General features: G+C 42.5%; 1 protein-coding gene and 1 long non-coding RNA gene across 5 annotated transcripts; one reads left to right on the forward strand and one right to left on the reverse strand.

Moving 5' to 3' along the window:
* Positions 1-3582: 3582 nt before the first annotated feature.
* Positions 3583-24424, reverse strand: LOC121641855. The gene is made up of 3 exons (XR_006010805.1): positions 24414-24424; positions 22461-22470; positions 3583-3647 (listed from the first exon to the last, which is right to left on the reverse strand). It is a non-coding gene; the product is annotated as an uncharacterized LOC121641855 (long non-coding RNA).
* rwdd1 (RWD domain containing 1) lies at positions 14307-38456 on the forward strand. 4 transcript variants are annotated; one of them, XM_041988194.1, is made up of 7 exons: positions 14307-14489; positions 22850-22927; positions 23023-23153; positions 33092-33235; positions 33435-33567; positions 34954-35016; positions 38207-38456. In XM_041988194.1, the coding sequence occupies exons 1-7, from the start codon at positions 14417-14419 to the stop codon at positions 38317-38319; spliced, it is 735 nt and encodes a 244-aa protein (XP_041844128.1). In that variant the 5' UTR covers positions 14307-14416; the 3' UTR covers positions 38320-38456. The 4 variants fall into 4 exon arrangements, with proteins under 4 accessions (XP_041844128.1, XP_041844129.1, XP_041844130.1 ...); XM_041988195.1 differs by having other exon boundaries at positions 14308-14489; positions 22850-22915; XM_041988196.1 differs by lacking the exon at positions 14307-14489 and adding an exon at positions 14520-14566 and having other exon boundaries at positions 22850-22915.
* The last annotated feature ends 33633 nt before the right edge of the window (positions 38457-72089 follow it).

A 72089-nucleotide genomic window follows, 5' to 3' on the forward strand; every position in this document is an offset into this window, starting at 1 on the left:
TACAGGCTGTTGTAACAGTTGTAATTGTGGAATGGCCCTTTAAGACTTCTCTTGGTCGCCTTCTAATGATGACGTCATCAAGATACTTCGAGAAGACGGGAGATCGTCTTGCGAACGCTTGGACTGCAGACGGACATTTTAGGGAGCTCGGCTCTTTTCCTTTCTTTTTCCCATTTTTTGTGACGGACGTGTTGTGTGGCGCTGTTTTATTTATGTATGATGAGACAGTAGCCGTCCAACCGGGCTTTATATGGTTGACGAATGTCCTTTTATTAAAGAGCACGCACTGTGGAATCTTCAGTACCAGTGTCGCTGTGAGTTTGTCAACTTTGTGGCAGCTTTATCCGGCTAACTGAGCTAATTCCCCGTACCACAACACGCTCTTCCCGTTACAAATTGGCGCCCGAACATTATTTTTTCCTTGGACCTTCGGCTCGCCATTACAAATTGGCGCCCGAACATTATTTTTTCCTTGGACTTTCGGCTCGCCATTACAAATTGGCGCCCGAACATTATTTTTTCCTTGGACTTTCGGCTCGCCATTACAAATTGGCGCCCGAACATTATTTTTTCCTCAGACCCTCACTCGCCATTACAAATTGGCGTTGGAACGTTTTTTTGGACCTTCTCTTCCTCGTGTGGTGACGGCAAGTTTTCGGGAGAATATTCCAGCACAAACTAGTCGGGAGGACGAGAGCTTTTCACCCTGCACGTGGTGCTACATGCTAGCTGACTACAGGTCGGAGTCCTCTGATCACCGCTGGAACACACACAATCGGATCTGCCGACAGTAGGAAAAACACGGATTCCTGTTGGAGTTCTACACCACCAAACCATCTTCTTCGTCCATTTTACCGTCCACACGGCAGATATCTTCAGTTTAACCTGGGTTTCGAGCTTGCTGAGTGGCAGCTTGGATTCGGCCTCTCTTTCTCTCCTCTTCATCGCCACGCGGCTGCACTCGCATTCACCGGACCGCCATCTTCTCACGCCATTGTTTCTGGTATGGTCTCTTTCGCCAAGTAAGTGAGGATTTTTGAAAAAAAAAAAAAAAAAAAAAAGACACATCAGTGAAAGGACATAGAAAACGAACTGAGGTGAATAATAACTGTGACATATCTTGTTTACTTAATCTTTTGCATTTATTTCTATTGAAGTTGAACAATTTTGATTCAAATATGTGAGAAATGCCATTGTACTGGGTGGGCTAATTTCCTGCTGTTTTTGTTATTTACTACCACTGTGTAAAGTATGTGGCCCATGTTTTGAAACTTTCTCTCTCACTCCTGTGGGGAATTTGTGAGGTGAACCAATCATCTTTAAAAGTGGTTACACATTCCTGTGAGTTTACTCAACTTTTCCTACTTACTGATATTTTTGAGGATATTTCAGCTAAATAACTAGTCATTATGGCCACTCATCCTGACTTCGACGACACTTTTGATGATTTTGGTTTACATGGTTTAAATGTCCGAAGACAGACTCCTGCTAACCTGGAACATAAAGTGCAGAGCTTACAAGCAGAGGTTGAAATGCTTCAACAATGCCTCCACGACTCACTTGACCTTCAGAACGACATTTTGAAACGCTGGTCTAACCAGACTAATTCAGGTGACTCAGGCCCCCCCTGTCATTCTGCCCGCCTTTTCCCAGCAGCCTCTTCAATGCCCCATATGGCTGGTCCTTACATTGACAGGCCATATTACTTAGGGATTGGGACCCCTCATTCCACTCAGGCCCAGAAACCTGAGTCCCACCTCCAGTCTGATCCAGTTGATTTAATCACCATCACCCAGGGTTACGTCTGGTTGGTCGGTAAATAGGTGGACTATTCTTCATCGCACTAGATGACTTGACTTACAATGACGTTGAGTTGTTTGTCATTGTTTGCTTTTTGTTAAAATGTGCCAGTGGTTTAAATTTTCTGCACAGTTCATGTCATGTTGAAACATCTTTTTGTTGGTTTTGTTGTAAAGTTCTTTCAACTGTTATAAAAAGGAAAAACAAAAAAATTGAAAAAATTCTTTGGAAAAAGCAATTTACAGAAAATGGAGATTTCATGTCGAATGTGTGTATCTGTGAATTTTCATTTTTTGGCATTTTTTGTGCATTTTAGTTAGTCATTCCACTGTGTGGGACTCTCTCATGTATGCCAGATGTTTCAGTATTATGCTGTCATTCACCCTGTTTGGCTAAAAGGTCTTAAGATGTTTGTCCATGTATGGAAACACTTAGTGATTAGTCTGTTCCCTTGTTGTGTACGGCTGGGGACAGCCTTTTTTCACCAGGGGGGTAATGTAACAGTTGTAATTGTGGAATGGCCCTTTAAGACTTCTCTTGGTCGTCTTCTAATGATGACGTCATCAAGATACTTCGAGAAGACGGGAGATTGTCTTGCGAACGCTTGGACTGCAGACGGACATTTTAGGGAGCTCGGCTCTTTTCCTTTCTTTTTCCCATTTTTTGTGACGGACGTGTTGTGTGGCGCTGTTTTATTTATGTATGATGAGACAGTAGCCGTCCAACCGGGCTTTATATGGTTGACGAATGTCCTTTTATTAAAGAGCACGCACTGTGGAATCTTCAGTACCAGTGTCGCTGTGAGTTTGTCAACTTTGTGGCAGCTTTATCCGGCTAACTGAGCTAATTCCCCGTACCACAACACGCTCTTCCCGTTACACTGTGTGTGTGTGTCATGTATACAGGTTGTGTGTGTTTCATGTATACAGGTTGTGTGTGTGTCATGTATACAGGTTGTGTGTGGGGGGGTTTGGGGCTTAACCAATCAGAGTGAATGGGATAGTTTTTGGTCATTTATAAGTTAGAACTGTTCAAATTTGTTCAGCTAGCCAGCAGTCACCTTTCATACACACCAAAGAGCATATTCACTTGATCTTAATGTAATTCTTTATACATTTTGTTAGAGCATATGTTCGTTTACTCCTAAAACACACAGTGGGGTAGTCAAAACGATGGTTAATGAAGTAACTTACCGCAGGTTGGTGCGCCATAGCGATAGCTGCCAAGAGGTCCGACAAGAGAAACTCTGGAGACGTTGGTCTCACGACCGTTCACTCTGATTGGTTAAGCCCCGTACCCCACCCCCTCCTCTGCTCTCACATCTTCAGACACAAGTTAGTTTTGGCACAAATATCTCACAAGGAATGAGCCAAAAGTCAGGCCACAGTTTTATCACGCTGTGACTCGCGAGAGCACATTTGTGACTTGCAGCAGCAGATTCAGGAAGTTGTAATCGCTAAGTTGAGGTTATAAAGCAAAATGAACACTTGGAAAAAATTTAATTACAAGTAAACTATGGAAGATAATTTGTCAGATGGACTATTTTTTCTCTGTAACTTCAAATTCAGTTCACGTGTGTGTGAGTTTTCTTTACAGCAGAAATTTTTGACATACAAGTTCAGATTTTTGATGCACAACTTCTCACATTTTATTCTACAAGTTTTCACATCAAATCTACAAGTTTGTTTATTTTGGCACATTTTTACCTTCATATTATTAGCAGTCACATCCACATATACTGAAATGACTTTCTTTGGTATTGATCTATCATGGTGAATTGGTAATACGTGCTATTTTACTTTAAAGAATCAACACTGAAGGCCTGATCTATGTTTCAACCAAGCAAACTAAGGATCTGTAATCTGTCAGAAAGAAGAACAGGAAAAAAAAGAGGATGGATTAATAAACAGTTTGCTTAGAGGAAAATAAACCCCTGGCACTTAGAGGAAATGGTGATTAATAAATGGTAAAGCAAATTAAAGGAGCTCCTCTTTTAACTGTCAGCAAATAACCAGATGGAAATTAGATAAAGTAAAACAAAGGAAACTTGAAAAGCTAGTTCCACAAACCTACATTAATATAGATAAAACAGTTTTTTTTGGGTTGTTGTTGTTATTTGCAATAACACAGGAAAGTACACTGTAAGAATTAATACAGAGGTACCGGGAGAAAATACAAACTATTTCATAATAATCTGATATCCATGGATGTTTAAAACTGATTCTCTTGTAAAATAAAATAAAAAATTTGTAAAAGAACAAAAGAGAAAAAGCTGCTCGAGCAAAATTTGGTGATGATGGACACATAATTAACAGAAATTTAAATTGGCCTAATGTCCACATCATGTTGGAGTTTAAAGAATTGATGAAGAAAACTCCAGCAGACTTCATGTTTTTCCAAAACGAAGCCATAATGGCCTTCAAGGATCCTCCTACATGCAGGGAAAGTCTCCCGGTTCTGATTTGGCTTTTCTGCAGAACGAGTGACGTAACTGACAAAGTTCTGACTGACCTGAACGAACAGACTGACGGACTTTACTTGACCTTTTCCTTCCAGCAGGATTTTCTCCAGGAAGCTGCTCTGCTTCCACACAGGGATGGTTGCTGTGTTTCATAATGCTGCTACTCTGACACCATTAACCACAAACACCTTTATTTTCCTGATAAGCAGGACTGATGATGTGGATCTTCCTCCAGGAAAAGACGTCTACACTAAATCTCTTTTGAATGTGTGTATGTGCGTTTTGAAAATCAAACATGATGTTGATCCTTGTGACATTTTGGGATAAACTTTTACAGGTGGAGAAAATGATCACCGTGTCCACATGAATTCATCTTATCATGCTGCTGATGATGCTGCTTTCACAGGGGTGATACCGGAGCAGTGGCCTTCAGGATCCAGTCGTACAATCTGGTTATTTTATAATAATTTGTTTTTCTAGATTACAGGAACAAGAAGATTTTATAATAAATATCTGATATGATTATGCTGGTATGTGCATGTATCCTGTGGTTTGAGTGAACATTGACATTTTTTAGAATGTTTGTTTGTCCACATCTTTCTCTCAAGCTGGTTGCCGTGGCGACGCAGACACCGGTCTAAAAACCGGACGGTAAGCCGGTTTCGGACGTGTCTAAAAACCGGACGGTAAGCCGGTTTCGGACGCGTCTAAAAACCGGACGGTAAGCCGGTTTCGGACGCGTCTAAAAACCGGACGGTAAGCTGGTTTTGGACGTGTCTCGGGTTGCTGACCTTGGCAGGCACCGTTACTTCTGTCTGTCTCACTCCGCCGTCTCTCGCTCGACGTCTCCCTTCTTCTTCTCCTCGCTCCCTCTCTCCTCTGCCTCTCCCTTCACATTCTCTGCTTTGCATGCTGACGGCTCTCTACCTCCTCCTGACCTGCATGAGGATGTGTAACCGGACAAGGTTGAACCTCAGTCCATTTCAGGTTCTCTCTAGCAGGCCTCCTGGTCTTGGAATTGAGCCGGCTCTACCTGCAATCGTCATTGGTGAGGATTCAGTGTTGGTTTATTGCGAAACCTTTTCCTTGTGCTTTCTGAGGCTTTACAGGTGGTGACAGCAGCTCTCCCACAACCAGCTGAGGACGGTTTCACACACACTGATGCAGGGTGGCTGGACTGTAGGTGAGGACCCCAGAGGGAGCACTGAACGGCTCAGAGGTTCACGGGTCCTTACCAGGTGCCCCTGTGGGAGGTCTTCCTGGCCAGCCACTGCAACCGTGTCCCTGCACCAGCGGGAAATCTTCAATCTTCACCGCCCCCTCCATCTCCATCTCTGGGGTAGATCTCGACTCATCTGATCCACCAGGATGAAGCAACATGGGTTGTCCTGTCCCCTTAACCCTGAGTGGTGACTAGCAACAATCATGGCCTTCAGGTGACTACGGGAGCTTGAATGCAGATGTTGTGGAGCAATACTCATCTTCTTCAGGTGTTTTCTTGTTAACATGGAGGCTGACAGCCACAGGAGCAGGTGAAACGTCACCTGATTGATCATCATGATGAGCAAAACACATGTGCTGGCTGAGCAAATTAGCCTTCCTCATTCCTTATGCACGTGTGGCCTCTAATTTAACTATTGCTCTATTCCTGCAGGCGTCACTCTGGCCTCCATAAGAGGGAGAGGTCGGCTCCATGGTCTGAGTTTCTAGGTGGTATAATCCCTCTTATGGTTCTGGTCGTAATGCTTTTCAAATGGATCAGTTGGCTATAGAACTTGAGAATCTCTCTGTACCAGCTTCATGTGGATTTGAGTTCCTGACCCCTGAGCTTAAGGCTCTGTGTGTCGTCCCTGGAGAATGGGATGGCTCTGATTCCTCCTGGCTGACCTGGGCGGAGCCTGTCAGGTAACAGGTGCTGAGTGTTGTATTTGGATTCCTGATGCTTCTAACTACATTTCAGCTGTTTTACATTATTTACGGGACCTCATACAGGTGATGACTTGTACTTATGATGATATTGGTTTACTGGTTTTAACAGTGATGATGATGATTTCTGAACCTCAGTGTAATGTTATAGTGTGTTAGTGTGTGTTTTCTGAACTTTTGCTTTTACTACAACCTAGGGGTGTCTATGCTCATGTAGAATCAGCAGCTCTTTTCCTTCCTTCATTTCCCACTTGTGCTGATTATGAGTTTAGTTTTTTTTTAATTGGGTGCATTTTGACCCTTGATGTGATTATAATGGCATTCTGTTGTGTGAAGGTGTTTTGGTAAATTTCTTTGCGTTTTGTGTGATTAATAGTAAAACGAGGTTTTCCTTTAATCAAAAGAGGGGAATTGTGAAAGAAATTTAGCTGCATATGGTAATCATTCATATATACTCATATCATAATCACATGTATATTCAGTTTTCTTTATTAATTTAATATTGTTAATCCATTCACGTTTACATTTTCATATTGTGTGTTCTCATTCTACAGAATACTGAAGATACAGTTTTCATTGTCTGTGTGTGTGTATGTGTGTGTGTGTGTGTGTGTGTGTGTGTGTGTGTGTGAGGTCAGACTGACCACTTTCTTCCAGAGCTCTGATATGGCAGAGTTGAGGCTGGTTTTCCACCTGCTAGATAGCAATAGTTGTTTGGGATATCAGCTTGTTGTGGTATCTGGGCTTTGTCTGAAAACTGGAAGAAAGTGGCGCCACTAAGTCTTCTATTCCTCATTTATTATTTTGCTGTTTGACCTTCAGCTGGAGACCAGCTGAATCGAGTCAGGACGACAACTCTCTTTTTTGCAAGTAATTCTTTATTCAATACTTCTCTGTAAATAAACCTTATATACTTTTACTCATTCCAGACTCTTAGTAATTTTTTCTACAACACTGGTAGATTCCCTCCTAGGGGTCGTTTACATTCCTTGACCAGTCCTGAAAACCAAGCCATGAAGACCTACATAGACAACTCTCTTAAGGCCGGTATTATCCTGCCTTCCTCATCCCCTGCCGGTGCAGGCTTCTTTTTTGAGGAGAAAAAAGATGGGTCGCTTCGGCCTTGTATTGATTTCAGGGGACTTAATAACGTCACGGTCAACCTTTACCCTCTTCCCCTCATGAACACAGCTGTTGAACAGATCCAAGAAGCCACAGTTATAACCATACTGGACCTCTGTAATGCCTACCACCTCATTTGCACCAAGGAGGGCAATGAGTGGAAAACAGCATTTAATACCCCAACAGGACTTTATGAATATCGTGTGATGCCGTTTGGACTGTCCAGTGCACCAGCAGTGTTTCAAGCACTGGTGAACGACATACTCAGGGACATGGTTGGGCAGTTTGTCTTCATCTTCCTGGACGACATCCTAATTTTTTCTGAGGACGTCATCCCATACAGAACACGTTCATGCTGTGCTTCTTCGTCTCCTGCAAAATAAATTATATGTCAAGGCTGAAAAATGTGAGTTTCACAGGACAACAACTTCATTTCTTGGACATACCATCACCTCTGATGGACTCTCCATGGATCCTAACAAAGTCAAGGCAGATAAGGATTGGCCAGTGCCCCAGAACCGCAAACAACTTCAGCGGTTTTTGGGCTTTGCTACCTTCTACCGATGATTCATCCGAACTTACAGTTCCATCACATTACCCTTATACACCCTCACATCATCCAAGTGCAAGTTTGTCTGGTCGGACAAGGCAGACCGGGCGTTTATGCACTTAAAACTCCTGTTCACCTCTGCTCCTGTGCTTTTCTCCCCAGATCCATCACGGCAGTTTATTGTAGGAGTTGATGCCTCTAACTCTGGTGTAGGGGCAGTCTTGACTCAGAGGTATGCGGACAACAAGATTCACCCCTGCGTCTTTTTCTCCAAGGGCCTGTCTGTGGCAGAACGTAATTATGATGTGGGCAGCCATGAATTACTGGCCGTAAAATGGGCTCTCGAAGAGTGGAGACACTGGCTAGAGCCACCGAACCCTTCATTGTTTGTACAGACCACAAGAACCTGGAGTTCTTAAAGACTACACAAGGAGATTTAATCCCAGGCAAGCTTGGTGGGCTTTGTTTTTCGATCGATTTAACTTTTTTTTTCTTCTTCTACTCACTCTCCTCACCTGCTCCCAGCCCTACTGTCCAGTCTCTGCTTGCCTGCCAGATGGTCAGCAATACTCCTTGTTGATATCCAGCGGTTTTGTCTTGTCTCTAGATTACTGTTGTCGACCCAGCTATGTTTCTTGGATTTCTGGTGCCTGATTCCTGATCATCGATCTCTGCCTGGCCCTGTTAAGCATTCGCTTCTTGCGTAGTTGCTTTGACCTGTGCCTGCCTGACCTATACACCTTGTTGGATGGGATAACCTCACTATTAATTTCTGGAGCCTTTCTGGATTCTGTGTTCCACAGCATTTTCAGGTCCCCGCCACCACCTCTTCTATAGAGCTACTTCCAGACTGCTCCTGTTCTTCCCTGCCCAGCAGGCACAAGACGTCAATATGACATTAGGATGACGTTATACTCCAACGTTGGATGACCATTGTGATTTGGTTGAAAGTGAAAGTTTGACGTAATGACCTAATGTTATTTTGATGTCATAACCTAATGTTGGTTTGATGTCAATGTCTGATGTTATGTGGACGTTGATTATAGTTTTATTTTAGTTGAAAAAGTCATTCTGACTGACGTCATAAACAAACATTGGATTGACATCAACATCTGATGTTATCTAGAAGTTGATTTTTGGTTGGTCTCCAACGTTTGATACAAGTTATATTCCAGCTGAAAATTAAAAGTGGATTGACATCATAACCCATCGTCGGCTTGATGTTAATCTCAGATGTTATGTCAATGTCGATTAATGGTTTAACTCCAACGTTGGACACAAGTTATATTTTGGTTAAATGAAAATCAGTGATGTCATTACCCAACATTGGCAAGACTTCATTCTCCAATGTTGATTAGAAATTAAGTTGTGGTTTTAAGAACTGCATTGCTGTCAAAACCCAACATAGGTTAACAATGTCCAAAATGATCCCAAATGTTCCGTTGAAATCAATATCGTTGTTGGGCATGCAAAACATCAGATGACAGTCAAAGCCCAAAGCTAGCCTTACATTAACTGACAACATAAAACAGACATAATGAATAAAGTTAACACAATTCACAAAATAAGTCAAGACAGGGATTTATTAAACTTCTTAAAACCACTATTAGATACATAACATAAATTGGAAAGAAAGAAACGTAATTCTCAAAAATGGCATTTGCTTCACCAAAAATCTTTACACTATTAACAAAACTTAAATTAAATACACCGTCTCAGTTTTGAAATATTAATTTAAGTTAAAATTAACAGTCTTCTGAAAATAAATAAATATGATTTAAATCCACAGCCCTTCTGTGTCACTTCAGCGTTTAAACATCAGATATTAAACTTAAGCTGTTTCTTTGCTTTTGAGTTCCTTGACATGAACCACCTCAAAATAAAAAATAAAAAAATATATTAAAAAAATATAGCTACATAAGTTTTACAAAAAAACTTTTTGGATTTGTTTCTCAAAACTGGTATATGGACTTGCTATTGAACACAAAAACATCAATTAAACGCTATTAAAACACAGCCTCCTCTAAAACTTGAAAAAATAAAAATGATAACTTAATTTACAGCATCCTTTCTTATGCTAGCCCGTCTTTTTCCTGCCCCCTCCCCCCACCCTGTCTGGAGCATACTTTAAACAGTTTACAATCTGTTCTGAGATTTTAGCCTCCGTTTCTTTATTACTCCTCTGGACACTCTCTGTAACACAAATATGGGCTACAGTAAACATAAAAAACATTAAGCTGCAGACATTCTACAGGGCCAAACATTAATGGTTCATAATAACTGAAAGTAACAGGGATTTCAACTTTGGACGCTGGCTACAGTTTGGCATTACAAAATGAAAGACACAGTTATCAGTTTTAACGATGTCAAAGTACATAAGACAACCATCCAGCATGTTAAAACTTGAAAACATTGTAGGTAGTTCCCTTTACAAGTGGCAGGGAATCATGAGTGACAACAGGAGACAAAAAGCTGAAGACATTCCCTCTATCATGCCACCTTCAGGAAATGTGGGAATTGTCAGAATCTACTAAATATCACCAATATACTATTATGACATTATTGGCAGGGAATATGACATTTGCTACTAACTAATCTAGAGCTGTTTCAGTCAGCACTGTGGACAAGTTGGGGTGTTACAGTGGGGAGCAGTTTCCCCAACCACTGCAGAAAGAGTCATTTCCCACGCTCTCCAAGTACCCAGTGTTGCACTTCACAGAAAGATGGCTTCCTCTTCAGTTCACGCTGCAGGTAATTACTGTAGCTTCAACTCCTGCAACCCATCACGAGCTCCAGAAATTTCCTCTGAAATTCTAAAGCATAGAAACAAATGATCATCACAACTAGAAAGAGCACAACCTTGCCAATAGCAAAACTTAGGTGCATGTGTTAGGGTTGTCACGACACTAAAATTGCAAACTCGATACAGATACTAAAAATGGCGCTCGATAAAGCAGTAAAGCATGACTTTATATCATTCTACACCTAAAGCATGACTCATATTGGGCAGTTATTTCCTGGGGAAAAAACTAAGATTTTAGCTCACTGGGCAATGGCTAATAATCCCCACTAAATATCAACGTCCAATTCTACCAGCCAAGCATATTTTTCACTGTCAAAAAAATATAATAATAATGTTACATAAGCTTTGCACAATACACAGCAGAATATAGAGAAGAGCAGAGCAGAGAAGCTTGAAACAGACAGTGGAAAATTACTAGAGGGAAGCCTTAACATAGTAGCAGAAAACTACTAGAAAGGGTGAATGGAGAAACACCAGCTATGTACGTGACTGAGAGAGTGCAGGCAAAACAGGAGAGTTTTGCAGAGTTCACCTTGACCCAGCACGATGAGGGAGAAAGGAGGAATCCGAAGGAGGAACTGAGAAGAGGAGCAACACTCTGCAAAAATACACATTCACATGAACTGGCACAAAAATGCACACACATAGTCTCATGCATTGTAACAGTATAGAAGAGGAGGATTACTAAGATAGGTAGGTTTTCTTGCTGAACCTGAGGACTCTGCACTTCATGTACTAGAGCTCAGACAGCTAAGGCTAAGAACTGTCCTCCTCTTAAGAGATATGTAACTTTTATTCTTCTGGGAAACAAAGAATTGTCAATTCTACTCGAACTCTCTGGTGTTTGTGTCTCCCTATTTTAACTGGATTTTTGAACACAATATTCCTTCTGATTAATATTACAGGTTTTGGAAAATTTTAACTCCAACACAGTACTTCATTTAACAGGAAATTAGTCCCCCCCACCCCTCACCACCACCACCATGCAGGTACCTAATTTTATTTTACAAGCCAAAACCAAAATCTGCCCACAATTTTATGCAATGAAATATGAATTTCTAATACTTTTATAGTACTACTTAGAAACTGCACATTTTTGGCATGCAGAGCTAAGCATCCCTCCCTTACTCTCGCCATCACGCAACTAGCTAAAAATGTTGCTAGCAAGAGGAGGGAGGAGCTTCGTTTTTACAAGAAAAATTAGCTTCGGCAGAATAAAACTTTCAAGACAGCGTTGACTCTGCTCACCTGTCGCAGAAATGCCCCAGTTTCTTTGTCGGCAACAACCTCTCGTCGGTCCCTCTTCTCTCTTTTCCTTTGAATTCTGGGCGGCAGCTGCATAAAAATGGCGGAAAACCGTCGGGCACAAACGTAGCGGATGTAGCAGGTAGCATACCCACCCCTCCCCCACACTGGCTCAGTCACACGCTGGAGCACACTCCTCTTCCCTCTTTCTCTTCTCTTCTCTTTGACTTTAAGTCCATCCTGATGGGACATTACCTGCTACCACACGGCCGGCTTTAATAGATGAAAGTAAACAACCCGATCATTTAATCTTACCAAGTGAATTGTAAGGATGGTTATCAGTAATAAATATGGGGGCTAATGAGGACCATCATGTCTGATCTTTAATAAATGCTAGCTTGTTGGTTGAGATAAATATTTCCCTCCAAAAATGTATGAAATTATTGTGCTGGTTACACTTATTTAATCGAGTGTCAAACATGACTTGATCATCACTTATATTAACATTAAAATAATAATTCATTCACTGACAAACGTGTATGTGCAGCATTAATATGTTTATTTAGTTTTCACCAGGGGCATCGCCTGGCCTGGGCATTCCCGGCTCTAGCCCCGAACATTTCACATCAAGCTCCAAATGTTTTTTCATCCCAGAAGGAATAAGTTTACATTCTCTCAGCCGCCTTTTGACATTAAAGAAGATGGTAGTTTTGTAATTTCCTGGCTTATGTGAATGCAACACAGGTATAATATGACCAATCACGGAGGAATTTTATGGAAGCGGGAATCCTCCATGTTGGCTAACAGCCCAGCGTTTTATCCCTAATCTGAACTCTGGTGTTATTTCGAGCGGCCATTGTTAGCGGTCAAAAATAGACATCAGACAGTTTTTAATTAAAGATGAGAGAAACTCTTCAGTTGTGGTCGCTGCCAATGGGCAGCAAGACTCTGGCCAACACACGAAACAGGTAAACCACAAATAATTAAAACCCTGTATGTCTTAAAATGAAATGAACATTAGGCAGATCATTCGTGACAGTACTTGATACTTCGAAGGTTAAGCTAACTGTACTAAACCGTTAGCCCTGCCCTTTTCTGTTCTACACATTAAATCCAGTGAAGTCTACGGATTTCGCTGGTTTACCCGCTGGTGTGTGTGTGTGTGTGTGTGCGCATGCGTTTGTGTTGTAGTGGATGCAAACGGCTTTCCCAGTGTTGGATGTTTGGTTTCTAGATGCTGTTTTAGTTTAAATATAGATCAATAAAGAACAGCTTTTTTATAAATTTATTTACTGATGTTTTTGTTCACCTCCAGGTCACTGGCTGGTCATAGTTAAAGAGTTTTAAAGAGTGTTTTACATTTTATGTTGCTCGCACTACATTTATATTTGTAATACAAAAACAGTCTTCCATGGTCTCACCTTTGTGTGGGTGTTTATGTATTAATGAGGTTGGTGGTTCTTGTATGTGTGTGTTGATCCAGGATAGGGATGTTCGAGACTGGGAGGAAAAATCAGACTAGTTTAAACTCGGCTATAGGCTACTACTGAAAAAGTAGTAATGGTAAAGATGGAAAACAGCAAGTGAAAGAAGGAAAGAAGGGAAATGATGGAAGGAAAACAAGTGATGAAGCCTGTAGGGAAAGAAGGAAGAGACAGATGAGATGATAGAGAGGTACAGTAAATACTACAGCATGATCTTTATTCTGAAAATTATAAGTGACTGAAAACAGTTCACGTTCATCCTTTTGTTGCAGAAGATGTGCACTAAAGAGCAGGTTGTGGAGATAAACAGCAGATGTCTGGAAAAGTAAAAGTTTAATAATGATTTTAGAGATCTTGTTTACATTGTCACGTTTAAGATTGAAAATAATACATATGGAAGCACATATTACAGTATTTGGCTTTAAACAAGGTGACACAATGCTCAAGAAAACTTAAATAAAAAGCGGTTTTACTGTGTTGGTTCACTAAGATTTCTTTATGAGGGTGTGGGCTCAGCCCCTAATGTTCCCAGGTCCATAAAACCCCCCTGGTTTTCACCCTCAGTAATCCGATCGCTGCTGTCTGTTCCGTGGTCTAGCAGCGCGGGCTTTGTTTGGAACTATGTGAGTCTCCATGACCCACGTGACCGCTCTTACAACGAAGTCAACGGATGTCGCAACTGAGTATATCAAAGGCTCTGGTCAGACAGAATTACTGCGGTCTGTGATCGACTCTTTTGGTCTGTTATATAAAAAAAAGTGAACATTAATTTCTCTAAAAGACTAAATCTAATTTTTGAAATCTTTAAAAACTAAGGTAAAGTTGCGGCTTCTGTAGCAGAATTTCTGCGGTAAAATATCCTCTGGACGGACTTTCTGATTACTTCCTGGTACCGTGTACATGTCAGACCAAAAGTTCGAATCACGATATTCCTGATCGCGTGGACCAACCGCACGCGCAACTCACGGTGTGTTAGCTTTGGTAATGCGGTGATGGTTTGAGCAGCTTCCAGAAAAAATAAAACAATGACAGATTACGGCGAAGAGCAAAGGAACGAACTTGAAGCCATCGAATCCATTTACCCGGACTCTTTTACAGGTTGGACCAGACCCATCTCATCTTAATACCGTCATGGTAACTAGCTTCAAGCTAGCCGGCAGGCTCTAGCTAACCAGGTAGCTAGCTAGCTGCTGCACATGTAGAAAACCAGAACACATCCAGCACTTTCCCAGGGGTCGTTAGCTTTATTTTTGATCCAGGTGTGCACCACGTACAGAAACTTGCGCATCCAGCTGAGAAAACATTACTTTAAACACCGTGTGTTTCCTAATATTTACATTTGGGTGGTTGACATACAAGTCATATAAGTTCTCAAACCTGCATTATTATTGTTGAAAATGATTTATTTTTGGTGTGTTATGACTTTAAACTTTCCATGTGTATGTTCATTTAGAGTTTGTGTTGAATCAGCATGAGACGTGAAGCTGTTTCATATAAAATGAAAATGGGGTACTTTTTTTTATCAAGCGTTTTAATCCTGATGTCTTTGATATTTTAACATTTCATTGTGAAAGTTTGTCATATCGGTCTTTGTCAGCTGACGTCTCACTTGGGATAACAGCAGTGCATTGTGGGTAAATCTCCATGTTGGTTGCATCCTCGTTGTAAACAGCTGTTCATCGTCTTTGCTGCGTTATAACTGTTGATAAAATAGAAGTCTCGTGTTGTGTGAAAGGCTGCCATACTAACTCACACGATTAAAAAAGGTAGAAAAGTAGACCACCACGTTAGATATTTTTCGGTTTCCCACTTTTTAAAGAGGCTGTGGACAGCAGGTTGAGGATGTAACAGAGGCGTCGGATGGTCGGTCGCAGCGGCGAGACGGATCATTTTCACCACCATCTCCCTTCATGCTGTTTGCTGTTGGCATTTTCATAAAGGCAAGTAGGAGAGTTTTTCTTTTTATTATGTAAGTAATGTTAATAAATTTACTTTATTTGGCTTTCAAAAGTCGCTGTATTCACATTTGTTAACTTCACTTGTAAACTAGAGGCAAAGAGGGAGGGAAATAGAAATGAGTTCATCTGTTTGTGTTTGATCAGAGTTTATTTTATTTAATCATCTTTATATAAAAACATCACAGAGTGAATGATTTTAAAGATGCAGGTAAATACCCAGAGTTCTCTGAGACCTGATGGATGTTAACTGGTTGGATGAAGTGGTTCAGACTGTGAAACTAATGGAAACATCCAGTGTTAACTAGTTTTTAATAACAAACGTGGTTGCAGGTCAACCAGCTTAAGAAATGATGGAGGCTCAGACTGGACACCATCCCTGCTTCTAGGACACATCAGGTCCACCAACAAACGCTGCAGGTCTGCAGGACGAAGAAGACGATCAGCTAAGGAAAGAGACGCTGCAGCAGCAGAGACGGAGTCCACCAGGATGCAGACCCTGGAGATCTACAGACCATGGAGTCCACCAGGATGCAGACCCTGGAGATCTACAGACCATGGAGTCCACCAGGATGCAGACCCTGGAGATCTACAGACCATGGAGTCCACCAGGATGCAGACCCTGGAGATCTACAGACCATGGAGTCCACCAGGATGCAGACCCTGGAGATCTACAGACCATGGAGTCCACCAGGATGCAGACCCTGGAGATCTACAGACCATGGAGTCCACCAGGATGCAGACCCTGGAGATCTACAGACCAGGGAGTCCACCAGGATGCAGACCCTGGAGATCTACAGACCATGGAGTCCACCAGGATGCAGACCCTGGAGATCTACAGACCATGGAGTACTCCAGGATGCAGACCCTGGAGATCTACAGACCATGGAGTCCACCAGGATGCAGATCCTGGAGATCTACAGACCATAAAGTCCACCAGGATGCAGACCCTGGAGATCTACAGACCATGGAGTCCACCAGGATGCAGATCCTGGAGATCTACAGACCATAAAGTCCACCAGGATGCAGACCCTGGAGATCTACAGACCATGAAGTCCACCAGGATGCAGACCCTGGAGATCTACAGACCATGAAGTCCACCAGGATGCAGACCCTGGAGATCTACAGACCATGAAGTCCACCAGGATGCAGACCCTGGAGATCTACAGACCATGAAGTCCACCAGGATGCAGACCCTGGAGATCTACAGACCATGGAGTCCACCAGGATGCAGACCCTGGAGATCTACAGACCATGAAGTCCACCAGGATGCAGACCCTGGAGATCTACAGACCATGAAGAGGACTCCTGATGCTGGAGAGGAAAGCTTCAGATACAGACCAGAGAGGCTGGAGAAGAAGGTGATCAGCTGATCAGAGGATGAGACACATGATGATGATGATGAAGATGATGTGTGTGTACAGTCAGTTTAAAGTTTTTTTTATATTATTTGTGCAGCAAAAATGTGCATTTTTTTTTGTACACGACTTAAACATGAATAATAAAGTGTGTTAAAGGTATTTTTTTTAAGGTCTTTTTGACTCTTCGTTGCCTCTTAAGAACATAAATAACCAGCGTCAGTTTAATAATGAAAATTACATAAAATTTTAATTACATTAAAAATCTTGTGGACATAAAAACAGAATAGAAACATGAACAGAAGAGAATCTTGACAGTTTTACTTGTTCATATAAGTTTTTATTGAAATTCTCAGAATAAACAGCAGCAGCACAACATTAAACATAAAATTCAATAAAAGAAAATACAGAATATGAACACGTGATATAATAAAACACTGAAGTTGTGGCAAAATATCTTCAAGTCATGTAGAGAAAGAATTTCACATCTTTGATGGAAATTTCAACACTGAAACAATATAATGAGCAATTCTGGTAAAAACTGCAAACTATGTTTAAATGAGTCACCAAGAGGACCAATGAGAGCAGATCCAGAAGTCTTCTTTATCTGCTGCAGGCTGTAGACCTCCATGAAGCAGATCCAGAAGTCTTCTTCATCTGCTGCAGGCTGTAGACCTCCATGAAGCAGATCCAGAAGTCTTCTTCATCTGCTGCAGGCTGTAGACCTCCATGAAGCAGATCCAGAAGGTTTCTTCATCTGCTGCAGGCTGTAGACCTCCATAAAGCAGATCCAGAAGTCTTCTTCATCTGCTGCAGGCTGTAGACCTCCATGAAACAGATCCAGAAGTCTTCTTCATCTGCTGCAGGCTGTAGACCTCCATGAAGCAGATCCAGAAGTCTTCTTCATCTGCTGCAGGCTGTAGACCTCCATGAAGCAGATCCAGAAGATTTCTTCATCTGCTGCAGGCTGTAGACCTCCATGAAGCAGATCCAGAAGTCTTCTTCATCTGCTGCAGGCTGTAGACCTCCATGAAGCAGATCCAGAAGTCTTCTTCATCTGCTGCAGGCTGTAGACCTCCATGAAGCAGATCCAGAAGTCTTCTTCATCTGCTGCAGGCTGTAGACCTTCATGAAGCAGATCCAGAAGGTTTCTTCATCTGCTGCAGGCTGTAGACCTCCATGAAGCAGATCCAGAAGTCTTCTTCATCTGCTGCAGGCTGTAGACCTCCATGAAGCAGATCCAGAAGTCTTCTTCATCTGCTGCAGGCTGTAGACCTTCATGAAGCAGATCCAGAAGGTTTCTTCATCTGCTGCAGGCTGTAGACCTCCATGAAGCAGATCCAGAAGTCTTCTTTATCTGCTGCAGGCTGTAGACCTCCACGAGGCAGATCCAGAAGTCTTCTTTATCTGCTGCAGGCTGTAGACCTCCATGAAGCAGATCCAGAAGTCTTCTTCATCTGCTGCAGGCTGTAGACCTCCATGAAGCAGATCCAGAAGTCTTCTTCATCTGCTGCAGGCTGTAGACCTCCATGAAGCAGATCCAGAAGTCTTCTTCATCTGCTGCAGGCTGTAGACCTCCATGAAGCAGATCCAGAAGTCTTCTTTATCTGCTGCAGGCTGTAGACCTCCATGAAGCAGATCCAGAAGTCTTCTTCATCTGCTGCAGGCTGTAGACCTCCATGAAGCAGATCCAGAAGTCTTCTTCATCTGCTGCAGGCTGTAGACCTCCATGAAGCAGATCCAGAAGTCTTCTTCATCTGCTGCAGGCTGTAGACCTCCATGAAGCAGATCCAGAAGTCTTCTTCATCTGCTGCAGGCTGTAGACCTCCATGAAGCAGATCCAGAAGTCTTCTTTATCTGCTGCAGGCTGTAGACCTCCATGAAGCAGATCCAGAAGTCTTCTTTATCTGCTGCAGGCTGTAGACCTCCATGATGACCAGAGCTTCAGTGGAGAGTCGGTCTGGTGTTGGGAGGACCTGTAGACACACTGGCAGACAAACAACAACCGTTTACACCCGTTTGCTTCATTTAGCTTCATTTATAAGGACGTTTATATTATTACAGGTTCTGGTTTACAGGCTGATGCCAGACTGACGTGTTAGCTTCAGTAATTATGTTGTATGAACACGTGGTCGGATCATTAGCATTTAAAACTTTTTTTGAGTTATGTAATATAAATACGAAGTTCTTTCTTTTACAACATTATAATGCACATGTTTCTGCTCAGAGTTTAAATAAGTAAAAAAATCAGACAAAACAAGTAAAGTAACCCTAACCAGCATCATAACTTCACTAGCAGCAGGTGAGCTTACCTTTGCAGTGAGACGGTGTTGTTCAGTCTTGCGGTGGAAGTGTGAACAGATCTGCACCCAGACATTCCTGAAATGTCCGTGAGCTTCCAGAGATTTGTAGTTTCTGAACTGTTCATACGTGTAAACACTGATACCATAAACGAGGTCGCTTATGTCCAGCGATGAGGTTGGAGGTTAGTAATGTAGCATCGGAGCTCCGTTCCTTAGCTTTAAGGCCGTAAGGATTTAAGTTATTAGATGTTGACAATTTGGCCAAAAACCGATCTGGTCTCCTTGATAAGTTTGTCCCTGTACGATGTCCTCTCATCATTCTTCTTTTTATCCATACTGGCAACTGAAATAATTAATGGTTTTAAAACGTATTACTAACTAAAATACTGCTCGATGTGTTGCTCGTTAATATCCAAGATGCAACCAGCACGGGGGGGAGGGTCGGCAAGTTAGGTCACGTGTCTGACAGACCGATTGGTTTATTTTTCTAAATCATGCAAAGGAGGACATCTCTCCTCAATCTTTAAACATCTTTTACATTAATTCTCTTAAACCTTGTAACACCTGTAGCATTGTAGAAATTTCTGAGTCGTATTCTGGCTTTAAATGGATCCAGTATTCTTTGTAGATTTTTATTAGCATCGGCACGTTATCTGAGATCTGAACCTTAAAGGTGGCATCATCTGGTCTAATTGACTAATGTTAATGAGGTGCGTGCTGATTGGCCGTAGGAAGACCAGAGTTGGAAGGGGGGCTGGTCCAGTGCATGCACAGTGCGGTGGATGGATGGATAGATTGATGGATGGAGGAATGGTGGATGGATGGGTGGATGGATTGATGGATGGGAAGATGGAGGGTGGATGGATGGATGGATGGATGGATGGATGAATGGTGGATGGATGGATGGTGGATGGATGGATGGTGGATGGATGGATGGATGAGTGGATGGATGGATTGAGGGATGGTGGATGGATGGATGGGAGGATGGAGGGTGGATGGAGGGTGGATGGATGGAGGGATGGGAGGATGGAGGGTGGATGATGGATGGATGGATGGATGGTGTGTGGATGGATGAGTGGATGGATGGATTGAGGGATGGTGGATGGATGGATGGAGGGATGAATGGTGGATGGATGGATGGATTATTGATGGATGGATGGTGGATTGGTGGATTGGTGGATGGATGGAGGAATGGTGGATGGATGGGAGGATGGAGGGTGGATGGATGGATGGAGGAATGGTAGATGGATGGATGGATGGATGGATGGATGGATGGAGGGATGAATGGTGGATGGATGGATGGATTATTGATGGATGGATGGTGAATGGTGGATTGATGGATGGATGGATGGATGGATGGAGGATGGATGGAGGGATGGTGGATGGATGGATGGATGGAGGAATGGTGGATGGATGGATGGATGGATGGATTGGAGGGTGGATGGATGGATGGAGGGATGAATGGTGGATGGATGGAGGGATGGATGGATGGATGGATGGAGGGATGGTGGATGGATGGATGGATGATGGATGGGAGGGTGGAGGGTGGGTGGATGGATGGATGGAGGGATGAATGGTGGATGGATGGATGAGTGGATGGATGGTGGATGGATGGATTGAGGGATGGTGGATGGATGGATGGGAGGGTGGATGGATGGATGGATGGATGGATTACGGATGGATGGATTATTGATGGATGGGTGGTGAATGGTGGATTGGTGGATGGATGGAGGGATGGTGGATGGATGGATGGATGGATGGATGGAGGAATGGTGGATGAATAGATGGATGGATGGATGGATGGATGGATGGATGGAGGGATGAATGGTGGATGGATGGATGGATTATTGATGGATGGATGGTGAATGGTGGATTGGTGGATGGATGGATGGATGGAGGATGGATGGAGGGATGGTGGATGGATGGATGGAGGAATGGTGGATGGATGGATGGATGGATGGGAGGGTGGAGGGTGGATGGATGGATGGAGGGATGAATGGTGGATGGATGGATGGATGGATGGATGGAGGGTGGATGGATGGATGGATGGAGGAATGGTGGATGGATGGATGGATTATTGATGGATGGATGGTGAATGGTGGATTGGTGGATGGATGGATGGATGGATGGAGGGTGGATGGATGGAGGGATGGTGGATGGATGGATGGAGGAATGGTGGATGGATGGATGGGAGGGTGGAGGGTGGATGGATGGATGGATGGATGAATGGTGGATGGATGGATGGATGGAGGGTGGATGGATGGAGGGATGGATGGATGGAGGAATGGTGGATGGATGGATGGATTATTGATGGATGGATGGTGAATGGTGGATTGTGGATGGATGGATGGATGGATGGAGGGTGGATGGAGGGTGGATGGATGGAGGGATGGTGGATGGATGGATGGATGGAGGAATGGTGGATGGATGGATGGATGGATGGAGGGTGGATGGATGAGGGATGGATGGATGGAGGAATGGTGGATGGATGGATGGATTATTGATGGATGGATGGTGAATGGTGGATTGTGGATGGATGGATGGATGGATGGAGGGTGGATGGAGGGTGGATGGATGGAGGGATGGTGGATGGATGGATGGATGGAGGAATGGTGGATGGATGGATGGATGGAGGGTGGATGGATGAGGGATGGATGGATGGAGGAATGGTGGATGGATGGATGGATTATTGATGGATGGATGGTGAATGGTGGATTGTGGATGGATGGATGGATGGATGGATGGAGGGTGGATGGAGGGTGGGATGGTGGATGGATGGATGGATGGAGGAATGGTGGATGGATGGATGGGAGGGTGGAGGGTGGATGGATGGATGGAGTGATGAATGGTGGATGGATGGATGGATGGAGGGTGGATGGATGGAGGAATGGTGGATGGATGGATGGATTATTGATGGATGGATGGTGAATGGTGGATTGTGGATGGATGGATGGATGGATGGAGGGTGGATGGAGGGATGGTGGATGGATGGATGGATGGATGGAGGAATGGTGGATGGATGGATGGGAGGGTGGAGGGTGGATGGATGGATGGAGTGATAAATGGTGGATGGATGGAGGGATGGTGCGTGTGAACAGCATCACTAAGTGGTGGATTCCTCTCTCCTTGCAGGGGGCGGAGCCTCTGCTGCTCTTCCTGATCTCGGACTATGGAACGGGATCTTGACTTGTTTGTTTTGGTGTTCTCTCTTGATCTTTTATTCAGCTCCTTGTTTTGTTTTGTCAGGCTCATGTTATTTTTCTCTATTTTCTTTTTACACTCTTTGAGTTCATCCACATTAAATTGGACTGCTTTGGTTAAGCTAGCTATAAGCGAGCTAGCTTGTTTAGGTCCCTCGCAGACATCAAACTGGTCATTGAAGTCTTTCTTCATGTCCATAATAGCTTCCAAGATGGTTGAATTGTGTATGTCACTCTTAGCGTGCTCTGGTACCGTTTTTTTCCTCACCAATTACAAACTTGCTTGGCGTTTTCGAACTTTCCGTTCTCTTACTGGCAGTGCTCTCATCTGTAGCTTAGTCGTTTTGTTGACGGAGCTTGAGTTGTTGCACTCTTGGCAGGTATAAACTTAGCGGGATTGATCTTTCCTTTGCAGGTGGTTTTTAGTGTGTATGAACAGCTTTAAAGTAAAATTTTGGACACCTGTGCTGCAGCCTTGAGAAGGATGACTGTTCAGGCCACCATCTTGCCGGTCTCTGTTTGGACACATACAGGATCAGAGTCAAAGCAAAGGATTGTGGGAGTTTATGGAGGAGCAGCATAGTGAACATATGAATCACTCCTGATGTCATTGAAGAGGTTTTCTGTTTCTTCTTCCTGCAGTTCTCTCAGAAGATCCCTGCAGTTTCACCATCACTGTGGCTTCAGATGCAGGAGAACATACTGAAAGTGAGTCAAAAGGTTAATTTCACATCCTCATTGTGACTTTTAGCAAATTGTCATTAATACTCTCAATTTAATGGCTCATCAAAAGGATCTATGTATTCTTATTGCAGCTGTGGAAGCAACATTAAAGTTCACCTATGTAGACAAATACCCTGATGTGCCTCCACTGTGGGAGATCCATTCCCAGGAGAATCTGGAGGACAGAGACATGGAGGACATCCTCACGTTACTGCAGCAGCAGGTCTGTAAAGTTCCTTCCCAGCTGGACCCAGGGCCAGTTTAGAGTAGGGATTCAAAATTATTGAATTTTACAATTAATCGTGGTAGTAAATGCTACCATTAAACAATCACTTCATAAGTCATTTTATATTAAATATAATGTATGAATTATATCAACGGCTCAGCACAACTTCCACACAGAAGGAAAACACTCCACCACTTCCATGTGTTTCTGCTTGTGCTGTGTTGTTTTGGTTCTTTGAGGGCTTCAGAAGAGGCTGCCTGAGTGGGACACTATGGCAGAGGATAAGTTTTGCCTCCCAACTAACAGATTAAGACATGATTGTCAGATTTTCATTTTATTGTGTTTTTGGGTTAAAGAAATAAGATGACCCAAGGTGTCATTGTGGAGGACGGCTCACCAGCCTGTAAAAGGTTGCAGAGAAAGGAGGAAATACATTCAATGCCCCCACCTGGAAAACCAGCAGCTTTTTATGCCACAATAAAGGTAATGCACAATATTTTGGAAAAAGGATACTTATATTTATCTAACATAAAAATCCATCAATCCATCCATTTTTAATAGCTCTTATCAATCAATCAATCAATCTTTATTTATAGAGCACTTTTCATACATGAATGCAGCACAAAGTGCTTTCCATGGTTAAAACAAACCCCCCCCCCCCACCCCAACCACCACACATAACCCCCTCCCTCCCCGCTTGTGTACAAGCAAGCATACACATACACACACACATCTTGCACATATTAAAAGACTAATGTGAGGTTGAGCACAGATGAGCCTGGTAAGGAAACACTATCACAGGGAGCCGTCTGCACCAGGAGCAGCCTACAGGCCACGACTGCCAGGGCACCGACCCAGGGCACACGGCCAATTGAGAGGCACAGGAGCCACCCAACTAGACCGAAATAACCCGCAGGACAGAGCCGCAGCAGCCACAGATCTGGAGTCGGATTGCGAGGGGAGCTGCCTAAGCAGGGAAACCCACAATCTTGTTCTTTCGGTCACTACCCACATCTCGTGACCATAGGTGAGGGTAGGAACGTAGATCGACCGGTAAATCGAGAGCTTTGCCTTTTGGCTCAGCTCCTTCTTCACCACGACAGACCGATGAAGAGTCCGCATCACTGCAGACACCGCACCGATCCGCCTGTCCATCTCCCGCTCCATCCTTCCCTCACTCGTGAAGAAGACCCCGAAATACGTGAACTCCTCCACTTGGGGCAGTACCCTATTGCAGACCTGGAGAGGGCACTCCACCCTTTTCCAGCTGAGGACCATGGTCTCGGATTTGGAGGTGCTGATTCTCATCCCAGCCGCTTCACACTCGGCTGCGAATCGCTCCAGTGAGAGCTGAAGATCACGGCCCAACAAAGCCAACAGAACCACATCATCCGCAAAGAGCAGAGACCCAATCCTGAGGCCACCGAACCGGATCCCCTCAACACCTCAGCTGCACCTAGAAATTCTGTCCATAAAAGTTATGAACAGAATCTGAGACAAAGGGCAGCCTTGGCAGAGTCCAACCCACACTGGAAACGATTCTGATTTACTGCCGGTGATGCGGACCAAGCTCTTGACACCGGTTGTACAGGGACCGGACAGCTCTTACAAGGGGGTTCGTCACTCCATACTCCCGGAGTACCCCGCACATGAGTTCTCAGGGATGTGGTCGAGTCCACAAGGCACGTATAGACTGGTTGAGGTTGCCCCCTCAAAGACCCTGAAGAGGGTGTAGAGTGGGTCCACTGTTCTACGACTGGGACGAAAACCACACTGCTCCTCCTCAATCCGAGGTTCGACTATCCGACGGACCCTCCTCTCCAGCACCCCTCGAATAGACCTTACCAGGGAGGCTGAGGAGTGTGATCCCCCTGTAGTTGGAGCGCATCCTCCGGTCCCCCTTTTTGAAGAAGGGGACCACCACCCCAGTCTGCCAGTCCAGGGGAACTGTCCCCGATGTCCACGCGATGCTGCAGAGGCATGTCAGCCAAGACAGCCCTACAGCATCCAGAGCCTTAAGGAACTCTGGGTGGACCTCATCCACCCCCAGGGCCTTGCCACCGAGGAGCTTTTTAACCACCTCAGCGACCTCAGACCCAGAGATGGGAGAGCCAACACCAGCTACCTCAGACTCTGCTTCCTCATCGGAAGACGTGTTGGTGGGATTTAGAAGTTCTTCGAAGTATTCCCTCCACCGCCTCACAAAGTCCGGAGTCGAGGTCAGCAGCCCCCCATCCCCACTGTACATAGTGTTGACGGAGCACTGCTTTCCCCTCCTGAGCCGCTGGATGGTGGACCAGAATCTCCTCAAAGCCATCTGGAAGTCATCCTCCATGGCCTCTCCAAACTCCTCCCATGACCAAGTTTGTGCCTCAGTGACCACTGAAGCTGCGCTCCGCTTAGCTCGCCGATACCCATCATCTGCCTCTGGAGTCCCACAGGCCAAAAAGGCCCGATAGGACTCCTTCAGCTTGACGGCATCCCTTACTGCTGGTGTCCATCAACGAGTTTGGGGATTTCCACCGCAACAAACACCATCGACCTTACAGCCACAGCTCTGGTTGGCCACCTCAACAATAGAGGCACCTAACAAAGCCCACTTGGACTCAATGTCCTCCGCCTTGCCCGGGAGATGGTTGCAGCTTTGCTAAAGATGGGAGTTTCTGACAGGGGCCTCTCCCAACAGACCTTCACAACACGCTTGGGTCTGCCAGGCCTGACCGGCATCCTCCCCCACCATCTGAGCCAACTCACCACCAGGTGGTGATCAGTTGACAGCTCCGCCCCTCTCTTCACCCGAGTGTCCAAGACATGCGGCCACAAGTCCAATGATACCATTTGCTCATCGAACTGCAGCCTAGAGTGTCCTGGTTCCAAGTGCACATGTGGACACTCATATGCTTGAACAAGGTGTTCATTATAGACACAGGTGTCAAACTCTGGTTCTCGAGGGCCGGTATCCTGCAGGTTTTCTTTGTTTCCCTGGTTCTAACACACCTGACTGAAATTAATGGGTTATTGTGAAGAAGTTGACAAGAAACTGTTGGATCCATTTGATTTTATTCAGGTGTGTTAAATCAGGGAAACAATGAAAACCTGCAGGATACCGGCCCTCCAGGACCGGGTTGGGTATTGTTAAGAACCTCACGATTCAAATAGATTTTGATTCTTTGGGTTGCGATTGGATTTCGATTCGATATTGATTTAAATGCTTTGATGTCGATTCATTAAGTAGAAGTACACAAACAATTAGAGTTCCTGTTGACATTTCTTAAATATTTATTTTCATTCCCATGTTAACATATTTGGTATGTCACTTACATTTTTGAGCAACAAAATATCTGAAAATTAAAAAAAAATGCAGAATAACTTATTTCTGCTTGTGGCGTACATGCAATTCTGTATAAATAATGAACAAGTAAAGTGCATGTAAACTTAAGTATTTCTTTCCTCTGAGAAAAATTGTGATAAACCTCACATAACACTTAATTGAACAATTTCACATCTGAACCATGTCTCTTAATTTCTGGCCACATACTAAGTGTGCACATGAAGATTTTTGTTCAGGAAAAGCAGCTGGTCTACATGTTCAGGCTTTAGCACGTCTCTGGGCTGTGACAATGTCACCAGCTGTTAAGAAGATTCTCTCAGCTGGTACACTAGTTCCTGGGATACAGAGGTACCATTTAGCTTGGCACGACAACAGGGTATTCCGCCTCATGTTCCCTCCACCAGTTGAGTGGATTGGTAGAGTGGGGCAGTGGTTTTACGTTTTTGTACCTCATCACCTCATCTAATGTCTTGTCATCTTTGGTTCTGGACTCTGCTACTAGGTTTGTATATGTGTTCCCCAGGAGATCAGCCAGAGCTCAAGAATCCCTCAGTTTCTTTGATGGGGGTTCAGGGTCATCATCTGGCTCTGCCTGCTGCTCCAGCACCTCAACTCCCTCCCTGTCTGCAGCATTTATCAGACCAATCTGCTGAAAAAACAATGAATCACATTCATAAAGAAGAGCTTTCTAATTTCATACAGTTACTTTCAAATGCACTGTGGTATAATGGAGGGAAAATTGTTTTAGTAAAATTTAAGTGTTAAATTAATTACAAACTGACTGCATACCATGAGACAACACAACAAAAATATTCTGTTTGCACAAAGTGTGCATCTTCATTCACAAATGAGTACTTACAGAGCTTTTATCAGTTGCCAAGTGACGAGAGTCAGAATGACGAGATGGGTGAAGACATCCTGGTGCTCATCATCATCTGACAGAAAAGGTAGGGCCTTGAAGCGTGGGTACAGGGCTGAGGCTATGGAGAGTTCATCCTTCAGGCTTAAGTACCTTTAAAAAAAAGTTTCACATAACTGAAAATTTTTTTTGCCCCAAGATCATTAAATTCTTATAAAAAGATGTGGTGTGGAGCAAAAAATGTTTGTTCGTATAACAAATACCTTTTCTGGAGATCCTGGCACACAGCAAAGTTCATCTCTTTTATGTCTTAGAAAAAATTACCAAGAGTGTGGAATGAGTAAAAGTAACACAAAATTTATTAAAATAAAAATCAACACAGACATATTAGAGAGTGGTTGTTCGCATGAAATCAGGAGAGACTCTGCTGGACCAAAGTCAGACAAAAGTTTTATACCTTTCTGTTTATCTTTGAAGCTCATCCTGAACAGATAAGGCCAGGACAGAGTGGAGCCTCCCTTCTTCAGAATCTGGAGTTGGGGTAAATCTGTGGATTTGTGTTGTAACCAACATATGTTATCTTTAAAGAGTAAAGCTATGTCCCAGATCTGCGTCTGTACCGATACCAGCCTGCACCCACTATCAACGTTCTGGGGAAATTGGGAGTCACTTTGTCCCTTCAGTGAATTTCAACAGAGTCGGAACAGAAGACAATGCACAATGAACAAGTGTAATATAGGAACAATCAGTGTCAATTAATAAATGAAAGAATAAATTTATATAATAAAGGAAGTAATTATAGGTGTGATTAGAATATAATATATAGAGTATAATAAGTAAAATTATTCCACACGTCATTCACCAGTCATTGGGGGCTGGTTGCATCTCCTCAAGAAGTCTTGCTTTTAGGGGTGCAATGACAGACATAGTCAGGGGTGCCTTCCTGAGACATCACTAAGGTGGCTTTTTTCAGTGACGTCAGAGCCTGTGCAACTTCTTCTGCTGTCATTATGTCTGCCTCTGTAAGGGTGGACAGATCTTTTTCCTGTTTACTTACTTCAGGGGCAAGCAGTGCAGCATGTCTAAAGCGCTGTTCCACCGCGTTGGTACATCAGTCACTAGTTTGTGCTGTGGGAGGTCCAGCAACTTCTGTTTCTTCTTGAGTGCATGACAGGCTAAGGTGCTTCGATAAAAAAAGTGAAGATGCGCCTCACTCTTCCGAGAAGCTGTGAGACTGCAGGGGTTTTAAGTGCAGCCTGTGAAGCCAAATTAAGCACATGGGCAAAGCAGCCAACATGCAATGAATCAATGAGATCGACAGCAAGCACCATGTTTGCAGCATTGTCTGTGACAATTGCTGGTACTTTCTCCGTTAAACCCCATTCATTTATTGCCTTGGTCAACAAGTTTGCTCCCTGTGTGGCTTCCGTGCAGGGCTCTGGTCTGCAGAACATTTGATACTAATTCCCACTCGTTAGAAATAAAATGCGATGTGATTGTTACGTAGGGGTCAGTCGCTCTAGAAGTCCAACCGTCACATGTAAGAGCCACTCTTTCTGCAGACTTCAATGACTCCAAAACCGCTGTCTTCACCTCTGTGTACAGCTTCGGGATGGCGATTTCTGTCGTGTTTTTTCGTGTTGGTATTGAGTATCATGGTTCGAGTGTCTGTAACATATTCTTAAACTCCTGGTTTTCAACGACAGTGTACGGTCATAGGTCCTTGCACATGAACATGGCTACAGACTCCGTCGTCTTCTGTGCGCAGAAAGAGCTTGGTGGCAGTTTACAGGCAAAGGATTTGTCCAGTTGGTCTGTTTGGAGTCAGTAGGTTTTGCTACGGGTTGCAGACCATCTGCATGGTGTCAGTGTAGTGCAGTACTTTAATTCTGCCTGGCGCAGCTTATTTTAGTCTGTTTCCTGTGTTCCGGATTTACACGGGAATTCAAAAAGACCCGAAATGTCAGATTTAAAAGTTGAAGGAGCTGGTTTCAGCCTGCTGCTGCTTTTGTTGCTGCTTGTGTTGCCATTTTGTTGTTGTTTGATCTAATGTGGCCTCTGTCTATACAGTGTGGATAACATGCACAGCACCCCCCATGGGTCAGGAGGAGAATCAATTAAGAGGACTTGCCTAATTGAAAGAAAAAAAAAACAGTTTTACAGAGTTCAGTCCGAGGATAAAACCGGCAGTTTTTACGAACTCCCGCTGAAACGGAGAACTGTCCTGCTGCGCTGGTTGGTAGCACTGCAGAGAAAAATCCTCCTGACTCCAGGGTCTGTAGGGGGTTTTCAGGATGAAGAATACATAGAGCAGAAGACGTTTGAGTCTGGCAAGCTGGTGGTCTGCTGGGCCAACAGACTAAAGTTTCAAGCCGCTCCCAGTGTTTTTAATTCACCTCCTATTACCTCAAATAAATCATTTGTTATTTCATCCCTTAGCCGGTGGTCTCCCTGCGTAGGGCTCACCACCTGCAGGAGGGGCCGTAGGGGTCGGGTGCAGTGTGAGCTGGGAGGCTGCCAGAGGCGGGAACCCTGGCGGTCTGATCCTCCCGGTGAGAGGTGCCGAGCAGGTTTCGGCATGCTCATTGGAGGAGTTTGGAGAGGCCATGGAGAATGACTCTGGACGGCTTCGAGGAAATTCTGGTCCACCATCTGGCGGCTCAGGATGGGAAAGCAGTGCTCCGTCAACACTGTGTACAGTGGGGATGGGGGGCTGCTGACCTCGACACGGGACGTTGTGAGGCGGTGGAGGGAATACTTCAAAGACCTTCTCAATCCCACCAACACGTCTTCGATGAGGAAGCAGAGTCTGGGGTAGCTGGTGCTGGTTCTCCCATCTCTGGAGCTGAGGTCGCTGAGGTGGTTAAAAAGCTCCTCGGTGGCAAGGCCGTGGGGGTGGATGAGGTCCGCCCAGAGTTCCTTAAGGCTCTGGATGCTGTAGGGCTGTCTTGGCTGACACGCCTCTGCAGCATCGTGTGGACATCGGGGACAGTTCCCCTGGACTGGCAGACTGGGGTGGTGGTCCCCCCCTTCAAAAAGGGGGACCGGAGGGTGTGCTCCAACTACAGGGGGATCATACTCCTCAGCCTCCCCGGTAAGGTCTATTCAGGGGTGCTGGAGAAGAGGGTCCGTCGGATAGTCGAACCTGGGATTGAGGAGGAGCAGTGTGGTTTTCGTCCTGGTCGTGGAACAGTGGACCTGCTCTACACTCTCTTCAGGGTCTTTGAGGGGGCATGGGAGTTTGTCCATCCAATCTACATTTGCTTTGTGGACTTGGAGAAGGCGTTTGACCGTGTCCCCTGGGGACTCCTGTGGGGGGTACTCCGGGAGTATGGAGTGCCGGATTCGCTTCTATGAGCTGTCCGGTCCCTGTACGACCGTTGTCAGAGCTTGGTCCGCATCAACGGCAGTAAATCAGAATCGTTTTCAGTGCGGGTTGGACTCTGCCAAGACTGTCCTTTGTCAACGATTCTGTTCATAACTTTTATGGACAGAATTTCTAGGCGCAGCCGAGGTGTTGAGGGGATCCGGTTTGGTGGCCTCAGGATTGGGTCTCTGCTCTTTGCGGATGATGTGGTTCTGTTGGCTTCGTCGGGCCGTGATCTTCAGCTCTCACTGGAGCGATTTGCAACCGAGTGTGAAGCGGTTGGGATGAGAATCAGCACCTCAAAGTCCGAGACCATGGTCCTCAGCCGGAAAAGGGTGGAGTGCTCTCTATGGGTCTGCAATAGGGTCCTGTCCCAAGTGGAGGAGTTCACGTATCTCGGGGTCTTGTTCACAAGTGAGGGAAGGATGGAGCGGGAGATGGACAGGCGGGTCCGCAGTGATGCGGACTCTGCATCAGTCTGTAGGGGTGAAGAAGGAGCAGAGCCAAAAGGCAAAGCTCTCGATTTACCGGTTGATCTACATTCCTACCCTCACCTATGGCCACGTGCTGTGGGTAGTGACCGAAAGAACAAGATTGCGAATACAAGCAGCCGAAATGAGTTTTCTCTGCAGGGTGGCCGGGCTCTCCCTTAGAGAGGGTGAGAAGCTTGGTGATCCGGGAGGTGCTCAGAGTAGAGTCGCTGCTCCTCCACATTGAGAGGAGCCAGATGAGGTGGCTCGGGCATCTGGTTAGGATGCCTCCTGGACACCTCCCTGGTGAGGAGTTCCGGGCACGTCCCACCAGAAAGAGGTCCTGAGGAAGACCCAGGACACGCTGGACTGACTACATCTCTTGGCTGGCTTGGGGACGCCTCGGGATCCCTCCGGATGAGCTGGTGAATGTGGCCGGGGAGAGGGAAGTCTGGGTTTCCCTGCTTAGGCAGCTGCCCCCGCAACCCAACTCTTGATAGGCAGCAGAAAATGAATGGATGGATGCATGGATGGATGTATATATATATATATATATATATATATATATATATAGAAAGAGAGAGAGATTGATTATGAACTGATAGAAAATCATACATGAGAGATGGACTAGACTCAAATACTGGAATTATTTGAGGCTATAGGCTGTGAATTAAAAACACTCTGAGCAGTATGAAACTTCAGTCTGTTGGTGTCAATGAACAGCTGATCTAAGAAAGTGTGAAATTGTTTCTATCACATTTGGCATTTAAAGACAGGGACAGTGCCACATGGACTACCCTACCCTGCCATGGACCACGTTTCATGTTAACTTCTCGAAGCACTCGCACAGACCTCCAACAAGCCATCGGGTCACTCACCTGAGAAAAACCCAAGAGAACATTGCAGCTCACCCAGTACCCCCTATATTTCTTATCTTCTAGATCACCAGATCCACAATATCAACATGATCCAGGTCAAACAATGTTGGATCATTACATCTACCATGTTGTCATCTTGTAGTTTTTTTTTATTTTTGCCTTTGATTCTCTGGACATTATCTAGTGAGTTAAAATGTCTAATATCAAAATAATCCTTATCTCCACATAGTAAAGAATCCTTTCAACATTCCAGGATCCAGACGGTGATCCAGATCACACCCAAAATCCCATCACTTGTACCGTTATTCCATTTCCTGAACATTTACTCAAAATCCGTCCAGTTTTAGAGTTATGTTGCCAACAGAAAGACAGACAGATGGACAAACAGAAAGCGAGACAGAGAGACAGACAGATGGACAGAGAGACAAACAGAAAGAGAGACAGAGAGACAGACAGATGGACAGAGAAACAAACAGAAAGAGAGACAGAGAGACAGACAGATGGACAGAGAGACAAACAGAAAGAGAGACAGAGAGACAGACAGATGGACAGAGAGACAAACAGAAAGAGAGACAGACAGATGGACGGACAGAGAGACAGACAGACTGACCGACAGTGAGCCAGACAGATGGACAGAGAGACAGACAAACGGACAGAGAGACTAACAGAAAGAGAGACAGACAGATGGACAGAGAGACAGACAGATGGACGGACAGAGAGACAGACAATCGGACGGACAGTGAGCCAGACAGATGGACAGAGAGACAGACAGATGGACAGACAAACAGACAGAGAGAGAGAAAGTGAGACAGACAGATGGACGGACAGAGAGACAGACAGATGGACGGTGAAACGTAGCCTCCATCTTGGCGAAGGTTTTGGTGTTTCCTTGTTCTTGCAGATCTGGATGCATTCCTGTTTATGTAAGTGAGCGGCGTATCTGCAGCCTCGCACCGAGCTTTGAATGAAGATACATTTTCATGTACAGTTGACTGGGTTTAACATCTGGGTCTGGTTCCTGTCCGGTCAGGCTGAGGAGAACCTGGGGATGGTGATGATCTTCACCCTGGTAACGGCTGTCCAGGAGAAACTCAATGAAATGGTGGATGAGAAGAAGAACAGGCAGGAGGAAGAAAAGCGTCGCAAAGAGATGGAGGCTGAGGAGGCAGAGAAGGTGAGAACAGGGATGAAGAGGAAACTAGTGTATCTCCAGGTGTGACAGGAGAGTTTCAGGCCTCAGTGGAGGGTTCAGGGAACATTGATCATAGCCTCCTTCCATCAGAGGCGGTAAAAATGTGGACATGTACTAAATCCATACTGGTTCAGCAGATGGTCCATCAGAAAGTAAAAGATATAACGTTTGTTTGAGACAGGTGGCCTTCCAGGGAACGGTTGTCACCATTGAAAACTTTCTGGCCTGGAAAGCCAAGTTTGAGCTGGATATGGCCGAGGCGAGGAGGAAAAAACAGAAGGAGGAGGAGCAAGGAGCAAAGTCCAAACTCACAGGTAATTACACACTTTTTCATTCAGGAGTCATTTGGGTGAAATTACAGTCGGGCTTGTTTTTATTTAATGTAGTTCTGCAGATGTGATGTGACTGTCCTCTGCATTCACACAGCTCCAAACCCCTGGTGGGCTTTGTTTACATTTTATCTGAAGCTCAGAAAAGCAGCAGGGCACACGACAGGGCGATGAGTTGTGCTTTACAGAAACGTTTAAACATAGAAATAAGAAGCATAATTTAACAAAGTAAAAGAACATTGGATAAAAACAGTATTTAAACATGATCAAGTTTAAAACTTACAGCTTAAAAGAAACAGAAGCAGATCTGGACTTCTAAATAAAAACTGCAGCAGAGAACAGGTGGGATGCGACGACATGGATAAAAGCTGTTTTTCCAGCAGTGATTGAAGACATACATACAGGACCATCCTCAGTAAACAAGGATTTATGAATAAACAGTCCGTTATCTCCTCACATCTGGACCTTTTTCCATTGAATTATTTTGAAGCTCTTCTCTACACATGCCACCCCGTTTCCAGTCTGGGCTCTTTCATTTCCCCCCACCCTGCTTTGAGCTGATTGGTTGGTTTTCAGTGACACAGAGCCTCACAACTTCAGCAGAACCCCCATTGGAGAAATAACCCTGCATCATCCCACCTGAACTCTGTAGTTCGGTTTCTCAGCCTCGGGGCGCTCCAGCAATGTAGATATTAAACGTCACTGTATCATCAGACGAGTCTGGAACATGGAAGGTTGGAAAGTGCCAGAATGCGTTTTTAACGTTAACCTGGAAGATGTTTGTGTTGAACCATGAGGTCAAGCTGAGGTCTTCTCGGTCCTACTTCTAGGTGATTAATGTTCACTCATCAAACTGGTGGAGTTACTGGTTTCAGCTTCTGCCACTAACGTGGTCACATATCTGCACTAACCAGGTCAGACTCCCTCAGGGAACACAGCGATCTACCATCTTTAAACACTGGAGATCTAATCAGTGCTCTGTTCTATGCTGGGGGGCCGTCAGCATTTACTGGTTACATATGGGCGTGTTATGTGAGCGCAAACAGGTGACCGGAGGCAGCTCTGTCATTGGTCCTCTCTAGATTTTTCTTGTGACGCAGCTCCCTGCATTTCTGGCCAATCAGCATTAACTTAGCTTCTGTATTTATGCAATAGATAAAGCAGCTTCGGAGGAAATTGAAGATAATTCACTAATTTCTTCAGAAAAAATCATTTCACACAGACTTCACTTGGAGAAAAACTGGAAGATAAACAAGCCCTTTTCTGCATAGAAACCGTATTAAAAACCAGAATTAGAAATATAAAATACTAAAAGTATTTAGTCCGTCCGTCACACACTTTAACAAACACCTGTTGTGTCTTTCCCACCAGGTAAACAGCTGTTTGAGAGAGACCACAACCTGGACACATCTGACATTCAGTTCCTGGAGGACGGTGAGCTCCTTGATGATAATGATGGTGACGATGACAGAGGATGTAAAAATGTCAATCAAGATGAAATGAAACAAAAGTTCTGCTGCTTTTCATCTGTCTGGTTGGACTGTTTGTCTGTCTGGTTCCACCCATTCCATATATGGTTCAATATATATATATATTACTTGGTATATTGAGTTGGCACAATACACATATATGCATATATTTGGTTAAATGCTGTTCAGTGTAGTCAAAGATAATCGTTTTATACATGAGTACTTTGGGTCTGTATTCTTTTTCCTCCCTGTTGCACAGAGATAAACACTCGTACCTTAACAGTTTGCAACAAATTGGAAACTTTTTGGGGGTTGATGCCCCAGAAATACAATGTGACCAGTAGACGGATTTTTTCACTATTTCAGAGTCCAAGTGCTTTGTACTGCCCCTAGTAGTGACCTGCAGTATTAAGCGTTTTTGCTTCACTGTGCTTCCTTCTTTTGGAATTTACACAAACGTAATGCAACGCTGTACGCTAGCATTCACAGCAAGCAGTCAAGATTCAAGATTGAAGATCTTGATTGTCATTATGGATTCATAATGACATTTTGGCACACATAAATAAAAAAACAAATATACAGGCACACGCAAATGTGTGTGAGTACTGTAGGCGAGTGTAGTGATGAACTACAGCTGCTTCCACAGCTCTGGGGATGAACTGTCTCTGAGTCTGTCTGTGGTGGTTTTAATGTTCCTGTACAGCTTTCCTGATGGAGGTGGTACAAACAGGACGTTGCCCGGGTGGGTGGGGTCGGCTGCAATGCGTCTGGCCCTCTTCTGGACTCAGGCGGTGTAGATGGAGTCCAGATCTGGTAGACGGCGGCCCACAATCCCCTGAGCTGTCCTCACCAGCCAGGCTAAGCGCCTCAGGTCCTGTGCAGCTGCTGTACCGTCACTTTGAGACACAGGATGCTCTCCATGGAGGTTCTGTAGAAGTTCACCAGCAGCTGAGAAGAGAGTCACTTCACCTTCCTGAGGAAGAGGAGCTGTTGTTGGCCTTCTTCACCAGGTGGAAGTGTTCAGTCCAGGAGAGGTCAGAGGAAATGTGGATGTCCAGGAACTTCATGCTGTCCACTCGCTCCACTGCCTCTCCGTGGATGCAGAGAGGAGCGTGCTCAGTCTTCCTGGACCTCCTGGAATCTACTAGGACCTCCCTGGTCTTGTTGATAAGAACCAGATTGTTCCTGGACCAGCATTCTGTGAGACTCTGGACGTCTTCTCTGTAGTGGTCTCATCATTGTTAGATATGAGTCCCTCCACGGTGGGATCGTCCACAAACTTCCCAGCCATGTTGGTGGGCGGATGGCAGAGCAGTGCTGTGTGAAGAGGGCGGGGCCTAACACAGGTGTTGGGATGCTGCAGGTGAGTCAGGGCTGCGTGAAGTGCTATGTGCAATCTATTGCAGGCTGTCCAGGCCGCCAGGGATGGCGTCTTTGATGTGCTTATCCCAGCCCTTAATGCCCTGCTTCAAGTTATCTTCATATGGGAGTCCTACATGTGATAGATGTTCTGTTCAGCCTGGCAGCGTTTTCTCCTCTAAGCACCTAATCCTAGCTCAGTGTCTGATCAGCATGGGGCTGAGCACGTGGTCATAATACAACTTGCTTATCCCGTGAAATCTTTTGCGCTCATTCTCCAGCCTCCTGCATGCTCATGTTCTCAGGACCTTTGTTTGTCTCATCAGCTGTTGGTTCAGGCCGGATGACACAACACAGCCTCCCATCTGCCTGACTCTTATTTGCATTTCACCTCTTTTTGTTTCCTTCAAGGACCAGGTGTCTCAGGGCCTGATTTATATTTGCAACTAACCTGCTATTAAAAATATTCTTCTTCAAAATTTTACACAACACTGTGAATTTTTAGTTTAGTGTTAGCTGCTCGGTTTCTGTGGTATATGAGGGGTGTCCACAGCTGTTTGGTTCTGACATAGATCAGATTTTCTCCTCTTAGTACAGAGACTACACGACACTGACGACACAACGTCTCAATGTGAATATCAGCATGCTGCTGATATCTCTGCATGGATGAAGGATCACCACCTTCAGCTAAATCTGTCCAAGACCGAGCTTATTGTCTTTCCAGCCAATCCTTCCTTACCACCACAGATAAGCGTGCAGCTTGACTCTATCACACTTGTGCCTACATCTTCTACCAGGAATCTTGGTGTCATGGTAGACAACCAGCTGACCTTTAAGGACCATGTTGCCTTGGTTGCTCGGTCTTGCCGATTGGCTCGCTACAACATCAGGAGGATCAGACCCTACCTGACTGAACACACGGCCCAGCTCCTGGTCCAGGCTCTGGTCATTTCACGCATTGACTACTGCAACTCCTTACTGGCTGGCCTGCCTGCATGCTCAGTTAAACCTCTGCAGATGATCCAGAACGCAGCAGCACGTCTGGTCTTCAACCAGCCCAAAAGAGCTCATGTCACTCCGCTGCTAATCGCTCTCCACTGGCTTCCGGTTGCAGCGCATCAAATTCAAAGCTCTGCTTCTGGCTTACAAAACAATAACCCAAACGGCTCTGGTCTACCTCCACTCCTTAACCCAGAGCTACACTCCCTCTCCACAGTTACGCTCTGCCAGTGAAAGACGCCTAGTGCTCCCACCACAAGGTGGCGCCACATCAGTAGCTACACTCTTCTCCTCTGTTGTTCCCCGGTGGTGGAACGATCTACCAAACTCTGTCCGATCCACAGAGTCCTTATCCACTTTTAAAAGCAAGCTAAAGACTCAGTTGTTTAAGGAGCATTTCTACACTTAGCTTAATTCTTCTACTCAGAATGAGGTAGAAAGATTTGTCCAGCTCTTTGGCTCAACCAAGTACTGAAGAAGCTGCTGCACTTACGCCCAAGATGATGTTGTTTGATGAAATCGTGATCTTGTATTTAAACAAAATGCCTTACAAAGAAAAAAAAAAATATATGCAGTGCCTCTAGCTCTACATGACAGCACCTGGTCCAACTGGACTCAAAGCAGTCTAACTACCACTTAATGATGATGTCCATCTTGTTTGAATTCTTGCTTGTGTTGTTCTTACTCTCAGATGTAAGTCGCTTTGGATAAAAGTGTCTGCTAAATGACTGTAGAATAGAAAATTGGTGGTTTGTTAGCTCAGACTGCAGCTGCTGACTTTCCGCTTTGTTTTGCAGCTGGAAACAACGTTGAGGTGGACGAGTCGCTGTTCCAGGACATTGAGGACTTGGACCTGGATGAGGATGACCCAGACTTTGATCCTTTGGAGATGGGCAGTGATGAGGACTAAAGCAGCAAGACAACATGTGACTGTTTAAAAACTTCTAGGCGTTGAAACTGGATGCATCTGAAAGACTGAAACTGAAACACTGCACACAGCCACGAGTGTTCCTTCAATGCCTGAAAAATTAAAATTTTCTAGAAAAATGATGACTGTGTTGCTCTCTCTAACACTGCTGTGCATCATGGCTCTGATCCATGTGATCATGGATCTAATCTGTTAACTGTACCTGCAGGTTAGTGACGCTAATGCTGTAGGTGACGTAGTTCCGGGGAGACGGCAGATTCAAACTAGGCACGCCCAAACATTTATACTTTCATTCAGTTGTATTTTGTGCCAGCCTAATCAAAATATTCTTTAAAGTAGGAAAATAGTATCTTTATAAGGTAAACTCTGGAGCACAGCGCGGAGGATTTGGCCAGCCTGACAGATTTTATAGATTGTTGTTACGACAGAATCTTCATGGAGAAACCAAACAACACCTCCACCCCCTCCACCTCATCCAAGTCCAAGAGACAGCGAAATGAGGATTCACCTGGAGCTGTTTCACCACCGGGGAACGACTCAACAGATGTTCTGACCTCTATAGATAAGAAACTCAGTAGTTTTGATGCGCGTTTGAGCCTGGTAGAAATTCTCCACAAGGAGTTCCAGGCGCTACGTGACTCACTAGAATTCAGCCAGAAGCAGGTGGAAACTCTGGCTGTAGAAAATGCTGGTCTCAGAGAGTCGGTAAAATCCCTCACCGAGGGCTTGACCCGTCTCTCGGAGGAAAATAAGAAGATGAAGGAAACAAACTTTGGAGTAAATGACCAATATCCAGGAGAGATTCTGGACCGACGGAGAGTCCTGTTTAGAGTCCCAGTAAATCCACTGCCCGTCTCCACTACACTGCTCTCAGCACAGATGCGTTTTTTTAAATGACTTTTTTCATTTGGCACTGTCGCTCTTTTTACTCTTTACACTTCTTCTCTCCGACCCTTTAACGGTTAACGGTAACACTTGTCATTATATTATATACACATCAGCACTTTTCATGATTCACAGGAACACACACAGAACAGCACAAGCGCACACACATCTCTGTCACAACCAGCTGGCAGATACACATGCACGCAGAGAAACAGTGGGATGCACGCACACACGCTTCAGTAATATGCATATAGCCTCATTTCTGTGGTTGGTTCATGAACGAACTCACATTTGTCACTTGGAATGTGCGTGGAGCTGGCACAAGGGAAAAGAGGTTAAACATTTTTAACCGTTTGTAAGAAATGAAAGCAGATATAATATTACTCCAAGAGACTCATTTATCAAACTCAACAATAGATCTTCTCTCAACAACCCAGTTTCCACACGTGTATTCAGCTTGTTATAATTCTAGGCAGAGAGGAGGAGCAACTCTTATTAATAGAAGGTTAAATTTTGACATAGATAATACAATCATAGATCCAGAAGGCAGATTTATAATAGTTACATTATCTATTAAAAATGTTAAGTTATGTATTGCAAATATATCTGGTCCAAATGTAGATGATCCTCCTTCTTTCACTCCCTCTTCGCCTCTATGGTCACTCAGATAACACACTAATTATAGGAGGTGATTTTAACATTATACTAGACAAACAAAGTACCACAGGAGCTCATCGAGTCTGGAAATCCTCAGAAACTAAAACATGAAGGATTTTGGTCTCTGTGATGCTTGGCGCTCTCACCATCCCACACTAAGAGAATACACCTTCTTCTCTTCAGTTCACCATTCCTATTCTAGATTAGATTATTTCTTAACTAGCAGCTCGCTGATGAATGACATGTCAGAAATCAGAATCCATCCTATTAGCATTAGTGATCACGCACCAGTATCATTCACTCTGAGAAGTAAGAGCAATAAACCAGCAGCTAGAAACTGGAGATTTAATACATCATTACTTAAAGATCCTGAGTTTATCAGCTACTTTAAAAAAGAATGGTCCTTATAGGCCCTTTTAAAGTTTGCAAACATTTTGATGTTTTTTGGTGGGCGGGGCTTAGCCTGGAGGCAAAAGTGGAGGCTAGAAGCTATGTAAATAAGCAGCAGCAGCAGCTCCAGACATGCTGGAGCTCCGGGTGATTGCCCCAGATTCGACATGGACACAGCATCTGAGTGTGAGCTGGAGGAAGGTTCTCCAGAGCTGCCAGAGCCACCCACTACCATGTATGACCCTCCTTTCAGCAGCAGCTTCCACAGGACATCAGAGAACGATGTAACGAAGCCTTTGACAGCATGAAAAGAAACCTCTGCTCTGAACAGTGTGAGAGACTTGCAGCCCTTACAACACAACAAGCAGCTTCACAATCCTGGCATATTCACAGAGCAGGTAGAATCACCAGCTCTACTTTTCACCGTGCATCTAAAGAGGTTCATTTAGAACAACCTTAATGAAAACCATGCACTATAATGATGGAAACACCCAAGTTCCAGCTGTTGTACGGGGAAGAGAGAAAGAAAATTGAACACCAGTGTTACATTGAAGAGATCAGCAAATCTCATATAAATGTAAAGGTTGATCTTTGTGGTGGTTCGGCCTGATGAAGCACACCTTGGCTCATCACCAGACGGAGAAGTCTCATGTTCATGTTGTGGGGAAGGAGTTTTGGAAATTAGATGCCCCTATCGGTACCGGGAAGGTCTTCTGGATGCCCCTTTAAAAGTAGATTTCTGTCTCAACCAAAGATTCCAGCTGAAGTAAACACACCGGTATTATCACCAGGTTCAGCTCCATGTTTGTCTGCAATGTCCAGTATTGTGATTTTGTGGTTTGGACATCTAAGGAACTGATTTTAAATCGAATCCCAACAGATGAACAGTTCTTACACAAGGCTTTGCCTGCGTTTCTTATCTGGCATTTTACCAGAACGTTTAACCCGCAGCCAACATCCTGCACTCCAGCCAACAAAACTTTGTGGTACCTGTGAAAAGCCAAAGTTTGGGAAAATGACTGTATGTAAAAACTTCTACCATTACAGTGGTATGCAAATTAAAAGAAGACCAAAGAACTGGCATTGCAGTTAATGTAGATGAATAATCTATATGAACACGTAAGCGCTTAACTTAATTCAAAGCCACGAGGAAAACAAGTTTGTGTACATATGTGTTGTTGTTTGGCCATGCATTCAATATTCAATGTGTGATTTAATCCTCATGTCCAGAATTTATTCAACAAATTGCAAAATGTGAAAACTAGATTCAGTATTTACCGATTTAAGCGTGTATATGCATTTGAAATGAAATATGTACATAAGAAAATGTTGTTTTGAAGTCCCAATAAAACTAATTTGAGTTATAAAAAGTGTAGTTTCCAGTAATAAAGGTGTCAGACTACATGCATTCAATTTAAACTTGTCTCCTTATTGTTCAATTAAGAAAGTGTACATGTACGAGACATTAATAACAGTACAAAAACTTGGAATACGCAAAGTTGCACCATATGCAGCAAGCTCATCTCTTATTAAAAATCCTCGGTCTGCTAAAATTTCATCTCCTGGCTCCAAATAATTTAAAAACCCAGACTCAAAGTGTTATTTGTTTGTCTGATACTCTGCCTCCCCAGCCGGAGGACAGAAGGAAACTGCAGGCGTTATTCCTGCCAGGTACTTAATTGTATTATTATGTTTGTAATTAGACCATGTTTCAGCTCGAGCTGTCAAACCAGAAGGTCTTTCAACAAATATTTCTGTACAGTCTATGATGCATCTACATCTCTTGAAACTTCTTGGCATGCTTTTAAGGACATCATCCTTACTGGGCCATTTAATGAGAGGTTTTAACACAGCTGCCATCCGAGGCAGCCATGACCTTAGAATCTGGGACAGCCTGCTTTCCAAAGTATTGAACCTGTAGGAAAGATCTCTGTTACTAAGGCCAAGTTGAAGTTTCATGAGTACCAACAGGAAATGATCCTCCAGTTGGAGAGTGTTTACTAGCTGTGATACAGTTTCATGTAGTCATTATCCAACTGAAAAGTGAGCCTGGTCACAAAGAGCAAATGTGCAGCATTACTTTCAACCATGAGACGTGTGACTGGTGGAGCTCTTCTTTCAAGTTTGTGTTTTCTTCTTTGAGCCTGTGAAAGTCTGCTTTCAAGTTACAATATTCACTGTTCAGTTGTTCATATTTCTCACTCAGAGTTTTGTATGACTTCTGTGTGACCATGGGCTCATGCTCAGTCTCTTCTTCCTCTTGGTCACGTGGCTCCTTGTCGATTGGCCCCTCACCTGGAACTGGATCCTCTTCAAATGCTTGAAAAACACGAAAGATTGGTCATTTTACATAAGGCATGCATAAAGAACTTCAGTAGAAAAAAGTACTCACTGTAACTAATAGCATCCTGTTCCATTTTCATGCTCTCTCTTTTTCTTGTAAGCCTAAAGGAACAGAGCAAAAAACAGACATTAATGAGGGGCTAAGCAAATAACACAAAAGTTATTAACAAATTTACAGCTCCATCTTTTGGTTGAGCATGCCATTCTGTTTATATCTGCTTATAAGGAAACACAGAGGGGACAAAGTCTGGGCTTTCAGCATATATAGATGCCTCTCCTAAAAATAAAAAATAACAATTATTATGGTCTACTGGCCAACAAAGTGAAAATATATAGAATAGAATAGAAATACTTTATAAAAAATAACCCCTCTAATAATACATCCTGACCAAACAGGCTTTATTAAAGGTAGACATTCCTCTACTAACATGCGTAGATTAATTAACATCATAGATTATTCTACTCTACATAATCTGGAATCCACAGTCATTTCCTTAGATGCAGAAAAAGCATTTGACCGAGTAAACTGGAAATTTTTATTCACAACATTAAATAAATTTAGGTTTGGGTCATCTTTCATAGATTGGATAAAAATATTATATAACAACCCAAATGCATGTGTGAAGACCAATGATCAAACCTCTCCAAGCTTCTGTTTGCAGAGAGGAACCAGACAGGGCTGCCCGCTTTCTCCATCACTCTTTGCTATTTTTATTGAACCCCTAGCTGCTGCCATAAGACAAAATAAAGAGATTAAAGGAATCCATGCCAAAAATATAGAACACAAGATAAATCTTTATGCTGATGATGTATTACTTTTCCTCCAGAACTCACTGACATCTCTCCCCCAGATAATCACACTCATTAACACATTCTCATCGACTACTCTATTAATTGGTCTAAGACTATTATTATGCCCATTAACTGTGACCTACAAAACACACCCAATACTACAATACAGACTGGAAACAATACATATTTTGGCATAAACATTTCCCCCAGGTTATCAGAACTATGAAAGCTAAATTATGTCCAGCTACTTAAAGCAATAGAGTATGATCTCTCACGGTGGAGGCACTTAGCCATATCACTCATGGGGAGGGTTGCCACAGTTAAAATGATGGTTCTATCTAAAGTAAACTACCTGTTTTCAATGATACCCACTAAACCATCCTCCATTAAGCCCCTCCTCTATAATGAACCACTATAGACCTGTCTCTGACCTCTTTTTTTAACCATGATTGTGAGAAAGTTGTATTTAACCAGCTTAATGACTTGTTAAATCAAAGTGGAAATCTTGACAATCTTCACCATAAACCATAGAATCATCTTCATTAAAAACATAGATTCATCATCCTCGAACGTGGAATCATCATCAAAGGTGAAATGCTCTTTGACAAACTTTTAATCAACTTTAAACATGTGAAATAATCTTTGTCAAACATGTGGAATCATCATCAAACATAATCAATCATCATCAATCATGTGAAATCTTTATCATCAAATATGTCAGTCACCATCAATCATGTGGAAACATTATCATCAAATCATCACCTCATTATCACCTGAATGTTATTTATATAATTGCATAATTTCTAGATATTGTTGTAATTTACTTAGGTGGGAATAATCATTGTCTTTAAGTGTGGAATCATCATCAAACATGTGAAAGATAAAAAAAATGTTGGTTCATCAAAAATTATGGTTTCATCATCATGTAAAAATGTGGAATCATCATCAAATCATGATACCCCATGTGAAATTCTCATCATCAAATATGTAGAATCATCATCAGACATTAGGAATCAATAAACGTAGAATCATCATCATCATCAAACATGAATAATCATCATTAGACATGAGGAATCATCAAACATGTAGAATAATTGCCATCAAGCATGTAGAATAATCATCATCAAACATGTAGAATCATCAAACATGTAGAATCATCATCTGATATGTCGAACAGTCATCACACGTAGAATCATCATCATCAAACATGTAGAATCATCATTATAAAACATGTAGAATAATCATCAAACATGTAGAATCATCATTATAAAACATGTAGAATCATCATTATCAAACATGTCGAATCATCAGCATTATTAAACTTGTAGAATCATAATCGTTTTTAGACATGAGAAATGATCATCAAGCATGTAGAATCATCAGAAATGATGAATCATCATCACACATGTAGAACAATCATCAAACATGTAGAATCAACATTATCAAACATGTAGAATAATCATCAAACATATAGAATCATCATTATCAAACATATAGAATCATCATTATCAAATATGTAGAATCATCATTATAAAACATGTAGAATAATCATCAAACATGTAGAATCATCATTATAAAACATGTAGAATCATCATTATCAAACATGTCGAATCATCAGCATTATTAAACGTGTAGAATCATAATCGTTTTTAGACATGAGAAATGATCATCAAGCATGTAGAATCATCAGAAATGATGAATCATCATCACACATGTAGAACAATCATCAAACATGTAGAATCAACATTATCAAACATGTAGAATAATCATCAAACATATAGAATCATCTTTATCAAACATATAGAATCATCATTATCAAATATGTAGGAATCATCATTATAAAACATGTAGAATAATCATCAAACATGTAGAATCAATCATTATAAAACATGTAGAATCATCATTATCAAACATGTCGAATCATCAGCATTATTAAACCGTGTAGAATCATAATCGTTTTTAGACATGAGAAATGATCATCAAGCATGTAGAATCATCAGAAATGATGAATCATCATCACACATGTAGAACAATCATCAAACATGTAGAATCAACATTATCAAACATGTAGAATAATCATTATCAAACATGTAGAATAATCATTATCAAACATGTAGAATAATCATCAAACATATAGAATCATCATTATCAAACATATAGAATCATTATTATCAAACATGTAGAATCATCATTATCAAACATGTAGAATAATCATCAAACATGTAGAATCATCATTATCAAACATGTAGAATAACCACAAACATGTAGATTCACCATTATCAAACACATAGAATCATCATTATCAAACATGTAGAATCATCATTATCAAACATGTAGAATAATCATCAAATATGTAGAATTATCATTATCAAACACGTAGAATAATCATCAAACATGTAGAATTATCAAACATGTAGAATAATCATCAAACATGTAGAATTATCAAACATGTAGAATAATCATCATGAAAAATGTAAAATGATCATCAAGAAAGATGTAGAATCATCATTATCATCATCAGACATGAGGTATCTTCATCAAACAGGTAGAATAATCATCAAACATGAGGAATCATCATCAAACATGTAGAATCATCATTATCAAACATGTAGAATAATCATCAAACATATAGAATCATCATTATCAAACATGTAGAATCATCATCAAACATGAGGAATCATCATCAAACATGTAGAATCATCATTATCAAACATGTAGAATAATCATCAAACATATAGAATCATCATTATCATCATCAGCCATGAGGGATCTTCATCAAACATGTAGAATAATCATCAAACATATAGAATCATCATTATCAAACATGTAGAATCATCATTATCAAACATGTAGAATAATCATCAAGAAAGATGTAGAATCATCATTATCATCATCAGACATGAGGAAAATTTTCATCAAACATGTAGAATAATCATCAAACATGATGAATCATCATCACACATGTAGAGCAAACATCAAACATGTAGAATCATCATTATCAAACATGTAGAATGATCATTGTAATGGTAAATTTACACATAACCCTTATATTCTGTAGACTACACTTTGCATTGTTAAAGCTTGGCTTATGTTTTACTCAGGGAGGAGAATGACTGTGTACCCAGATAAGGATTTAGTGAGCTCCCCTTCCCCCTTTCCTTTTCTTCCTTGTACCAGGCCATGAGGGGTTTACTACAATGACCTTCGACCTCGATGTTATCAGCTCATGCTCTGGCTTTATTAACCAAGCACACATGTACCTTCCCAGACTCGTGCAGCCAAAGCTTCTTTGACTGTGTGATCTCTCATTGCTGATCAGCTCTTAATTAAATACTTTGTTTGATTCTCACTTAGTGTGTGATCTTGATAAATAAATTCCACTACAATTTGGCGTTGTCGGCAGGATATCTTGAGTGACTGACCGGAGGACCAGAACCCGTGATTGCGCATCCTGAAGGATTCTTCAGCCCCTGGGTCAGCCTTAACCGTCAGGGGACGGCGGAGGGACTCCGTTCAGGCACCACTGATATCCAGAACGAAGTCTGCGTGTGGAGCAGCACCCAAAATCACACACGGTGAGAAGTTTTTCATATCGGAGTCTCATTTACCGCTCCTTCTCTCACTACCTTATGAAAATAAGGTAGGGTATCCCACTATCTTGTGAAGACAAGGTAGGTCACTATTTCTACTGCGGTAGGGTAGGTTAGTCCGGCACTGAAGTAAAACTTAGGTGGTAATAATAGGCTTTTTAGTCAATTTTTGTGCCTGAGTGTGGGCTACTCGAAGAAGAAAAATCCAACTTGGAGACGTCCTAGTTGCAAAATGGGAGCACAGCTGGTAAGGAGAAGGAGGGTGAATGGTACCCCCCCAATATGTAACAAAGGAAAATAAATAAATAAATAAAGGGCCAAACAATAATAGTTAAGGACATAAATATAAGTAATAAAATAAATACATAAATATGTCAAATAGGTGCACCTTATAAAATAAAAAAAGAAGAAATAAATATATAATAAATAAAATAAGCGTATTGCTGAAGCATAAAAGGAAAGAATAATGAAACCAAATAAGACAATAACAAAAAGAGTCAAAGAGTGTGTGAGTGTGTGTGTGGTTGGAGATTCTCTCACATTCCGAAGCAGCATAGAGAGAGGACACGTTGCTGGTAATAACGAAGCTCTGTCTAACAGTTTGAGTAGGATTGAGAAATCTCATGAAGAAATAAAATGGGTACTTTTAACAGTAAAAACTAAATTAGAAGGAGATGCTAAATTTACGTCTGGAAAAGATCCAGATAATGTAAAATGATCTGATCAGGCTGAGGAAATGTTTTGCTCTGCTCCAGAATACTTAATACACACAAGGACACCTTCGGGTTGTAAAAGCTGGTTGTTTGAAAAAACTATAGTTTTTGAGTCTCAGCTGACTAGTATTTGCATTTATAAAATATTTTTTTATAAGAATTTCATTCTTTTCTTATGGACACCTTCATCACAATACTTTAATTTTATTGCATTCTTTCTACTTAATTTGTGTTTTTTTTTTTTTTTTACTTGTCAAACATGAACAATTTTTACCTTAAAGGAAATTAGATCTGTTAAATCTGAACGACACTTTGCTTGCAATGAAGAATGCTTTTGCTTATACACACACACACACACACTAAAGATTTACTTTTAGCATTGTCAAATCTTTGAGCGAAAACACTTGCATCTTTCCTCAGACACATACATAATCTCTATAGGATAAATATTGACCCTATTTTCCTTTTTCTTCTTTTCCCCCTCCCTTCGTCTCTGTCGGAGACACCCTCTCCTGAAGCTCACAGGCTGCATACCTGACCCGACTCAGTTCTTCCGCCGGGATAAAAGTCAGCAGAGACCCACTTATATATATATATATGTATATATATATATAAACTTTCTATCACCACCATGTCCTATGAACTGATACGGATGCCCATTCCTACCAGCTCCACCTGATACTCTATATGATTCAAGAAACAAAGACAGAAGATACTCCAGCATTTACCACAAGAGTTCCTCTGCTTCTAGTTCCAAAGAGACTAAAACCAGATGTCTGATGGACATGTAAACATCTGTTTTTTGATGGTAGAACACCATCCTTCACAACGCTCCTGATCATGCGTTTATTCAGAGGACAAACCAGGACAAGAGCTCTTCGACCAGCTCTGAGGTGGCGTGGCCGCTGGACTTTGAGGGGCGAACAGAGAGGTGGGTGCTGGGGGCCCGAGGTTGGAAAACCATCCGGTTTTACTGACCAGAGACAGAACATCCATGTGGTGAGAAGGGTCATTGGCCATAAAATCAAAAGGCGGTTTGCCATCTGACTGATCCACGGCAGAGCTGACTCGGAGATGGAGGCAGTCATGTGACCAGTTAAAATAATAATGGTGAGACTGTTCTGATTTCATACTATAAATAATTAATGACTTAATGCAAAAACTTTGTTATATAGCTACTGAAGTTAAGCAGATCTACATCTTTTATGGAAAGAAAGCTTCACTTCTAGACATTTCCCACACAAAAGACTCGTTCACAGCTGGAACGAGAGACGCATTTTACAAATACACGCACGCTCGCACTGCAACGAAGTACCTGCTTGCTACTGACATCACATAACATGACATGATGAGCTACTAACCCTGTCTTGTTTTGGTTTCATCATTTAGAAAGAACAGAACGTGTTTAGTGAGCTGGTGGCAACAACCTTTCCTCAGTTATCCACCACTGATCGGCTCATTTATAAAGGAGAAAGAAAATGAGTAAAACGAGATGAAAATAATGTTTTATCTATTTGATCCCTTCAGATGCATCCTAATTGTTACTCACTGACACATGAATTTATATTTTCTCCAGATTACCGTCTAACCGTTGACCCAGGATCTGATAAGATGGTATCTCTCTCATTCCTACAGCTGAAGTTGTGAGAGTGAGTAAAACCTTCCTGCCAGAGGTGGAAATGCCAACATACTGATCCTTATGTACATTTCTGTAAATACTGAACGGCAGTTTCCCTGCTTGGTTCTCTGTGGTGATGCAAACTGCCAAGTCCCCTGAATTTCCTGAGAACTTTAAGTGTGTGCGGGATTTGCATCAAAACTGTTCATGTGTCTCTGGGTTCTGATTATTTTAATTTTATCTTTCACAAATGGCTTAGGTTAAGGTTTTAGTACTCTTGGTACTGTATCTAGAATCTATATTAAACAAGAATTGAATCTGAAACAGTTTTAAAGATACAAACTGAAGACATAATAGATTTATTTTTCAGTCGAGCAAACTAAGAATCTGAAATCTGTCTGAAAACAGATGAATCAATAAATAATTTGCTTAGAGGGAATTTCATAAGACCTAAAGAAAATGCTGATGTATAAATTAAATTACGTTAAAGGAGCTCCTCTATTAACTGTCATCAGATGTAACTGTATGCAAATTACTTTCAGTAAAATAAAGAAAACCTTAAAAAACTAAAACAACAAATGTTGAGGCAGGTAAAATTACTTTTAGGTCATTGTTAGCTCTGCATTAAAACAGGGAAATGCATTATAAAATGACCACTGAGATACCAGAAGAAAATTAAAAACTTGTTTCATATTGGTCTGATATCCATGGATATTTTAAACTGATTCTCTTATAAAATAACAATAATAATGAAAAAAGGGATTTGTAAAAGACTAAAAGAGAAAAGAGCTGCTCGAGAAAAAATTGGCTGATGATGGACACATTATTTAAAGAAATTCCAATTGGGTTTGAGTCCATATCATCTTGGAGTTGAAAGCATTAATAATAAAAATCTCCAAAACAATTAGTGTTTTCCAAACAATTTTAAAATGAACTTTAAGGATCCTCATGAATGCAAGAAAATTGACCTGCTCTGATTTGGCCTTTCTGTGCAGAACTACTGACGTGACTTTGACAAAGTTTGCTGACTCTGACCTGAAGACAGACGATCTGATGGACTGATATTGAATGAACTTTTCTTCCAGCAGGTTCTAATCTAGGATTGCTTCCACAGAAGGCTGATTGCTGTTCATAACGCTGCTAATTCTGCTGCCATTAACAGTTACACACATTTATTGTCATGAAAAGCAGGACTGATAATCTGTTTACAGGAGGAGGAGACGTCTACTCTACATCTCTTTTTGTAAAATATGTGTATGTGCATTTTAAAATCAAAAATGACTTTGTCCCTTATGACATTTTGGGGTAGAACTTTTACAGGCGGAGAAAATGATCACCTTGTACGCATATGCTTATGCTGATGAGGATTGTTTCACAGGGGAATGCCAGAACAGGCAACTCCAGGATTCAAGTATACAAGAATTTTAATGTTTTGTGTACGATTTTACTCCTACCTGGGATACTGTCACATATTAACAAAAATGGAAAGTATATCAGTTTTTTGATAAATTGACTATTCCACCATGCACCTCTGGTTCTGCAGGTATTGTGCGCTCTACTGATGGAAGACCTTGCCTTCTTTGTCAATTTTTCCCCTAGTTTGCTAAGTTGTCACATGGGGTGGACCATGTGCCAAAAGGGGGGATGGTATCTTCTATAACATCTTGGTTTACAAAAGGCTTCACTGTGGTGGCTGAACAGTATTGCAAAAATGTTTGATCTGTGCAGGCTACAATACAGCCCGCCCTCTTGCCTGCCCTCCAACTGGTCATACACCACCTAATCAGCATTTTTGATCACGTGATGATGGATTTCATTGAGTTAACACTTGCAGAAGATAAGAAATATTGTTTAGTCATGGTTGACATGTGGCCCAAAAATGGGTTGAAGCTTTTTTCAGCAAAACATGCTACAAGTTCAGTCGTGGCTAAGGCTCTGGTGACCGAGATCATTCCAAGATAGGGATTCCAGTTAAGGTCTCATCTGACAATGGTTCACACTTTGTCAATGCAGCCCTGAAAGAGGTAAGTGGACTGTTGGGGTTCCAGCTTAAGACTCATTGTGCTTATCACCCACAAATCAGGCGGAGCAATCGGGCGTGAAAATACCATTTTGTAAGGTAAGCTGGCTAAATGTTGTGAAGACACAGGATTGTCCCTGGCCTAAAGCCTTCCCACTCTCGCACATGAGGATGAGGAAACGTGCCCTGAACGAACCTCAACCATTTGAGATTCTGTTTGGCAGACCTCCTCACACTAGTCTGGATCCCCAGGAATCTCCGTGTCTACCACATACTGTGAAGGTAAACATTGCTTGCTTATTGCTAAAATCTGTCCAAAGTTCTCTCACAGGTGCACAGTGTGGTTAAGGAAGGCCTGCCATGCCAGAATCAGATCTGCTTCACTCCTTGGTTCCAGGAGACTGGCTCTTGGTCCGGGAGACGAGAAGAAAGCACTGGTGTTTTGAAAGGTGGCTGGGTCCATTCCAGGTCTTGTTGGTCACTCACACAGCCGTGAAGGTCGCTGAAAGGTCCACATGGATCTACGTATCCACTATAGGAGGTTCCAAGGTACGCCAACCCCGGTTCCAGCTGACCTCTTCAACCACAGGGCAGAATAATCCCTTGAGGTCAGTTCCGTGAGATGTAGTTTACCCTCCACGTGGCAACATGAAGTGCACCCAGGTTGCCGTGAGGGGATGGTAGTGCGTCATCTTTTCCATCCCTGTCCCCTTCCTCCTCTGGTACCTGGATCCAACCGGTCCTCGCCCAACACAACACGCCCTAGCTTCGTCCCAACCTGCCAGATGACTGCAGGGGACAGAAGCACCCTCCTTGAGGAGGCACCGCCGAGATGACCACACCCTTCAGCATCATGACAACCGCTGATGATCTTTGGTGCTAACATGTCTGCTCATTAGATTGACAAATGACAGCTGTTCTGTTTGTGGACTGGTGCCACATACCACACCCTCTCAATCAGTTTTCATTCCCATATCCAGTCCCTCTGAATACCACTTTGTGTGACTCTGATCCTGGGTAATAGATTACACCCTAGGAAACATTACACCTGACCACACCAGCCCTCCCCTCTCCTGGAGGAGGCCCGCTGAATTTTCCAGCAATACAAACTCTACTGTGTTTCATCCAAAACTGTTTTCCGCTTAAGAGATTGTATTTTTCTCCATCTCTCTGTTTTTTAGTGAAACGGGACAGATGCACTATTCTTTTTAGGACCCTCTAGTTTGTTAGCATATTCTCCCAGTCTCATGTATATCCTCACCTTGCCCCCAAAACGCTCTGACTCATTCACCTTAAATTCTTGTGATTTATTCCTGACTGTTCTCCTTCTACAGAGTGGGGCTTGGGAATGTTGTGTTTAACCTTACAGCACCTTTACCTTTTCCTGACCTTCCTATGTACAATAACTCTGTTCCTTAACACCACTTGGTCTTACATTCCACCAGATACCGGCTTTGGATTGTCCTCAGTATATGGTTTGGACATGTTACAGACACTCTTATATTTACCTTCCTGTCAACTGGTCTGGACCATGTTATCTGACTTATCTGCTAACTTGTCTGTGGTCCATGATGCCCTTACTGATCTCTGGGACACTCTGCACGGCTGCAACGATGTTAATTTACCCTCTAAGGGGTGGAATTTCTGGGACTGGCTTACTAGTGGTTCTTGTATTTTTTCTCCTGTGTTTCTGATTGTATTTTTGCTGTGTCCTTCCTTTCATCAGGTGTGTGCTTAACGGCACGTTCACTTTCTATTTCCGTCATTATGTTCCAGCGGATACTTCTCCATATGATGATGCTGGTGATTTGGAGTCTCTGAGTAAATTTTCTCTTTATGTGTGATTAATATGTTGCATTTTAATCAAAGGGGTGGATTGTAATGGAAAATTTACACATAACCCTTATATTCTGTAGACTACACTTTGCATTGTTAAAGCTTGGCTTATGTTTTACTCAGGGAGGAGAATGACTGTGTACCCAGATAAGGATTTAGTGAGCTCCCCTTCCCCCTTTTCTTTTCTTCCTTGTACCAGGCCATGAGGGGTTTACTACAATGACCTTCGACCTCGATGTTATCAGCTCATGCTCTGGCTATATTAACCAAGCACACATGTACCTCCCCAGACTCGTGCAGCCAAAGCTTCTTTGACTGTGTGATCTCTCATTGCTGATCAGCTCTTAATTAAATACTTTGTTTGATTCTCACTTAGTGTGTGATCTTTGATAAATAAATTCCACTACATCATCATAAAACATGTAGAATCATCATCATCATAAAACATGTAGAATCATCCTCATCATCAGACATGAGGAATCATCATCGTCAAACATGTAGAATAATCATCATAAAACATGTAGAATCATCATCAAACATGTAGAATCATCATCATCATAAAACATGTAGAATCATCCTCATCATCAGACATGAGGAATCATCATCGTCAAACATGTAGAATTATCATCAACAAACATCAGCGAATAATCATCGTCATCAAACATGTGTAATCCTTATTATTAACCATGTTAATCATCATTCATCATCAGCCAAGAGGAAGGACAGAGACAAGCTGGACCGCTTCAACTCCACTGCTGAACCCAGCATGTGGCGGGTCTGCAGCACATCACAGACTACAGGAGCAGCTTCAGCACCATCAGCAGCACAGACAGTCTGCCCAATGACTGCCCGATCAACACGTTCTACACCTGCTTTGAGACCTCCACACCCCCACACAGAGAGGTGGCTCTCAGACACCAGGACAGCAACACTCCCCTCCCCCATTACCAGTCATCTCACCAGCCCAGGTAAACAAAGCTTTGAGGAGGATAAACCCCCACAAAGTGGCAGGGCCAGACAACATCCCTGGACGAGCCCTCAGAGAATGTGCCAATGAGCTGACTGACGTTCTCACCTCCATATTCAACCTGTCACTCAACCAGAGAACTGGTCCATCCTGCTTTAGGACCACTACCATGGTCACCCCCCCCCCCCCCCCCCCCCCCCCCCAGCTGCCTGAATGGCTTACAGCCAGTAAGCACTCACTCCTGTCATTATAAGTGTTTCGAGAGAGTGGTGCTGACCCACATTCAGAGTAGGGGACTGGACAAAAATTTCAATATCAATATATGTCGCATATACTTTAATTCAATAACAGTGATATGATTTTTGATATACTAACATACAGTATATGATTACAATTATTCAAGCCGAAAACAGAAAGAGTCGCAACACATTGGCTAGTAAGTGATGACGTACACCACAGACGGAGCCCGACCAAGACCAGCAGCAGGTATTGTACAGTTTTTATTTCTAAAATATTATACTGGAGGAGTTTTATAGACTTGGCAAAATATTTTTAGTTTTACAGCATCTGTTGTGGATTTTTGCAGTGTTTTCTGAGGCTTTTATATTGTTTATATTGATATTGGAATTATATTGTATCGACCGAGAATTAAGAAATATAAGTTGTGATACAAGTTGTGGCCATATTGTCCAGCCCTAATTTAGAGCTGCCTACCAGACACACTGGACTGGATAAAGACTCCTACATCAGGATGCTCTTTATTGACTACAGCTCAGCTTTCAATACAGTCATCCCCCACCAGCTCACCCACAAACTGTTTTCCCTGGGACTACACCCCATCCTCTGGGAATGGCTCCAGGACTTTTCTGACTGGCAGGCCTCAGTCTGTCAGGATCAGGACCAGAACTTCAGCCAGCATCATCACTAACACTGGCACACCACAGAGGTGTGTCCTCAGCCCCAACTGCTACACCCTCTTCACCCATGACTGTGTGGCCTCCCACAAGGACAACACCATCCTGAAGTTTTTGGATGCCACCGCTGTGATAGGACGCATCGCTGGTGGCACAAGCAGGCTTGTGTTGTTTTAATCAAATTTCTTTTCTTTGTATTAATTTGTTTTTTTTTTTGTTTTTTTTTAGTTTATTTAGTTATTTTGTCCTTTTATTTTTTGTGCACCCTCTGGCACCCATTTTTAAAAAATCCCCTTTTGCACCCTAACACACAAAATGTGTAGGTAAAAGACAGCCAATTTTTTTTTTGTTTGTTTTTTTTTTTATTAGTTTTTATTCCTCAAACCAGCATCAGTTCTAATCATCCATATCAAGGATTAATGAATTTTTAACCTTTTTAACCTCTACATTGCCGAGCTTTGGTCATGGTCTAATAACACAAAAATGAATACATTTTCAATATAATTTTATGCTAACTGGATTATTTATGGTATGAATATTGCACCCTGGTATATGTTAAAGATTAGTAAAGAAATTAATTTATATGCATTGTTACTTTTTGCTCAGTGTCAAATATTCCCATTTTACACCCTGACACACAAAAATGTGTAGGAAAAAAAGTTATAAAAAATATTTCTATTTATTTTTTATTTTTTATTCTTCAAACCGGCATCAGTTGTGGTCATCCATATCAATAAAAATTAATTTTTAACCTTTTCAACCTCTATATTACTTACATTTGGTCATGGTGCGCCTCCATTTTATGATCTAATGACACAAAAATGAATAAATTTTAAATATATTTTATGATAACTGCATAATTTATGTTATGATGATTGTGGCTTGGTTAAGTTAAGTTAAGTTAGTAAGTTAAAGATTAGCAAAGAAATTAATTAATACGCATTATTAGTGTTTGCTAATGTAAAAATACTCCAGTTTTGAAACGTTCTGCACAAAAATGTGTACATAAAAATCAAGTTATACAATACACTAAATAATTCTAAATGAATTATTTTCTTATTGTCATTCATGTTTTAAATCCTCATCAGTCCTCATCACACATATCAAACTAATTTTATGTGTGTGCTGTAAAAAAGAGCGTCAACTATGGTCCATATGACAAGTCAAGCCATTCATTATAATTCCATAAAGGCTAACAGAAAAACAGAACATGAACAATATCTAGAAATTACCAACAACAACAACATAACGAGAAACTGTTCAGGGGAGGCAGGAGCTGCAAACTGTAATGTTCTTTGCAAAGAGGTTATCACAGTTTTTGCAGGTGCACAATTCTTCTGTCAGGAGTCCTTATCCACTTTTAAGACCAAGCTAAGACTCAGTTGTTTAAGGAGCATTTCCACACTTAGCTTAACTAAATGAGTTAGAAAGATTTGTCCAGCTCTTTGGCTCAACCAAGTACTGAAGAAGCTGTGTGCACTTATGCCCAAGTTGATATTGTGTGATGAAATCGTGATCTTGTATTTAATCAAAAAAAAAGATATGCACTGCATGACAGCACCTGGGTCCAACTGGACTCAAAGCAGTCTATCACTTAATTATGACGTCCCATCTTGTTTGAATTCATGCTTGTGTTGTTCTTACTCTCAAATGTAAGTTGCTTTGGATAAAAGTGTCTGCTAAATGACTGTAGAATAGAATAGAATAGAATAGAGCGGAGTGCATGCTGCCTCTCTAGGCAAATTTTCCTCATTGTCCCAACCATGATAATATTGTTTTCAGCAGCTCCTCTGCTAGACCAAATGAAGTGAAAAACTTGTCACATGTGAGTCCTTTCAGGCCTTTCTTTATCTTCAGTACAACCCTGCACCTTTTTTTTTTTTTCTGCCGGCGCACCAGCTGATCACCCGATAAACAGACCAAAGCGTCACAAGCTATCCACATTTTCAGGCCATATCTGGCAGTCTTCACCGACATGTTCTGCCTAAAACTGCAGTGCCCTTTATATGGAGCTGTTCATCCATGCAGATGCAGATCATGATTTTAAGATTACCTGTGCCCCGGGGGATTCCACTGGAGCGCCATGAATACAGCAGCAGCTGGTTTGACCACGGATAAGCGGGAGGCAGCTGGCTTGACCGCAGTCAGAATTTCTCTGTGACCACTAGATTTAGACACTTTTAGACCTCCAAGGCATGTTTTCTGTGGCTTTTTCACTACTGGAGTTAGTGGATTTTGAGTCAACCCCGGTAGACCTCAACTTGGCGGAGTCAGCGGTCATGTCTGCTGTGAGTACTGCCCTCTGTTTCGGCTGCATGATGATGTCCAGGGCCTCTGGTACCATGTAACGTTTTTTCATGGTGTCAGGTAGGAAACGAAGAGCTTTTCTCCAACGTGCTGCAGATGCAGCTGTGTAAACAAAGACGGGGTTTGTTTTGGTTTTCACTTCAACACATAACTTTGATGTGCTGCAAAGGGTCCTGTGTTTTGTTTATTTCAAAGCAGTGCAGCGGAGCGCGTGTGGTTGTGTGTTTTACGTATTTTAAAATAAAAATATGGCGCTGCTTGAACATTCAGGAAAAAATACACATGTAACGGACAATATGGAAAAGGTGCCACTTGAAAGCTACCTGCTATTATGCTTTTTTATCATACTGTAATGCATCGTGCACACTGTTGACCCATGCACGTGCATTTCAAGTAAATTCAAATGCATGTCTCCTTATTCACACACACACACACACACACACCTGAAGCTAAGGAGCATGTGTGGGGTGCAGAAGACAGAGTATATTGCGCAAGCTCTCCTTAGCAGATAAAGTGGGTGTTTTCCATGCTTGGCATAACTTTGGAAAATGACGTCATTTGGGAGGGAACCCCATCGAGCACAGACAGAAAGCCCCTAGCTTCAAATGAAGTGGATAAATTAGAAAATGCATGTTTAATACTTTTTATTTGAGCGAGATCAAAAATAGTAATTTAAATTGGTTTCAATATACACATTTTTGTGTTTAGGGTGCAAATGTGGAGTAATTAAGATCACATTGTTTACAATAGCCTAAAAATAAAATTACATTTGAAAAAATTAGGATCATGAAAAAATGCATTCTTTTGCATCCCTTATCTTTAAAATCGGTGAGGGGAAATGTTAAATATGCTAGAAATTAAAATGCAAAAACACATAAATGTACTTAGGTGTGATTAAGGGTTAATTTTGTTTGCTTGTTTTGTTCTTAGCAAGGTGGGGGGTGGCGTGGCTCAGCAAGGTAGAGTGGTCGTCTTGTAACCCGAGGCTTGCCGGTTCGATCCTCGGCCAAGTCCAGTTCATGTCGAGGTGTCCTTGGGCAAGACACCGAACCCCTAATTGCTCCTGATGGGTCGTGGTTAAGTGCTTTGCATGGCAGCTTCCGCCATCAGTGTGTGAATGGGTGAATGTGATGTATGATGTAAAGTGGTTTGGGGACCATTCCAGGTACAGGTAAAGCGCTATATAAATACGGACCATTTACCATTCTTGAATGTTTAGCAGTCTTGTCTTGAATGTTTTAAACCCTGGTGGTGGTCCACGATTTCCCTTGTGTTGCTGTGTACATGTGAGTGATAACACGGGTGTTTAGAGTGCAGACCCCCTTTTCCCCTGTTGGTGACTGAAGCTGCCGCATGCTGAGCCTGCCCCTGAAAATTTCCCTCTCCTGCCGCAGTGCTAACCTTGGTTTGAATTTGTTTGTGTTTTATTTTTGTTATTTTCTTTGTTTAAATAAAATTTAAAATATAATTTATATGATGACATGACTGAAAGATACATGGCATCTTCAAGAACCTAACCGTATGGTAAAGTTCCTCGATGGTGTAGCTGGTACCCTTGTCGTTGTGTACTGCTACGCTGTCACATAACACACAGTAACTGCAATATTGTTTACTGTTTATGTGTCTTATTACTTATAATAGATATTGCACATTGGGGTTGGGGGGAAAAAGTAACTAATCTGCTTTTGTTGCCGCGTATTTTCTTTCCGCCATAACTCTTCAGAGTAGCTGCATGGATGTAGTGATCGTGTTAACCACTTTTATTTGATCTGACTTGACATTCAGCTGTTTTTTTTCTGTCCATGTGGTACTCTGCTTTACTTTGGACATGCCACCTGTGAAACAAGCTTGCTCACAGTGCAGAGAAGCCCCACAGTCTGCTGTTCTGCCACCTGCTAAATCTGGTGAGTCTTAGCTTAGTTAAGATTAATAAGAGAATTAGCACAATCAATTTATATACTAAAAAAAGGAAATGACCAAACAACGTTTAATACTTAACCCTTCTTCTTAACTTATGAAATATTTACTAAGTTAAGGTTTTATTTGCACTGTTAAATAACTGAATCCTCTGAATCTAAGTTGACCAATGTCAAGTGAATCATAAAAATGTGTCGGAAGTGTAAATACTGCCCTGTACACTGTGAAAAGAGAGCACAGCTGTTTAAACACTACAGGATAAAACACGGGAGTTTTGCAAGAACCAAACCATTTCCTTCTTTGCATGAGTCATGCCTGTGTACATTTAAGTCACTAAATGCATTAAAGGTGCACTTGTCTCGCATTCACACCAGATGTCCAGATCAGCAAACAAATGCAACTGCACCAGTTAAGTTTAGCTGTCTGTCATGTGGATTTTCAGAGCTATGTACTGAGTCTGAGTTCTTCTCTCACCTGCATTCTACACATCTTAAAGTAAACCATAAGGTTGGATGTCCTTACAAAGAGTGCAACTTTGAAAGTAGTGTTTACAGTACTTTCAAAGCACAAAAGAGTAAAGAACACAAGACATATAACTGGAAGAAGTTTAAGTCTGAAATCACTCGTGATATTGTAAATAATGCCAGTGATGCTGTCCAAGAACAGCAAGTATTGGATGCTGATGATGTGGAAGATATAGAGGAGATGAATGAAGTAACCAATGACAGTGATTTTTATAATCTACAAAAGCAGATTGAACACAACTTGGCATCTCCTGTCAAAGATGCAAAATATTCTGAACATACCAGAGAGTGCTGTACAGGAAGTTATTCAGCAACTGTGTCAAATCAATGAGTTGTCACAACAGCTTCTTCAAACCAGAATTTTGACCATACTAAGGAAATACAGTTTTGACATAAATGAAAACTTTGTGAAAGAGGTAACTAGTGCTGTGTCTAAAAGTAACATGATGACATATTGCGCCAAAGATGGGCCTTTAGGGACTGCTAAAAAGAGAGCTGCTTATGTCCACAAAGAGTTCCCACTGGTGAACCCCATAGAATATGTTGTGGGAAAAAAGCAAAAAACAAAAACTCTTGCATATGTTCCTGTTGTTACCATGTTGCAAAAGTTGCTTAACAAAACCAATGTTTTAAACAAAGCTATGGCAGAAAAACTCAATGTTCCTCAGAAGTACAAGTCATGTGCAGATGGGCAGTACTTTAAAGCAAATTCACTTCTTGCAAGGTCTGAATTCACAATCGCCCTTGTGCTTTATATTGGTGACTTTGAGATAGACAATCCTTTGGGAACTTCAAAACTGAAACACAAAATGTGTGCAGTATCCTGGGTTGTCAACATCCCTGCAAAAAATTAAAGTCAACCCTTAACTCAATCCAGCTTGCTCTACTTTGCAATACATCCACTGTGAAAAATGTGGCTATGCAAAAATTTTGCAGCTTCTTATCTATGATCTGAAGTTATTGGAGCAAAATGGCGTTTACCTGGAGCAACTAGGGAGAAGTGTACAGTCTTGTATGTTGCAGCTGATAACATGGGTGCCCATTCTCTTGCTGAATTGCTGGAAAGTTTTGTTGTTCTGCAAATTCTGCAGATTCTGTTTGGCAAGCAGTAGTGACATTCAACAGTAGGAGGTAAGTTCTGGCTTCTTTCAGTCACAAGAGAAAGACTCCCATGATAAGCAGGTACTAGAAGTGAAAGAAACCCCGGGATTAACTCGAACTTATGGTGCCAAAGAAGCATGTCCTTTAACTGAGAGTCTAGAGCACTTTTATGTGGTTAGTGGGTACCCTCCTGACATCATGCATTATATCATTGTTCGCACTGAGTTTAGTCTTTGTCTAACCAATCTGATCAGCAAGAAATATTTCACTCTAGCTATGCTAAATGAGGCCATTGGGTCTTTTAATTACACATTTACTGACAGCACAGACAAACCTCAGATGATAGGAAAAGGATTTTATGCCAAAAGGACCATAGGTGGTAATGCCCACGAAAACTGCTGTCTAATAAGGCTCCTTCCATTTCTTCCACTTGGGAAATTCTCCTGCTTCTCAAAGACATTGCTGAACTTGTTGTGTCACCAGGACATACTGGTGCATTTTATGTAAAATATCAGAACACAGAAGCTTGCAGCAGTCAGTGTTTTCAGAGTTTCATTTGAGGCTAAAACATCACTATCTGGAACATTATCCTCAGTTTGTAAGAAAGTTTGGGCCCCTGTCTGAGGTTTGGACAATGTGCTTTGAGGGCAAGCATAACTTCTTTAAAAGGGCAATCCGTAATACCCAAAACCTCAAAAATGTGGCTTTGGCACTTGCAACTAAACACCAGAAAGCACTCAGTTACCATTTTGACTGCGACTCGTTTTTTAGACCATCTATAGAAATGACAAAGGTTACCACAGTTTTGCTTGCATCTTTCCCTTTGACTGTTCAGTCCGTGATTGCACAAAACTTCACAACATCAACTTCAGTACTTGTCACAACATCTGTGTGTGTTGATGGAATCAAGTACTATCCAGAGATGATACTATCTTAGGTTCATGCTCAGGCCTCTCTGAGTTCATTCAGATCGAAAAGATTGTGGCAGCTAATGCAGAAATTCTGTTTGCCTACAAAAAAAATGTCAGTCTGGTACTGTGAGCATTTGAGATCTTACAAACTTCAGTGTCATGATGTCGTTTGGTGTGTGGTTAAGATGTCAGAGTTAAATGATATCCTCCCATTATCCATGTACAGGATGCAAGGAGAGCTTATGGTGACATTGAGGCGTTTTGTTATTTGTTAAATACCTGTCCATTTTCCCCAGATGGCTGTGCATCAGAGATGGAGAACTTTTGAAAGTAGCCAAGGAGCTAAAACATGACATCCTTCAAAAAATGGCAGACTATGTATTCATTTAAAGCGTACCCAACCAAGGAAGAATTTGAATCTGTAGCAAAAGCCTTGGTATAAACACACTCATGCCTTGAAGAATCGGGGTCACCCCATGGATGGGATGGATGGAAGAACAGTCTGAAGTTTAAGATGGGTAATTATAGAACTAAAATGTGCCACCTGGGCCGAGCTGATGTGGCTGTGAATGGAGTTAAAAGTGGAAAGTATTCAAATGGAGACCCCCCAGCAAAGACCTCATGAAGCCATGGAAGGGGGAAATAAATTTCCTGCGTGACTATCCAGAAAGAATGAATGACCAAAATATGGAAGACAAGTTTTAGTTAATGAAATGAAGAAGAAAAAGCTACATGGATCCCTTAAGAAGAAAGAAATGGATGTGACATTTGTTCTTTGTAGAAAGGAGGTAGTCAAAGAAAAGCCTGCAATCAGCCAGATGTTGCATGGATGGTCTGCACTTTTTACTGAAAAACATGTTTGCATTAATTTTTCAGAATAAATTTATGCTTCAGACAGCAAATCTGCTTACTGTTGGATTTTAAAAGATGACTGCATTCTTTTATTCATGTTGCCATGTAGTCACATGACTATATGGGACTATTCGTTAGATTGACATAATCAAATTTGATTTGTTCTGATTACACAATGTAGAGGGTGTCAGTGTAATTTATCATTTACTTGTTTCCTGTGTTTCAGGTTTTTTCTGAGTTCAGCAGAGTAGTAGGGAAAAATCTGAGAGTCAACTTCTTTGACATCTTGGACCAATTGATGAGCCTGTTCCGACATAAGAGAGGCCTTTCTGGACAGCTCTTGGCGGCACTTTTACATCAGGCAAAGGTAAAAATTCCACAAAGTTCTTCTCTTTTTCTTAAGTTTTTTTTCCTCTGCTGATGTCATTTTCTCTTTAATCCTTTCCTCTTACCTTTCCTTTCTCTCATATAATTAAAATTTTAATTCACATTGCAAATCCTCAGTTCGTTATATTTTTATGTCCTAGCTGTCTTTTTCTTTGTCCATTCTGGTCTGCACTTTTATTTTTTCATTTGTATTTTTTCTCAAGTTTCCCCTTCTTTTTACTTAAACTATTTTAAACCCCCATCTCGTACCTTTTTCTTCTTTCTTGCCATCTTTCCAACTTTCTAGACTTGTAATAAATAAGAAATTTAGGCTTAAAAAGTTGGTGGGAAGTTATGTAATTCTGATAAAAAGTTTGTCTTGTTTTGCACCCTTGATTTCTCTTAGACCACTGAGCCAACAGAGATTAGGTGCCTTTGCCTACGAGGACTGCTGGTTGTCTTGGGAGATGATCCTTCTGTTTTCTTCAAGACTTCTTCTGTGAGTAAATAAAATTGTTGGACAGGTTGCAAGTCCATGCATTTTTTTCTTTTTAATATTAAATAAAAAATTTAGAAACTGTTGTTGAAGATTATTATTATTAGTAGTATTGTTATTATTAATAATAATAATACTATTTTTAAATGACCAAACAGCTATTATGTGTGCATTATTGTTGCAGTGAAAATGTGATAATTACTTGGCACTTTGTCTTGATTGTTAAAATGATTAAGATTAAGTTCTTTTCAGCAGGTCACTAAATCGGCAGCTATTGTGAGACTTGAGATTTATGGATTATAAAGTTTTTGGGTTGTCTTAATTTGTGCAATTCTTTCTTGTCTTAATTGACAATCCAAGGTTAACATATATACTGGCAATTATCTTAGTTTAACTGTCGAAGGGTGTCGTGAAGAAAGACTACTGCAGCAAAAATGCAGAAATACATTTCCAAGCAGCTGCTTCTTGCCTCTCAAGTGCTTCTTCACATTATGTATTCTGCCCTCGCCTGGCAACATCTCTTATGCGCAGCTAGACAGATAGTTAACAGAATGAAGAACAGAAAATCCTTAAGTTTGGTTAAGGATTGATGCTTGTCTTTTCTCTCCTCAGTTTTATTAAAGCTTCCATTCAATCTGTAAGACTGAAAGAACGAACAGAAAATAAACATTACAAACTTATAACATCTCTTCTGTTTTCTTCCAGACAATTCTCTAACAAGAAATTGCGGCCTAGCGCCAAATACAGCACATTGAAACAGTACGTCGACCACGGACTTTTAACCTTACACACAACTCATGTAAAACTAATGGTTGACACGCACGTCATTAAATACTTCTCTAAACAAACATAGTGCACGAGCATCGTAGTTCTCTGATGAATATTACTTACAGGCAAAGATTTGACCGAGCTCTTGTGATGAAGCTAACTTGTAACTGCTTTTACATGCGGAGGCTCATACTCGTCCGTCACCAAAATATGTCCGACCAGAAACTATTGCAAACTGGTCCTACATTGAAATGTGTCCTCCTAGAAACTATTACAACGCTGGAGGCGGAACATTATGTTTCCTGACAACTGGTCTATTTGCTCAGTTTTCATATCAAGTCATGGTCAAAGACAACTGCTGCTCAAATAAAAATGGAATTATTCCTTTTTTTATGCTAAATTTGTTAATAATAATAATAATAATAATACATGTTATTTAAAAGTCCCCAAGGACACTGTACAAAAGAATTATTATATATTTGAGTCAGAAATACATCAAATGTCTTGCGTCGCAGCTTGGGTTGCTCTTTTCAATTTGATTGTCCCTAAAAATAATGGGATCCTTTCATTTTTATGATCGTTGAAAACCCAGATCGTAATTGCAATTAAAATTTGATTAATCACCCAACCCTAGCCAGAACTGTGAAAAAGTATGTAAACTCATGACCAAATTTCTTCATTTGAAAATATAAAAAGGTCTGTGTAGTTTTTTATCAATAAATATTGAATGCTGTATGCTTAAATTTGGTATATTGGGGGAAATGCTAGTGTTTGTCAGTCCGGATCGGTTCATCTCACATCTGTGTTTGAGTAGCCGATTGTTCAAGAGTTGTTGACTTAATAGCTACGGAGAGACTTTAATATTTAAGAGAGAATGTTTCTAAAATTCCAGTCAGTATAGAAAGGCAGGTCATATTCTTTGATTTTGTCATCTAAAACCTATGGAACTACAACTGATTGGCTGAAAGTTAAATCAAACAAAATACATAATTTGTGTCTGTTTTTTGTTTATTCAAATTTTCTGTGTAGCACAGGTATAAACAAAAGTATAATCAACTTGAAATTTATTACAATGTACTTTTATTTTTAGGTGTAATGAAAATCCAAAACAAAGTGACATTGCAATAGATTTTTCCTTAAATCAGCTTGGAATTGAGTTAAGAAGACATAAAATATAAAGTGTGAAGAATTTTCAAAGTAAGTGACTTTGCAAAAGATTTTAAGTAACAAACTTTTGAATTTAGTGTGGTGTACTCAAAATTTCTATTTTTGTGAAAGGAGTAGTTGTAAAGTAGTGAAATGGACTCAAGTTTTAATATTCCAATACTTAAATTTTTTAAGTAATGGAATGGAACATCAAATATCAAATAATCATCATCTTCAAACATGTTGTAGCACAGACAGATGGACCACAACAAGAACTTTGCTTTAATTTTCTATTAAATTAACATCTCTGATGAAGTTTTCTTACACACAAGGACAATCCTCAGGTAAAGAGTGTGGGTGTCTGCATATTTTTTATTGAGAAACATTTCTCTTTTCCGCCCCTCTCTCACCCCCCACACTTCAAACTTCAAACTTTATTTATTTTTAAAGCACTTTTCATGCCCAAGGCAACACAAAGTGCTTTACACGATTAAAAAAAGCATATTTCAATTCATGCATATTAACAATAAAACAAGATTTTACACATCAAAACGAAAAGCACCCCCACCCCCCAATTCTGTACAAGCATGACTGTAATTTCTGTCTCCAAGACTGAATGTAGGTATAAAATATTAAGAGTGATAAACATCTGACTTCATGCTGCTGTGAGGAAACAATATTATGGGGATCCATCCACACCAGGAGCCAGTCCAACTTTGTCCTATCAGGACAGACAGGGGTCCACACCAAAGCCAAAAGGCCCCAGCCACCCAGACAAGGGTGATCACCACAGCAACAACCCCCAGACTGAGCAGGCACAACCCCCGGCGTGAAGGAGAAAAATACTGGAGTTAAAACGAAGAGGTAAAACCTTAAAAACAATAAGAACAGCTAAAAATGAATTAATAAATAAATAAGAAGTAGTACAATTAAGTAAAATTTAAAATAAATAAATGTGAAATAAAATAACTTAGGATCAAATAAAATTTAGTAAAAGCTAAGCTAAAAAGGTGTTAAGCCTCTTTTTAAAAACATCAACAGTCTCTGCAGCCCTTAGGTTCTCGGGCAGACTGTTCCACAGACGAGGGCCGTAACAATGGAAAGAGGCCACGTATGCCTTGGTCCTCACCCTTGGAACAACTAAATGACTTGTACCAGAGGACCTCAGGGTCTGCGAGGTTTCTTAATTTCAAAGAAGGTCAGATAAATAAGATATTTATAGTAAGACATTTATAAACCAGTAAAAAAATAAGAGCTTAAAATCAATCCTGAAAGGCACGGGGAGCCAATACAGCGATTTTAGACCTGGTGTAATGTGTTCCCGCCCTCTGGTCCTAGTCAGAACTCTGCTGCTGAGTTCTGGAGTAGCTGCAGGTTTAGAAATAGACTTTTTGGGAAGAACAGAGAGCAGGGCGTTACAGTAATCTAATCTACTAGAAATAAAAGCATCAGCACCTCCGTGCTGGCAAGAGAGAGAAATGGGCGGACTCTAGTGATGTTTTTAAGATGGTAAAATCCTGTTTTTGTTATATTTCTAATGTGTTGAGTAAAATCCAGCTGAAAAGACGCCCAGATTCCTCACAATAAGAAGGATTAAAATGTTGTAATTTTGGTAAAATGATTTCTCTCATCTTCAGGACGAAAACTTCATTCTTCTCCTGGTTGAGCTGTAAGAAGTTCTCTGCCATTCATAACTTTATATCTAAAATCCCGTTTAAAAGGACGTTAACTGGCTCCAGGTCATCAGGAGACAGGGCGCGTAAAGCTGCGTATTATCAGCATAGCTGTGTGAGTAAATGCCATGTCTACTGATGACATCCCCAAGAGGCAACATCCATCCATCCATCCATCTATTTTCTTCCGCTTATCCAGGGTTGGGCTGAGGGGGCAGCTGCCCGAGGCGTTCCCAGGCCAGCCGAGAGATGTACTCCATCAAGCGTGTCCTGGGTCTTCCCCGGGGCCTCATTCCAGTGGGACGTGCCCGGAACACCTCACCAGGGAGGTGTCCAGGAGGAATCCTAACCAGATGCCCGAGCCACCTCATCTGGCTCCTCTCGATGTGGAGGAGCAGCAGCTCTACTCTGAGCCCCTCCCGGATCACTGAGCTTCTCACCCTATCTCTAAGGGAGAGCCCGGCCACCCTGCGGAGAACACTCATTTCGGCCACTTGTATTTGCGATCATGTTCTTTCGGTCACTACCCACAACTTTTGACCACAGGTGAGGGTAGGAACGTAGATCGACCGGTAAATCGAGAGCTTTGCCTTTTGGCTCAGCTCCTTCTTCACCACAACAGACCGATGCAGAATCCGCATCACTGCAGACACCGCACTGATCCGCCTGTCCATCTCCTGCTCCATCCTTCCCTCACTCACAAACAAGACCCCGAGATACGTGAACTCCTCCACTTGGGGCAGGACCTTATTGCAGACCTGGAGAGAGCACTCCACCCTTTTCCGGCTGAGGACCAAGGTCTCAGACTTGGAGGTGCTGATTCTCATCCCAGCCACTTCACACTCGGCTGTGAATCACTCCAGTGAGAGCTGAAGATCATGGCCCGACAAAGCCAACAGAACCACATCATCTGCAAAGAGCAGAGACCCAATCCTGAGACCACCGAACCGGATCCCCTCAACACCTCGGCTGCGCTTAGAAATTCTGTCCATAAAAGTTATGAACAGAATCGGTGACAAAGGGCAGCCTTGGCGGAGTCCAACCCGCACTGGAAACGATTCTGATTTACTGCCGGCAATGTGGACCAAGCTCTGACAGTGGTCGTACAGGGACTGGACAGCTCGTCCAAGCGGGTCCGGCACTCCATACTCCCGGAGTACTCCCCACAGGAGTCCCCGGGCGACACGGTCGAATGCCTTCTCCAAGTCCACAAAGCACATGTAAATTTGTTGGGCAAAATCCCATGCCCCCTCAAAGACCTTGAAGAGGGTGTAGAGCTGGTCCACTGTTCCACGACTGGGACGAAAACCACACTGCTCCTCCTCAATCCGAGGTTCGACTATCCGACGGACCCTCCTCTCCAGCACCCCTGACTAGACCTTACCGGAGAGGCTGAGGAGTATGATCCCCCTGTAGTTGGAGCACACCCTCCGGTCCCCCTTTTTGAAGAGGGGGACCACCACCCCAGTCTGCCAGTCCAGGGGAACTGTCCCCGATGTCCACGCGATGCTGCAGACACGTGTCAGCCAAGACAGCCCTACAGCATCCAGAGCCTTAAGGAACTCTGATCGGACCTCATCCACACCCGGGGCCTTGCCACCAAGGAGCTTTTTAACCACCTCAGCTACCTCAGCCCCAGAGATAGGAGAGCCAACACCAAGGTCCCCAGACCTTCCTCATCTGAAGACGTGTTGGTAGGATTGAGAAGGTCTTCCAAGTATTCCCTCCACCACCCAAGTCAAGGTCAGCAGCCCCCCACACCCCCCCATACCCACTGTACACAGTGCTTTCCCCTCCTGAGCTGCTGGATGGTGGACCAGAATCTCCTCGAAGCCATCCAGAAGTCATTCTCCATGGCCTCTCCAAACTCCTCCCATGACCGAGTTTGTGCCTCAGTGACCGCTGAAGCCGCGCTCCACTTAGCCAGCCGATACACATCAGCTGCCTCTGGAGTCCCACAGGCCAAAAAAGCCCGATAAGATTCCTTCTTCAGCTTGACGGCATCCCTTACTGCCGGTGTCCACCAACGAGTTCAGGGGTTACCGCCACGACAGGCACTGACGACCTTACGACCACAGCTGCGGCTGGCAGCCTTGACAATAGAGGCACGGAACACAGCCCATTCAGACTCAATGTCCCCACCTCGCCCGGGACATGGTTGAAGCTCTGCCGGAGATGGGAGTTGAAACTCTTTCTGACAGGGGACTCTGCCAGACGTTCCTAGCAGACCCTCACAACACGCTTGGGTCTGCCAGACCTGATTGGCATCCTCCCCAACCATTTGAGCCAACTTACCAACAGGTGGTGATCAGTTGACAGCTCCGCCCCTCTCTTCACCCGAGTGTCCAGAACATGCGGCTCCAAGTCTGACAACAAGACTACAAAGTCGATCATTGAACTGCGGCCTAGAGTGTCCTGGTGCCAAGTGCACATGTGGGCACTCTTATGTCTGAACAAGGTGTTCGTTATGGAAAGTCCATGACGAGCACAGATGTCCAATAACAAAACACCACTCAGATTCAGATTAGGGGGGCCGTTCCTCCCAATCACGCCCCTCCAGGTCTTGCTGTCATTGCCCACGTGAGCATTGAAGTCCCCCAGCAGAACGAGGGAGTCCCCGGAAGGAGTGCTCTCCAACACCCCCTCCAAGGACTCCAAAAAGGGTGGGTACCCATCTCCCTACCCAAAGGTGGAGGGAGGCTACCATTTCGTCCACCGGGATAAACCCCAACGTACAGGCGCCAAGTCAGGGGGCAATGAGCATGCCCACACCTGCTCGGCGCCTCTCACCTGAAGCAACTCCAGAATGGAAGAGGATCTCAAGGATAGTGGTTCCAGAGCCCAAGCCGTGCGTTGAGGTGAGTCCAACTATATCTAGCCAGAACTGTTCAACCTCGCGCACCAGCTCAGGCTCCTTCCCTGCCAAAGAGGTGACATTCCATGTCCCTAGAGCTAGCTTTTGCAGCGGAGGATCAGACCGCCAGGTCCCTGCCTCTGGCACCTGCCCAGCTCACACTGCACCGGACCCCTATGGCCCCTCCTGCAGGTGGTGAGCCCACGGGAGGGGAGGCCCATGTCACCCTTTCAGGCTGAGCCCGACCAGCCCCCATGGGCAAAGGCCAAGCCACCAAGTGCTCGCTTCCATGCCCCACCTCCGGGCAAGGGAACCCTTGGTCCTTGTTTTCTCCTTATCATAGGGGTGATTTGAGCTGCACTTCGTCTGGTCCCTCCCCTAAACACCTGTTTGCCATGGGTGACCCTACCAGGGGCATGAGCCCCCGACAACATAGCCGCAAGGATCGTCAGGACGCACAAACTCCACCACGATAAGGTGGCAGCTCAGGGAGGAGAGCTGCCACCGCCCAAGAGGCAACATGTACAGATTAAAAGGAAGTGGGCCTAGAACTGATCCTTTGGGAACCCCCACATTTGATTTTATGGATTCCTGAGGAGCAGGCATCCATGCTTACAAAACATTTTTGATCCTTGAGATAGGAGTAAAACCATTTAAGAACAGTACCTGAGAGGCCCACCAGACTTCTGAGTCTGTCTAGTAAAATCTGGTGATCAACTGTATCAGGCGGCACTAAGATCCAGGAGAACCAGGACTGAAATTTCTGTAAGTTTAAATTAAGTCTAAGGTCATTAACAATCTTTAAAAGGGCCATCTCTGTATTGTGGTTTGTCCTAAAACCAGATTCATATTTTTCTAAGATCTTGTGTTTATTAAAAAAAAATCATGCAATTGAATAAAAACAGCTATTTTCAGTCATTTTACTTAAAAAAATGTAAGTTGGATACAGGTCAGTAGTTATCAAGAATTTTTGGATCTTTTTGGATCTAAATTACACTTCTTCAGAAGGGGCCTCACCAGCACCGTTTTAAAGGCAGAAGGGAAGACACTTGAGAGTTCATACTCAAAGAAACCATAAAATGATTTTAAAAGTGATGTGGGAGTTGGGTCTAAAAGGCAGGATGAGATAAAAGACTGGATCTAATAACATTGCTCTTCCTTCTGAAGTGGTCTGCAAAGTTAAAAGATCAATGGTTTTAAAAAGGAATTTGGGTTTTTTATTTTTGAAGAGGTTTGAGTAGTAGAAATTTCTTGCCTGGTTTATTGAATTATTGTAGATTTTGAGTTGTTCTTTTTTAGATTTCATGATGGACTATTAAGCTTTTTCTCTACGTTTCCTCTCTGCTCTCCTGCATCTTATTAATTAATTACTCATTAATTTCCAGGCTTCTCCACGGTGTTCTGGATTTAATTCCTGATATTTTTTTTTTATTTTTTTTTCTTACCTTGTCCTGTCCAGCATCACATCAAGCAAAATGATAATCTGGTTGCTGTATCGTGCTGAACAAATTTGCTCTGCCAAGGGGAGGCCTATGGGTAAGGCTCCTTTTGATAATGTGATTAATTTATTTATTTATTTGCTTTGAATCACGGAATCTATGTAATCTTGCTGGACCTGACCGGAGGGGACAGAAAAAGATGGAAAATAGCAAAAAGAGCAAAAGGGAAAGAAGAAAGGAGACAAAAAGATCACAGACAGAAGGAAACGACCCTTCAATCCACACCATCACCAGACAACAAACAACAAACTGTTACACCTGTACATGAACACACCAGAAAATTTCCTACAACTTTTACAAAGGCAGTAACATACACATAGAAAAAAACTAGTCATTAAGAGTTTTTAAATAATAACCAAATCAAAAAGACATAACAGCGACCAGATACTCACAGATAACTCACAGGAAAGAAAAAAAAAAAAAAAAAGAATTATTGCTTAGTATAAAAACCCACTGGACAACTCAGTGACTGTGTCAGCATGCAGAGGATGAGAAACAAGGAGTGATCAGTGATGAAGAGTGGTGAGTGAGATCATGCAAATGCGACCACGCCTCCACGGAGGCCAGAGGAAGATCAGGGCCAGAGGCCCGGGCCCCCAGCAGCAGACCCGGA

The sequence above is a fragment of the Melanotaenia boesemani genome, chromosome 6 (assembly GCF_017639745.1).
Source record: "Melanotaenia boesemani isolate fMelBoe1 chromosome 6, fMelBoe1.pri, whole genome shotgun sequence".
NCBI classification, from domain to species: Eukaryota; Metazoa; Chordata; class Actinopteri; order Atheriniformes; family Melanotaeniidae; genus Melanotaenia; species Melanotaenia boesemani.

Excerpts from the sequence above, each read along its gene's own strand:
- rwdd1 (XM_041988194.1), top strand. The coding sequence starts at position 14,417 with ATGACAGATTACGGCGAAGAGCAAAGGAACGAACTTGAAGCCATCGAA. Across the intron at positions 14,490-22,849 it reads TTACCCGGACTCTTTTACAG|TTCTCTCAGAAGATCCCTGC; the intron begins GTTGGACCAGAC and ends TTCTTCCTGCAG. Across the intron at positions 33,568-34,953 it reads AGCAAAGTCCAAACTCACAG|GTAAACAGCTGTTTGAGAGA; the intron begins GTAATTACACAC and ends CTTTCCCACCAG.